This window comes from Pipra filicauda, unplaced genomic scaffold, assembly GCF_003945595.2.
Source record: "Pipra filicauda isolate LSUMZ 115617 unplaced genomic scaffold, ASM394559v2 scaffold381_size687511_pilon, whole genome shotgun sequence".
Lineage (NCBI taxonomy): Eukaryota > Metazoa > Chordata > Aves > Passeriformes > Pipridae > Pipra > Pipra filicauda.
The window spans coordinates 454,841-524,903 of NW_024104511.1; the positions used below are offsets into that span (position 1 = coordinate 454,841).

The window sequence follows — 70,063 nt, forward strand, 5'->3', positions numbered from 1 at the left end:
TTCCACACACATTCCTGCAGAGCAGCACTCCTGTTTTGCTGCCCACAGAAACAGGCTTCTTTGGTAGCTCCTGGAGGGGAAAACTATTTCTGCTATGTGGCCCCTGACATGTCTTCCCACAGCCTGGGTGGATCTGTCTCTCTGCTGTAGCCATGAAGTTGACCTCTCATCACCACTCACCCATTGCTTCAGGCTGGTTGTACATTGCTTTTTAATTTATTGGGCTCTGCTCATGTGACTCAGCCCCTCAAAGACACACCATGCATTAGACCCTGATGATCAGTGACTCTGGCCACAGCAGTGAGGTTTAATGTCCTTTTACTTGTATCTTGTACAGCAGCTTAAGCCATTATATGTCACTAACAGGTTAATATTTAAAGGGATTTTATCCCTGGATCAGCTGTATTTCCAGTGAAATGCATCCTAGCCCAGAAATCGTTTACAGATGGATAAGAAATTCATAACCCTTTTTTATCTCTAACATACTCTGTCCCTGCTGAGTTGATTCTTTAATTCCCAGAGTGGTTAAGTGGGAATCTACCATGAGTTCCTGAGCCTGCCTCAGTTCCTGTACTGCAATGCTCTCTCAGAGAAAATATAAAACTCTGGGTGAGATGGTGGGAAATTTCTTCCCTTTTATCAGTAGCATTATAAACCTGCTGTGGAAAGAATGTAAACTGGTCAAAGGAGTGTGGCACTGAGAGAGACAATGGGTTTGTTGGAGTGGAGGAGGCAGAACCAAGAGTGTCCAGGATGACACAATCTCCCTGTTCCCCCTCTTGGCAGGAGAAAGAGGATTCCTCATCCATAATGGAAACCACACTCATCTTCTCAGCAGCACTTGTGTGTGAGTGGCTGCAAGCCTAGGCTGGGATTCAGAGCAGCAGAAAACATGAATCCCTTCCCAGTTTTCCATATGGCACTGTTGCCTGTTAGCAGTAAGAGGAGATCCCCTGTCAGCTGGGAGCTGGAGGTGTATGCACAGGTCTCCACAAACAGCACCGTACCTGGCAGTGCCAGGGGGAGGTGAGAGCCACGAGCCCCTCAGCCCGTGGGCAGGACGTGGCACTGGGCTGGAAACTACTTTTGAGTGCAAAGATGCTCCTGCTTGTGCCACTGCCCCAAAATAGCTTTGCTTCAGTGGTCCCAGCTCACTCCAGTATAACAGCAGTTTGGCAAAATCACGCCCAGTATTCCCCCTGACTCAGCAGATGTTCTGAATTTGGCATGGAAATGTGTTACTCCCAGTTAAAGAGAATTCATATAATTCATGATTAATGCTGCTATGTGAATAATTACCTCATTCAGCCAGCTTTTCTTCTGGCTTTGCAAGAAAACGTGCATGAAAAATGAGGACAACATCCTTTCTCTGTGTTACTGCATATGTGGAATAACATTTCTTCTAAAAAGGAGAAAGCGATTTTATTTGGGAAAACAAATAATTGACAAGTTTCTGCAGTGCTTGTGTGCCCATGTTCTCTCCAACATTTATCCAGGATCACAATCCCCCCCAAAATCCATTAGAGACCTGGTGCTTGAGGAAAACTCCCCTCACGGAGAATGCACATCGTTGTATGCATTGAAAAATCTAAAGTTTCAGGTGTAGATTATCTGAGTTGATAACCATGCAGGCAATATCGAATTTCTATAAGCAATTTCTAGACAAAAGCTCCCTTCAGCCAACTCGGTGGTCAGGTTTCCTGTGTGTAAGTGCACGCACATAATGGAACACTGTTTCAAGGTCTTTTTGTGCAACCTATTAACTTATCCATGGAAATTAAAATATCAGTTTTAAAATCTCAAATTTTAAGGGAAAAAAAATTAAATATTTATATTTGCAGCCAGAATTTTGGCACTTGGGATTTCTTGTTCACGAACTTCCATTTTCTGTAGTTACCAGAATATGCAGACAAAATACATTTCCACAAAACCCAATCAAGATGACTTTTCTGGAGCTGGTGAGCACAAGTTAAGGACCAGACCACTGCATTGAGTGACTGGGTGCTAGTCAGGTGTAAACCATTAGATTTGCTATTTGAAAGTGCCACATAGGAGGCACAGCAGCCAGGTTGGGCTCCAGATCAGGTATTTACCATTCCAGGAGCCCAACCTTCAGTGTCAATCAGAAAGGCGTGTTAGGAATTCCCAGAAAAGGGTTTGAGATCAAAACTGAAAGTATATTTATGCTGCTGAGTGTCTGGTTCTTCCCTGTCACTTGTGGTCCTGGCTGCACAGTTCAAAGACTTCAAACAAAAAAGCAGCAACTTGCACGAAAGCGGAATAAAAGAGAACTGAGGTCTTGACTCTGGGAAAGACAGGACAGAGGGAGTAACAGATGGAGAAGAAATTGTGAATGCTACGTAGAGGTAATGGGGTAGGGGGCAATTGTTCACTGCTTGCCAAAAAAAAAGAAACTGGGGGGAGTATTTCCCAAAAGAAATTGGGAGTATGTCCTGAAATGATGAGGCAGTGTGACTTCAACAAAGCAAACAGAGATGTTTTTCAGTTGATTAAAGCTGGTACACTCTTTACCTCTGGACTTACATCTTTAATTTGCGAATTTGCTTCACACTCCTCAAATCCTTGTGTTTTTCACGTTGAAGTCGCCTGCCCACGGAGCGATGCTGCCCCTCGGTGCGACCACCCCCAGCGCGACGAACATCCCTCTCTGCCCCCATCGCTCTCTGCTCCCATCCCTCTCTGCTCCCATCCCTCTCTGTCCCCATCCCTCTCTGCCCTCCATTCCCGGACGGCTCCCGCGTTCCCCCCGGGCAGAGCGGCCCCTCCCCGCCGGGCCGGGCGGTGTCTCGGCGGCTCCTTTAACTGCGCCCCGTGATGTCACAGCGGTGGAAGCCTCGGGCGGGCGCGGAGCGGCGGCACCGCGGGGACCCCGCACGGCGGCGGCACCGCCGGGGACCCCCTGAGCGCCGGGGACCCCCCGAGCGGCGGGCCGGGTCTGGCGGGGCACGATGGGGAGCCTCCAGCTGCAGGACTTCGTGGCCGGCTTGGTGGGAGGTGAGCGATGCCGCGGGCTCGGGGTGCGGGCAGAGGGGGGACAGCGAGGGGACGATCCCCCCGTGTCACCCGCGGTCTGTGCCTTCTCCGCCCGGGCTCTCCCGCGGTTTGCTTTGCTTTGCTTTGGCTCGGAAGTGCCGTTTTAATCCCATTTCCACGGGCGGGATACTTAAAATTGAAGTTTCGGAGAGTGTGGTGCTGCGGAGCAGGAGCGACTTCCAGAGCCCCCCGCACACCCCCAGCCCCCGGCGGCTCTCCCGTCCGTGCCCCCACGGCTGGACAGGACACACAAGCACAACACCTCCTTCTCTTGCTCGGATGCCTTTGAGATGTAAAGCTGATGGAGTCCAGGAGAGCATCCACAGAAGGATGTGGAAGTGTCTCTGCTCTGCTTTTGCCTGTCGTCAGGGGCAGGGCACTATGCTGGGCATTACAACTGTGCCTATGGAAATCTCTTCTCCTCTCCTCTGAACCCATCACACCCTGTCCTGTCACAAAAGCTTCTTCAATGTTTTGTGTAATACTTTGTTTCCGTCCCCAGGAATTACCAGTGTGGTTGTGGGCCATCCCCTGGACACAGTCAAGGTAAAACACTTTGAAATGTGCTCTCCTGTCACCACTGACTCTCTCTCTCTCTAGTTGATGCTTCAAAGGACCTTCACTTACCCCAAGGGGGAATTTAGCCAGGGTAGAAATGTTCTCATAGACTTTCCTCCTCTCCAATGCTCATTTTGAATGAGAAACTAGAAGAACTGGCTGATATGGGTGAGTTCTTCTGTGGAGGATTAATGCTGAAAATTAAACCTGGCCTTCCTTAATGTGTGGTTCACTGAACAGTTCTGCCAATGTTTTATTGAACTTCACCACAGACAACTATTCAAAGGGCAATGAGGGAACTGTATTTGTGTTGCTGCAGGCACATTTTTGTGTGTTTTCCTGATGCAGGCAATGCTGGAAGGACAGAGTGCTGAAATTCTTATCCCAGGGCTGTGATACAGTATTTACAATTCCTACAAGACAATTATTCCTCAGAGGGAAGGGTTTAGAGAAGTAGGAAGATATTTGTCTGCATGGTGCAGACAAGCCCCTGCACACAGCAGTGCATCATGACTCAACCACGTCAACCATCCCTACTGATGCAGAGATAGAGAGGAAGATCCTGTTCCTTGCTTGTTTTCTACAGGCATGTCTGGGCAGCTTTCATCACTTCAGCTGCTCTGCCCATGCTCAGCCTAGAGAATAGAAGGCTCCAAAGAGATCTTATTGTGGCCTTCCAGTACTTGAAGGGGGCCTAGAAGAAAGACACTTTTTAGCAGGGCCTGTTGTGATAGGACAAGGGGTAATGCTTTTAAACTGAAAGAGAATGGGTTTAGATTACATATAAGGAAGAAGTTTTATGCAATGAGGGTGGTAAAACACTGGCACAGGTTGCCCAGAAAGGTGAGGGGATGCTCCATCCCTGGAAACATTCAAGGGCAGGTTGGAGAGGGCTCTGAGTAACCTGGTCAGGTTGGTCCCTGCTCACTGTAGGGAGGTTGGACTAGATGGCTTTAAAGGGTCCCTTCCAACCCCAGCTATTCTATGATTCCCTGATTCTGTATGCCCTGATCCAGTTCCAGCCTGGTTGATGGCACAAGGCAGGGCTGCCAGTTGTGGCAAACCCAAACCCCACTGTTCCTGTTTGCACCTTAAAGCCCTTTGGAGGGTGATGGGGGCGAGGCAGGGTCCAGCACAGCCCACACCACATCCCTTCCCCAGCCATCCCAGCCATCCCCTTGCACACAGCTGGCTCTCCTGGGCTCAGCTGGCCAGTCCTCTCCTTCCTGAGCTTCTGAGGTGACACCAGCCCCGGGAGCATCACCGTGCACAGATGGGTGCAGACCCCACCCAGGAGGAGCCACAGGGCTGCTCACACGCCCCAGCCACGGGCAGGGCACAGGCAGGCTCTGCCCAGGGCTGCCAAGGCAATGCCCATCTCAGGCTGGTGGTCAGGGTATCATGGCCAGGTTTGGGGGAGTTTGGCAACCAGGACCTTGCTGGGAAACACTGAGTTTCTGCGTACCAAGAAGGAGCAAGCCCATCCTTCAAGTGTTTATAAAGGCAACTGTCAGGCTGCCCGCCCTGTTGCTGTGCCCTGGGAATACCAAGCAGGCAGACTTGCTATCTTTCCAAATTTAGGGGAAGGAAAGTGGAAAGGAGAGTTTTTACACAGCACCAAGCCAGCAGGATTGCTCAGTAACATCTGTAGCCTTCAGGGGATGTGGGGGGTCCTTCTCCACCTGGGAGAGGAGGCGGGACTAAATATGAGGCTGGGTGGGGTACGTGGTACCCACACCAGAGTTCCCATCAAGCAGGCTTCCTCCTTCAGCCTCCCCCTCCCAGCTTTGCAGCTTCCATCAAACCCCAGGAGCTCTGGTTTTCCCATGGCCTTGCAAAACTCTGAAAGTTCTGCCTCTACTTACTTTTCATCCTCCCCATTGCATTAATTTCCCCAGAACTTTCTTCAGTTTCTGGGTGTCACCCAAGAGTCCTATCAAATCAAAACATAACAAAAAAAGGAGAATTTTCCAGAGGAACATCTGTACTGGTAGCAGCTGACTTTATCAGAGATGCCAGCAGGGATTTTGGCATCAGTTGTTAACAGATTAGCTAAGGAGTTTGTGTGCAAGAAACAGACTGTGAGGACATTCAGTTGTCCTCAGTTACTCAAAAAATATATTAACTTGAACCTCTAAATACCTGGTTACTGTGTAAGAGAAAAAAACCAAGCCCATGGAGGCATAAAGGCAATGTCTGGGCTGAGCATTCGGGTGAAGCGGGGAGGGAGTTCAGGGCTGGGCACTGCAGTCACTCTGTCCTGGGGTGCAGCCCCTCCCCACTGTTCCCCCCAGCCCCCTTAACCCAGTGTGAGTCACAGAGTGCACAGTCTGCACCCCTGGCCCGGGCCTGCCTGTGTTGCACAAGGTGTGCTGTGTGAGCTGTGGCAGCATCTTCATGTACCAGCTTGTTCCTGAGGGCTCAGTAAATATCCTGCTGCCTTTCCCGTGGCCTCTGGCCGTGCAGGAGCAGAGCAGTGATGCTCCACGTGTGCAAACAGCTGCATGGAGCCATGCCAGGGTGAGTGGTGAGCCTGGGGTGAGGGGTCACCCCAGACTTTGGTCCCTCCTGCTCGTGCCAGGGTCCCACTGCGGCCCCATCCAGCCTCTGGCAGGGCTCTGGGCCAAATGATTGTGCCATTCAACCTGCTGTTTGGCATGCAAAAGGTCTCCCCAGGCGTGAACTCTGAAGGACACACACTTCTTTGGGCTTTAAATTCCCAGATAATTTCCTACTTCACCCTGGTGTCAGTCACCACCCTCACTCTGAGCCAGCAGAGGGGACTGGGCACTGTCCCTCCAGATCTCATCTCAGCATTGCAGTTTTGATGGATATGGTCAGAAATGCTGTCCCCATTCCCTAAAAACGTCCCTGACAGAGCATGTGTGTCTTCCTATAAAAAAAATGAGCTCTGGCCTCAACCAAGATGAGTTGCTGAAGCCCCAGGTCCTGTGAAGTGAACGGTGTTTCCATTTCCTTGCACACCTCTAAGGCCAAAAAATGCATCCTTCCTTAGGATGTTTTTGGTGCAAATTTGTGAGCTGCTCGAATGAAAGATGATCTAAATATACATGTGTGTGTGTGTAGATATATAAATATATATATGTATATGAGAAGGAGAAAGTATGTCAAATCCTACAGGCTTTGGCCATTTCTTACAGCTGTTGGAAGGCACACAACCAAACTGCTTTCCAGAAACAAGATGCCTTTGTTGGAAATTATATGAAAATGTATTTTTGAGTGAAGCATGGAGAATTCCCAAGATGATGCTGAATTATTTTGGCTCCATTTAGCATTTCAATGTCTTAAAATCCACCTTGGATCAGAAGGGCCCCAGGGGTCTCCCAGGGGAGCTCACCTCTCCACTCTTCAGCAACTCATCCCAGCCTTCCCTGAGAGCCTCCAAACGGAGGAGACCACACCACTCTCCATTTTCCACATAAATCAGGCCCTTGGCAGTGACAGCCCTGCACACCAGCAGCCTGCTGTGCTGGGACAGGGTGGCTGATCCAGGCTGGAGAGCAATTTGACAGTCATCGATTCCAGATGTTGCCGAGAGCTTCAGACCTGGGAGATCCCTCTTAGCCCGGATTCTGGCAAAGTTCAAGGGGGTTAATGCACATATATCTTATTTTATTGCTCTTTTCTCTTTATGACTAAGGAAGGACATGCTCTCAAAGCAAAGTGCACATTGTTTACAGAGCATGAGCTGTTGTTGGGCTGGAAATGGGGGATTTTAATGGCCTTTTATGAATGTCTTTTGCAGACTCGTTTGCAAGCTGGACAAGGATATGGAAATACACTCAAGTGTTTTCTCACTGTGTACAGAAATGAGTCTGTAAGTGCTTTATCTTACTTTAAATGTGCTGGTAGAAAGTGCAAGTCAATAAATAGATAAAAACATAAAGCAATTACACAAAATCGCTGATGGCACCAGCAGTTATATGAAGACCAATAAAGTTGGTGTCATTGAGCTGCAAATCCCTGCAGCCTTCTCCTGCTTACCCCTAAGGTAACCCTCTTGGTTACCCCTACAGGGAAAAGACAGATCCTTGGCATGGCATGATCAGGGTCTCGACATGGCTTTAACATCCACAGTGGCTCTTTTGCCTGATCCTGCTGGAAAAGGTCTCCCAAAGGGATCCTGCTGGAAGAGGTCTCCCAGAGGGATTCTGATGACAAAGGTCTCCCAGAGGGATTCTGCTGACTCTGGTGAAGCCAGGACAGAAGCTGCCCATGAGAGGGATTTTTACATGGATTCCTGTGCTTTCACCATGTCCTGTATTCTGCACAATCTTTATAAGTCTTTAGCAGCATGAACTAATTTCCTTTGGTCAGCATGTGCAAACAGTTGGTTCCAGGAGACATCTGCTGCTTGGATGTGCATTTCAGTCCCGTCTATGGCAGGGGTTGAAACAAGATGACCTTCAAGGTCCCTTCCAACCCAAGCCATTCCAGGATCCCACTATTCCCAGCCCGACAGACGAGATGGGGGCTTACACTGCTCAGTGCCGTTCACTCCCCTAACCCCTGCTCCCTTCCCTGGCTAGGTGACTGGCTTCTTCAAGGGCATGTCCTTCCCCATGGCCACCACAGGCCTGTACAGCTCGGTGGTGTTCGGGGTGTTCAGCAGCACGCAGCGGTTCCTGGGCCAGCTCCGCCACGGGGACGCGGCCGCCGCGCCCTCGCTCGCCGACATGACCGTGGCCAGCTCGGTGGCAGGGTTTGTCTCCGTGGCCATTGGCACTCCCGTGGACCTGGTAAAGATCAGGCTACAGATGCAAACACAGCCCTACAGCAAAGGTAGGAAGCAGGAGTTTCTCCTTCCTTCCTCTGCCAGTCCTCGGTGCTTTAGGACAGCTTTGCTCCAGGGCCCAGCTCCCTGCTGACCTGTGCTGGCGCAATGGGGCTAAAAATTCCCCCTTTTGTCTCTCCATCCTGTTCAGCTCAAGGGGAGAATTTTTGTCCATGGCATTTCCAGGCAGTTGGGATCTCTGAGGAACATGGGACAGGTGTGCTCAGGGCCAGGAGCTGCAGGAACTGCGAGTCCCTGGGCTGTGGGGTCCCCTGGAGATGCCAGCAGCAGCACCACAGCTGCCAGCAGCAATGTCAGCTCCCCATCTCTGCATGCTCTCAGTCCCACATTTGTCTGCCCATAAACCCCTCTCTGGTACTCCACCTCCTCTGTTCAACAGCAAAATTCTCCCATGTGCATTTGCAGACCACTGACTTATTTGGGGCAGGGTGCCAGGCAGCCCAGGCATGGGCAGGATGGGTCAAGAGAGGGCACTGGCAGGATGGCGGGGGTGGCTCTACCCTGTCTACCAGCTGCAGGCAGAAGGAGCTGCTTCTGTTCTAGACAGCAGCTGAATTCCATTGCAGGCTGGAATGTCCATTTTTAAAACCTCCATGCAGCTTAGAAACCTAGTGCCTTTTACAAAAGCAACTTGGTCTGCATGGGAAGGGCCAGACTCTGAAGACATCAAGGCTTTCAGTGATGCCACTTGGCACCAGATGTGGTTAAAATCCATGAAAATCAGGCACATAGCCTTAAAATAATTTAGAAATCTCACTGGGCACACACCTATTGGGAGGTATGCCACACATCTAAGAAAAATCTGACCTGAAGTGTCTAAACACCTTTTGAAAATGGACTTAAGTACTCTTTCCTAAAACTTTTTTCCCATGCTACATATTGATCTCAGGAGAAAAAAATGGGATGGCAGCAAGTTCTAACCAATGGCAGTGGGCTTTGGGGATGAGTTCTGTGGCAATGTATCTGTTCTAACTGTTGTGTCTTTTTTTTCTTTGCAGCAGACGTTAAACTAAAGCCCACAGCTCCTGGATCTCCTGTGTACCGAGGCCCAATCCACTGCTTTTGGACAATCCTACAGAAAGAGGGGATAGCAGGAATCTACCGAGGCACAGTGGCAATGCTCCTGAGGGATGTTCCTGGGTACTGCGTCTACTTCATCCCTTATGCAGTTTTCTGTGACTGGGCAACTCCTGAGGGATGCATTTCTCCCAGTCCCTTCTCTGTCTGGCTGGCAGGGGGTGTAGCAGGTAAGCACCTTGACTTCCTCACAGCACTGGCACAGCAAGGAAGGTTCTTGGAGTGATTCCGAGAGTGACTCAAGGGCCACCACATCCTCCTGAACGCCAGGAGGGGACGTGGGACTGAATGACCTTCCTCCCCAGGGCCAGGTCCTCTGGCACCACAGCTGCACTTCAGGGCTTGGCAAATTTTATGGAAGTGTTATCAGACCTTCATCGGGCTCAGTGTCAGTGAGGAGGAAAAAAACCGGTGCCCTCATCTCCCTGGATGCCTCAGGGCAGCCTGGCTGTAACACTGCCAGGGCAGTGCCTCAGGGCAGCCAGGATGCCACCAGAAGAGGACTTCAACCTGTTGGCTGCCCACCAGGAGGGTGTGCACCTCCCCACACGTAGCAGAAGCCAAGTTGACTCTTACTGATCTTCTTCCCCTTTTTAACGTGTGTACACCTGCCAGTAAGACTGGCTTGTCTGTCCCCTGCCACGCAGGAGGTCACTCCCACTCCCACCCCCCATTTCTTGGCCCTTTCTAAATTGCAGAACCACAAAGGCAAGTCAATCCTTAGCTCAGGTAATGGTAACAAAATGCCTTCTCCATTTCTCCTCAAACAAAGAGGCCCCTGGCCCATCTGGACAGCGTTTCTAGAGTGCCCCAGAACTCATGTAAGTCCAAACAAACTCCTGTCTGTCCAAGTGAGCCACAGATTGTGGTCATGTGCTGATCTTTCCAGAGGCAAACCACCCCACTCAGCAGCAGTCTAATCAATGCACACAGATGTTTCTTTAGAGCACTGACAAGGTATCTGAGCTGTGTGGAGCCCAGTCCTGGCAGCCCCAGTTGGACCTGCCTCTTATTGGCATTCTCAGCTCAAACTTTGCTTTACAATTATCAGAATTATCAGAAGACTCTGTTTTTTCTGAATTTGTCCCAAGTGGCAGCTCAGGCTCTTCCCACTGCGTGTCCATGTTCCACCAGAGGCACAGCAGAAGATGTGTTTTCACCTGGGGGAGCCCCTCCTGGGCTGCCTGTATCTGACTGGCAGCATAACCTCCAAAATTTCAGTGCATCTTCCAGAAAGAGGGAACTTTGCTCCCAGAAATGCTATTTCTGTGCCTGAGCAGGGTGAATGCCCTGAAATGAAAATTGCATGAATATGATGTTGTAGATGAGAGGTGAATTTTTGAGTTCACTGACCTGCAGCCCAGCAAATATAAAGAGGGAATGATTCAAATACTTCTGCATTTTTCTAGGAGCCATTTCCTGGGGATTATGCACTCCAATGGATGTTGTGAAAAGTCGACTTCAGGCAGATGGAGTTTATTTAAATCAGTACAAAGGGACCCTTGACTGCATCTTGCAGAGCTACCAGAACGAGGGCTTAAAAGTAAGTGATATTTGAAGTAAAATCTGGTTATTAGGCATTTAATTGTCAATTGGAAAATACAATGGCTCTTACAAACCTATCTGCAGGGTTGAGAGACAGCTAAAGCCAGTTACTGCTAAATTATTATAATGGCAGGAGGTAATTACAGTGCAGGTCCTTTCTAAATCAAAATAGTGAGTAATGAGTGCAATAGTGTGCCTTACACAATGAAGAAATGAATGACTGGGGGTCACACACCGCTGGTGTAATGAACCTCAAATAACACTTCATGTCAGCTCACTTAATCACGAATATGATTTGACTTATGAGAAATCAGAGGTAGGAAATCTTACCTCAGTGTTTGCTTCTGCAAAATGCAGAGGTCAAATGTGCCCCAATGACTTCGGTGCCAATGAACTGACTCTGGTGGGACTGTGCTGGCACTCTGGGGTGTGTGCTCACCTTGGGCAATGCTCTGGTGGAACTTTGGCTTTGCACTGCTCACTCTCATTTTGCACCAAGACAGAGCTGATTGAAAACGTTCTTAAACCAGAATTGCTTTGGTTTTAAGGAGGAAGAAGGGCTGCATGCCAAAAAACTTATCTCCTTTTTCTGACTTTGTCTATTGGTGTAATAAAAGATATCTGTTCTACCAGCAAACTTTGCTTCAGTTAAACATGAATGGCAGAGAACAAGGATTTGCAAATTTATTGTGTTGCTGAGAGAAACATCTGACATTGAAATAAATCTGTATTTATCATCGGAACATCATGTGGGCTCTTAGCTCCAAAGTGTTGATTTTCACGTTCTGAGAGAAGCTCAACAAGTTACAAACAGAAAAACAACCTGCAAAATCACAAGTCAGTGTGATTTCAATATTTGCCAACATGCCTCTGTGTTATGCCAGCTGTCACAGGAGCCTGTGGTCTGGTTCAGTTTTTGCCACTGGGTGAAGAAAGTCACACTGATGTGAAGCACAAGCACCTGGAGAGATGCTGAGGACTGTCCATGGAGGGACAGGGTGCCCAGGCTCTTCATTCCATTTGGTGTGCACTTACACTGTAAACACAGGGTGGCTGAAAAGGGCCTTTCCATGTGTTCTCCCTTCTCTCTCCATCCTCATCACCTCCTTGTCCTGCCTGAATATTAACAGCCATGGTGCTTGGGGGTTTTGGCTGGAGGTCTGAGCTGCTTGCAGATTTTGTGCTGTCACACCTGGCACCCACATCAAAGCCAACAACAGGATTGAGCAATAGCTGATGGCAAGACTGGATCCTGCTCTCGTGAGGAAAATCTTTTGAAATGTTGGGAGCCACACAGCTGACAAACAGCCAGCTCAGAGCTGGATGTTTTCATTCTGGGACAAAGGAACACCACTCACAGTGCTCCAAATAATTGCCTGATGCACACAAAGAAATGTAAAAATAACACTTGTCTTTTTCCACAGCCAAGTGTGTTCATTCTGAGGAGAGAAATTTATGCCTCTGGCTTTTCATCCTAAATCTTCATTATTATTTAACTTGGTTCTCTTTTGTTACTTTATGGGTCATTCCAAAAAATTGAATTTCCTCCCAGAAAATTCGCTTTCCTAGCAAAATAAAACATCCCAACAAATCGAATAATATCCTACATATCCCAGTGCTGCAATTTCACATTGCAAGGTCCATCCTAAACTATGTGAACACATTTTGATCCTGCCTCAAACAAGTCAGCACTGTACTCTGGACTTATTGGATACAAGATATGATGGTGTTTAGTAGAGCTCAGTAATTTCAGGGGAAAGACTGGTTAGACTCTTAAATCCATGGGCTTCTGGGTTTGGAGCCAAGATCTTCCACAGTTCCTTACAGTAGCTGTGGGAACTTTGCTGTTGTAAAGCCTGGAAAGGGGCTGTATTGCTGATGTTCCTTTTCATGTCCATTCTGAACTTGTGATGTTTAGATCAGTGACCAGGGTGATGAGCCTGGGTGGTGATTGGAGTGATTTGTGAGAAACAGGCCAGCAGAGATACTCCCTGCAACCATCATTCTGTGACCAGGCTCACCCCAAAGTGGGCTGTGCACACACCAGGGAATGGTGTTTGTGGTGAGGGGGGTTCAAAGGGAGATGAGTCAAGGCCAGGAGCCAGGAGTGACAAGACCCCTCTCCACTTTCCAAAGGCACTTTACTGTTCAAGATCTTAAAAGCTGCAAGGTCTTTCTCTCTTGTACACGCCAGCACCTTTTAAAAAGTCATATATTTAGCAGAATGAGGAAATCTGGCTGATGGTATTTATTATCTTGATGAGAGAAAGCACTGGGCTGTGTATGGCTACCAAAGGTTGACCTTAGGAACACTCCTGTGAAAATATCAGCTTCTACTGAACGTTCTTCCCAAAGGTGGTGGTGAGAGCTGGTTCTCAGCAAGGTACAGAGTGATTCTAGTTTTCTGCTGATTGAGAAATTCCTTCTATGCTCAAAGGTGAAACCTGAAAACCAGTCCCCATGGCTCAATGCCCACACCAGCAGGGCTGGCCCACAGCCACACTGCTTCCTCTGCACCTGCCAGATACCTTCTGTGCCCACAGACCCAGCCCCGGGGGGCAGAGAATTCCCTGCAGGAAAACAACAGCCTTCTTGAACCCCGGGCTTTGCATGACCCCCACATGCAAAGGGAAGGAAGGCCAGGCTGGACAAGGCTTGGAGCAACGTGGTCTAGTGGAAGGTGTCCCTGTCCATGGCAGGGGGTAGGAACAAGATAAGCTTTAAGGTAGGTCCCTTCCAACCCAAACCAGTCTATGATTCTATCATTCTGTGACTGTACCAAGGTGGGACAACACTGGAAGATGTTTTAGACTTCTTGCTTTCTGTTCTACACCAGTGGCATTTTTCACCCTTCAGCACTTGTAGATCTTGCTTGTATGTACAGATGGGGGTCCGTGGGGAGCACAGAGAACAATGACACCAAACCAGGGACTTTTGCCATTGCATTTCCACTCTCCAGTGCAGACTTCAGCCAGGACCAGCAGTGAGAGCGCATCTTCCAAGCAAACCAAGATGTGGTGCTTCAGAATCCCACCGTGACTTCATTCAATGTTTTCTTCCCCTTCTTAAAATAGCCAGTTTGTTCCTATGCTCTAACCTTTCTCCATCCCCAACAGGTGTTTTTTAGGGGCCTCACGGTCAATACAGTGCGAGGATTCCCATCGAGTGCAGCCATGTTTCTTGGCTATGAACTTTCCCTCAAAGCAATGAAAAGAGGCCAAACTGAGACCAATCCCTAACTTCCAGGTCAGCACATAAAGACCCTCTAGCTTTGTTAAAACCACAGAATTAATCTTTGAATCAAACAGAGTTGCAATTGCATTGATCCTCTGACAGTCAGATGACACGTGGGTACCCACACCTGAATAGCCACTTCTCTAACTTGGGTCTGTGGGATTCAGGGCAGACAACAGATGTGCTGATGGATTTTAGTTTCAGTCCAGTTCCCCTGGAACTTCACTGCAATATGTTCTGATTTTTGTGATTGTTTTGATTAATGTCAATCAGAAATGAAAATCTGAAGGGAGATTTTTCTCTAACACTTTATATGTTTTGAAATATTCTCACCACGGTCCCTGAACAGTGTTCTTCCCTCCCTTGTTCCATCCACAAAGACCTGAAATTAAGCCCTTTTAAAGTGTCCTGACTACCAAGTCACTGTGTCACTCTTTCCCTCATTAACCTAGGGTTGCACAAAGGAGCAGCATTAAAAATATCTGATTAAAGAAACTTTTTTTAGCAGATTAAAAGAAAACTGATTAAAGAAACTTTTTTTACTCATGATTATTCTTGGCAGTCTTTGCTGTTTTCTGCAGTACTTCATAAATCTCCTTCTTTCTTATTTCAAAAGTGTTGCCAAGAAGAACCAGAAAGCCCCCTGCTTTCCTGAGCCAAATCAGCAGTGTGGTGTTGGTGTGGGCTCAGCTGCTCTGACTGAAGACTCCCATCCTGCACCTACAGCACCTGCTGGGACTGAGTCCGTGCAGGACTCCGAAAATGGCACCAGCTCAGTCAAACCCAAAGACCATTTTCTTATCAAATCTTTCACTCTGTTGACTAAGAACACCTCAATAATTGGTGGGCTTTTTCATCAGTGACATTTTTCCTGTTGAGCCAGGAAAACAACTCACCTCCCTTTCCCAAGGGATGTGTCCAAACCCAGCCCATCTGACATCACCGAGGGAGCATCTTTCGTACAACACTGGAAATAATGCTCATCTTTTGTGTGAACAAGGAGAGGAGGAGGTGTGGTGGGTACACAGGTGCTTTTCCTGTAGGAAGGTCTGGATTCCTATAAAATCCTAGCTTGCTTTCAGGTTTAAAGAACTAGATGATTCCTCCTGTACAAACACACACTCGTGTTTTCCGTCACAGTTTGCCACAATGCAACACATTATTATGAAAAAACGTGAAGGGCTTTAACAACTTCAGTCTGTTATCCAAGGTTATATATTAAATTGGAAAACAGGAGGATGTTACATTCAGAGAACTAAGCTCCTTTTTTTATTCAGGAAACAATAAATCAAGTCTGCATTTCATATAGAAGTCTGGCTATTGATTTACACAGCTTGCCTGGTGCAGGCCTCCAGGGACCTGCTGGAGTTATCTCAAAAGACCTTCTGAGCTCCCTGACACGATGATCCAGCTTGGCAATCGCCAAATCCTGCAGACATCACTTGCCAGCCTTGAAGAGACCATCACCAAAGGAAGTCTCTTTAATACACAGAACACCTTCGGACCTCCAGCTCTTCACTGCACTCCCACTGAGAGCACTGGGGCAGACCCAGGTCTCTCTTTGGTCTACCTCAGCCTTTCAATCATTCCAAGATCTTTTACATCTTGATTATTTCTGTTTGTGCTGTTGAATATCTCCGTGATTTATTTCCTAACCATGGAGTTTTTGATGCCAAAACCCTCTTCTTTGCTGGGAGAAGAGGGCTCTGGTGGCACTGGCAGGAGAGGCCGAGGGGTAGCTGGCTCACATGCAGAGGGAGACATGGCATGGGGGAACAATCAAGGGCAGCACTGTCCTTCAGGAAATGTTCTAGAAGGACAGCTCTTCCTCTGGAGAAGGACTCTGGGGGAAAAGCCCAATGATTGCAGTTTTAGCTGATGCCTTCAATAAGGGTTTCTGAAGACAATGTGGAGCAGCCCTCCAGCTTTCCTCCATGAAAGGAGGAGAAGGAAAGAGAAACTCCCACGTCCTCTTCCCTGGATGAATGGAGGAATTGGTGACCAGACTTGAAGGTTTCAGCAAAAAGTGCCTTAAACTTTGGGTCTGGAGCAGCACTCAGAAATGGAGTCACCTACTTTGGGCTTCTCATCACTGGGGCCCAAATTAAAAACAGAGTGTTGGTGCCCCCAGAACTGGCCTTAAAAAGTGGAAGAACCAGCAACAGCTGGTGTTGCTTCATCTCAGGGCTCGCAGGCAAGGAGGTTCACAGTGCCTTTGACCTTGGTGAGAACACAGGGAACTGTTTTTGATAAACAATATGGATAAAATTGATGAGCCTTCACACAAGTATTTGTTGCTGGCTGCACTTAAGGATTCATCCTTTCCATGTTGTCTATTTTTATGTGTGCATGTAAAACATGTTTTTTAGATGGATAATATCATGTGTCTCCAGGGATAATACTTGGGGAGACTGTTTTTTCAATGCAAATAAATGGTGTTTTTTATGTGCCTGCATTATGTAAAAATGGCCCATGAATTAATTAAACTGATCAGGTTCACAACGAGCTGTGTATCTGCATGATCCTGCCCTGGTGGTGCCCACGTTCAGTCTGTTCAGTGCCCCCTGGGCATAAAGCCCTGAGACCCACGTTGGAGTTGCATGGTGATCTTTCCTGTTATTATTCATCCAATTAAACCAGTTTTGAGATGGGTGCCCAGGATTTACTTGGACAAAGCTCTTGTGTAACACACACCTGCCAGAAGGAGCTGTCAGGGAGAGCTGTGGGGAACCTGGTGTGGAAAGGGAGCAGAGGGCAGAAAGCTATTTGATATATTATAAATATATGATATAGATATAGTATAAAAACCATGAAGAGCAAGTGGGAATTGAATATAAAGCTTTGGCCACTTGATGGCATCCTCATCCCTCATCAGGGCATGGCATGTGCTGCTCACTGGAGCTGCCAGGCCTCCTCTCTGTCTTCCTCTGTTTGACCCCAAGCCCAGGTTTGCTGGCAGACCAGCACACACTCCCTTCCCCATGGGCACACTGGACAGCCTCTGAGTGATTTTGGGGTGACTCTGCCCTGCCAGTGGCTGCCCTGGTCCAGCAGCATGGGAGACAAGCCTTGGACACACTGGTTAATCAGTGCATCACCCCATCCCTGTTTATAGAGTGAGGCAAAGCAACACCAGGCTAGAGCACGAGGTTCCAAGGGGGTGGCAGCCCTGGCCACTGTGCAGGAGGTTGAGCTCTGGGCCTCTGGGCCACTGTTGGTGACCAAGGACACCTTAGGGTTGGGCCAAGCAGCTTTTGGGGCACAGCACTTTGTGGCACTCATCGCTGTGACCGATCCCATCCCTGGAAATGTCCAAGGCCAGGTTGGACAGGCCCTGCTCTAGTGGGAGGTGTCCCTGCCATGGCAGGGGGGCTGGAAGGAGGGAAGCTTTAAGGTCCCTTCCAACCCAAACCATTCCATGGTTCTATGATCCCTGCACATGGAGCCCCACAGATAGTTTGGTCTTGCTTTTGCAGTAGGGAGTGTATGGCTGTGTCACCAGTGAAAGAGGTGGCAGGGTGGGGTGACACCACAGGGGACATCACAGCCCAATGTCCCAAAGATGAGGGATGGCCATCACAATTTATGCACACAGAGACTTGACAGGTCTGTGTCTTGTGAATGATCTTCTCCATGATTCATGCAAATGCATTAGTTTTTAGAGCTTATATCAGTATCCATGGGTAGAAATTAGGATCTCTAAGGAGTTCTTGGGGGACCTGGTGCTGTGAGTTTAAAGCAGGCAGGCAGGCAGACATACACACAGCTGATTCAATGGGGCACTGAGTGCATATGTTGGTGATTTTGTCCCTGAGCTACACAAAAGAAAAATCCCCCGTGTCAGGACATGGATCAGCTCCTCTGCCAGTGCTGTGTCCATAGTGACCTGCCATCAGTGACACATTCCACTCACATGCTGGAGTGGATGGAGCCACCTGCTTGACAGCTTATTCAAGGTCCTTACAGAGCCACTCATTTCTAAGATAAAAGCAGTAAATCCTGAAATTGTCAAAAAAAACTGAGAAGGGAGACCAGAAGGCCCAGGGATACCCACTTCTGGTTTTGTTGCCTGGATTATGAAAGCATACTCAGACCTGTCATCCCTCTAATATGTCTGTAATTGCCCAACTTTCATGTCTCTGGTGGCATTCCAGCTCTTACAACAGCTCTTATTTAATGAGATGCTGGTTGTGTAGCTGTTTTTAACAGTTTATACACTATTTAGTGCTATGGAAGGAAAAAAAGGTAACAGCAGCTGATTTCCCATTTGAAATAAACTGACCAACCAGGAACCAAGTGAAAAGCCATTTTTCTAGAAAACAGCCCTGACCTGGAGGAAGGTCTCTGGGGCTGGGAGAAGCTTCATGATGCCCAGGGGGCATGGGGTGGGAGAAGGCTGGGGCTACCCAGCAGTTTTAGCCCTGACTGAAGCCCTGCCTGTAAAGGTCTTTTCCAACCTAAATGATTTTCGGATGGCTCTGAGCCAGGCTGAGATTTCCTCATGCCTTGGGAGTCCCTGCCTGGTGTGTCCCCACCACAGGGGAAGGCAAGATCACAGTCCCTATCTCAGTTTCTCTTTTTCTGTTGTACTCTGAGACAGAGGAGTAGTGTGACATCTTCACAGGCATTAAGATATGTCTCCTTGGTTTGATCTGAAGTTCTTGCTTTGTCATAGAGGCTGTTGTAGTAGAGATTCCTCTCCTACACATGGCAGTCATGTCAGCCAAGAAGGCCAAAGCCTGTCTTGTACCTGTGAAGAAAAAAGGTGAAGTGTGGAGTTGAAAGAAATAGTGAGATCCAAGAAGACAAGTGGGAAGAAGTTCAAGTGCTAAAATGAATGTAAACTGCACAGCAGCTCCCTCCCTCTAAAGACATCTTCTTCCTATATATGGTCCCTTAGTGATGCATAGACTGATCACTGCCAACCCAGAGTATCCTTCCAGACACAGGCTCCAAAAGGAATGAAACCACGCAGAGAGGGGAAATTCAAGTAGTCACACTGATTTTTAAGGCACTTCTTTCAAACTGTAGAACCTGTGCAGCTCCAGAGTCAGACCCTAGTGGAATAATCAGCCTGTTAGGAGCCATATATGCAGCAGAAGGAGAGTGTCTTTCTAAGGAGGTCTCAGAGGTCCCAAATGGAGTTTCACTGTAAAATATAAAATGCTGGTTACGTCAAGAAATCTTTTCTTAGTATGGGTGAAATTCTAAGGCTACAGGGCTGTAGAACACATAAACTCTGAAAAGAATATGAAAGTCCTCTTGAATGATGGAGAAAGCAATGGATCCCAAGAGCAAACATTTGGAGAAACCAGAACCTTGCCAGCATGGAAGGACACGCTGAGACTGCCCTGCCACCGGCACCTGTGTGGCCTCACCTGCTGCAAAAGCACTTGTGGAGCTCATCTCCCGTGTTTCAAAACATTTTAGCACTAATGTAGCCTGCTTCACACACAGAACAGAAAATGCTGCCAATTCTCATGGAAAAGGGCCAGCCTGTTCTTACTCATACAGCTAGGTGGGAACTGGCCTCATTATCGAGTGACGACTGCCTGTTCCTCGCGAGCGCTCCGCAGGTGGATTGTCAGTGCTCCCAGCAGGAAAAGCGAGCTGTGGAGCAGGGCTGGCTGCTGAGGAGCTCTAGCCCAGCCACAGAGTGAATGCCTGGTGCTGTCTGTGTGTCCTGAGTGTTCAGCCTCTCTCTACGAGCCGTGCTGAGTGGGAAATCCAGCCCGCGGGGTCATCGCGCAGCGGGACAAGCAAGGAAGGGTGAGTGGACTTGTGATGTGAGAGAGCTCAGTGTTTCTCTTTCCTGATGAAAGCAGTCAGGACACAAAAGAAGACACTGGAGCGAGAGCAATGGCATCAGGAGAAAACTTAAAATACAAGAGAGCAGGTGACTTTGTGGTCAGTTCCTGCCTTCTTCTGTCTCCTTCTGGAGATGGTTGGTTGTGGGAAGCACTTGCACTGTGCATGACACCCAGAGTGGCTGGAATGTTGCTGTCAGGGCTTTTTTGTTGCAGATGCCTCAGCTCTTGCTAAATATCATTGCAACATGGAGAGCTTGGGACAACCCAGGAAAGCTCCAGTGACTGTCCTATTGCATGAAACAAGGAGGACTTGCAGCTCTGAAGGTCTCTCTCGTGTGTGCTCTCCCCTCTCCTGAGCGTCGCTAGTTTTTGTTAGTAAGCTTAAATGGTGTCAAATTAATTAACATTTCTGAAAATAATGAGAGCTCAATTATCTACAGTCCTGAGGACATCCCCTGGTCCATCTGCTAGGGCAGAGCACAGGGTGTGGCTCTCAGGGGCTGCCACTACCCTCTTCAAGCTGGCATATGAAATGTTCCCTGAGTTCATCAGGATTTGATGCCTTTCTGTCATAAACAATATTGGTACTGCTGTGCTATGGTTTACCCTTTCACAAAGGAATTACAATGCCCCTACTTTCTTTCATTTCTGCATTAGTTTATGTCATCTTTAGCTAAAAGAAAGGGAAAAAAAATACTCCAAGCCACCTTATCTCTGTAAAATGAAACTATGAATAACATCTCTTCATTTGTGGTCTTTGCAGCCCTTCTATTTTGATCAGTGCACACAGCAAATGTAAAGCAGCTTGCTTTGTTATCTGGGTGTTTTTCCTCTACAGGGAGTCTTTTTTTCTACATTAGAAAACCCAAACTGAGCAGAGTTTCCTGGAAACTCTACACTGGGATGCAAATTCTTTCATGAGAACTCAGATCTGGAGGTTTAGGCAAACGATGTTAAAATATCGATCTGGAAATCGGATGTTTGTGCAGCATTTTCTGTCATTCAACCTATCATCAAAGTAAGTGCATTGAAAGAAAATATATCCCAAAGTATTTACACATAAACCAAAAATGTATAGGACATTAGATAAGGATTTCCAAAGCAGCCAGAGCAAAGTGCCTGTAAAAGATCATAGAAATACACTGGAAAGTTTTGTGTGTTCACCTTTTCCAAATATCTGTTCTGGGTTAAAATCCTGTCACTTGAAAATTGTTGGGCTGCCCTGGTGCTGGCAGTACCCCTGGTGATGGAGATCTCTGCCCCTTCCTTATTCTGCTCCTCCACTGCACCCTGTCAGTGGGTAGGGAAGCAGTAGGATATATTGGGATATGCCATCATTTCCTCTCCACATTTTGGTCTGTGTTGCTGAAAGAGAGATTAAGGGAGCAGAACAGAGGATGATCAGCCACCTAGACATGAGGACAGAAAATTAGCCCACAAACAATAACCTATTTGTCAAAATACATTGCTGCAGCTTGTCATCAGAATGAAGAGTTTTAAAATATCAAAGCTAAACGTTTGAAGATTCTATTAAAAAGTTGGTCTTTCTGCTGGGATGGCATCAGATATTCATTTCTACACTCCTTGGATCAGCCTCTAAATGCCAGAACAGAGCCTAAGCTCTCTAAAGAGAAGCTGCAACTGGTGCCACTCGCTCCTGCACCTCATCCATCTCTGCTCTAACCAAGACAGGGAAAGTTCTTTCGCTGCCAGTTTGACTTCTGATTTCTGTTTCACTCTAAATTGAATGTGGCTTCTCTGACGACCCATTTGCCCTGCAGCAACAACAGTGTGAGTGGGATCTCACTAAGCAATCAAAGAGCAATGCAGAGATGTGGAGATAGCGCTGGCACTGCTGGCAGGGAGTGATTGCCAGGAGGAACCAGGGGCTGGGAGCAGCTCCAGAGAAGCTCTGGAAGCTCTGCCACTCTGATTTTCAATCAGAAACAAAAACACAGATCTTGCCTTTTGGGCTGTAGGCCTGGGAAGAAGTTATCTAAACTGCTCACTGCCCGTAATTACACTGTCCATAGTTACATCTCATGTATGGAAAGGTCCTAATTATGTATCTTGCATATGATTTACACCCCCAATTGCTTTATGCCATCAATTGTTTTCACTTATAGAGCATGGCAGCTACACTGAGACATCATTCCTTAGGTGATGAGGCCCTAGAGACCCTGCTAAATATATCAGATTTTGTAACACCCTTGCCAAGACAGTGTAGCAGTTCCTGGGAAAAATTGGATGTCTAATGAGCATAATTTCCTTAAAAACAGACAGAGTAGAACCTCCTGGCTGTTATGAAGAGCATCTTGCCCCTCTCTGCCATTGTTACCATATTCCTTGCACAACCTTGGTTAAACCAACGATACTTGTGAATTCTTCCCTTTAAAAGAATGTAAAATCATTTTTTTTTCAACCTTCTGAGAAAAAAAAGTGTCTCACAAATGTTACACATAATTTATTTCCTTCAGGGATTTGTGCTTTGGACTAATTGCTCTCACTCTTGCTGTGGCTTTACTGGCTGGAGAAACAGAGAGCAGCCTGCCCATTGCTTTGATCCAGGAGCAGTTTCCTTGAAGGATATGTACCCATAAATGAAGTCTCTCTATTGCTTTTCAGGGAATCCCAGGCTCTGAATTGCTAATCAATGATTTTAGTCCTCTCTAACAATCCAGTGCCTTGGAAGATGCCCCTGCCCTGCCCATGGATGCCAGCCATCCCCACGGCGTGTTTGTGCATCTGTTGATCATAACACAACCTGCTGCCATCAGCTTTAGCTGCCAAGGGAGGGTCTCTGGCTTTTTCTAGGTATTCCCTGGGGCCTGTGTGTGAGCTGTAGCTGCCTAATGGGATGTGTACACTTTCCACACCAAATCCCCTATGGGCAAATTTAAAAAAAAAAAAAAAAAGGCAGGAAACATCCACTCCAGAGTGGAGCTGGTGCTGGGTGTGCAGGCAGGGAGGCAAGGCAGGAGAAGCAGGCAGGTCTTCCTCCATTCCCCTTGCTGGCAAGCAAAGCCATTCTCAGCCAAAAGAATCCCTTGCTGGTACACAAATGCCAGAGAAAAAACAGTTACTTGCAACCCAATGTTTTGTCTTTCCAGGACAGTTTCCAGAGGGATCTCACTCATCCTTCAGCCAGACTGACCAGAAAAAGGCTCAAGCTTTTGGAGAAGACCTTTGAGGCATAATGGGACTTAAGGCAAACAGGAGGGAAGCTTGGAAGTCAACACTGGGGATTTAAAAGGAATCTGAAGGGCTACCACTTGCTTTGGCAAGGTGTGCAACTCGAAAGAAGGACACCTCTGTGGCCAGGGAGGGCTCTAGCCAACATTCACCTCATTTGGAGACGCCATCTGAGAGGATTTCCAAGTTAATCACACTTTGGTTACCTAGGACTACTTTTGCATCCAGTCCCCTCCGCGATGCTGTTTGTACCCTGAGGGCCCCACCCTGAGCTGCACCCTGGGGCACCTGCTCTCAGCAGAGGTGGGATCACACTCCAGGACCATGGGATCACTCCTCGGATGCAGCAGCTGTAATTCAGTGTGACAACTTGTCCAGGCACTGCCCCACCACTGTCCATCCATCTGTCTGCCCCACAGACCCCTCCAGTGTCACCCGCTTTCTCTGAACAAGGTCCTGCTCTGAATCTGGGGGGAAACCACCCTGCAGCACATCAGTTGGCTTTCTCAGGGACTCTGGCAATGCTGAACATTATCATCACTTTGCTTTCATGGAACTATAACTTACACGAGTGCAGGGGACAAAACCCACATCTGAAAAAAAAAAAACGCTTTCGTAGATTTTTAACCATTGTTTCCTGCTGGGGTGTGATATCATAATGTTCAAATTAATCACTTCTGAGGAGCATTTGTGAATTTCCAGAGTGCTGAAGAAAAGTCACTGCAGTAGGTGACTCAATTCCACGTTTGATTTCGTTAAAATGCTGTCCAAGATAGCGGGAAAAAATAGTGGGCACCTGGTATCAGTTTTATAATTGGGTTTTTCCATATTAGAATGGGAATTTTGTGAAGACTCAATTAAAAGGAGTGTCCTCCCGTTCTTCTGTCACCCATCAGACTGAGCTGACATGACTGCCAGCATGCTGTCATACATACTCTTCTCTTGCCTGCTGCTCTCTGTGCAAGCAGAGCACTATTGTGGGGGCCGGGAAATTATCCGCTACACAAAGTGGCTGCTTGTAAGTGGCTCTTTAGCACCTTCCTCCTGTCAAGCTGCACGTTTGTGCAGGAGATGGGCATAAATCCTGACTTCTCACTTGCTGTCCTTCCAGGTTGATAGTTCCCTGAGTTGCCCCTGTAGGCAGACAGCTGGCAGCGTGAGTACACAGCTTTTGAGAATATCAGACTTAGACAAATCTGTATTTGTACACTGAACGCTGGGTTTTAACCCTCGCTCTTTTCATTTTCAGTCATGTTCGTGTCTTCCCATTCCTGAGGTGAGTATATTTTTTTGTACCTTGTGTAGATGCTAAAGAAGTTTGGTATTAACTGAGTTTGCCAAGTTTGCTCACTTTGCTCCTTACCTAACTTTTGCTTTCAGTTATGAGGAAGATTTTAAATGCACCAATAGCAGCAAAACTGATCTTGATGGACAGTGGTGGGGAGGGAAGCAGAAGCCCTCCCATTACAGTGCAATCAGGAGCAAGCTCAGAGGCAAAAGTCCTGCGTGGGCTTGATTTACATATCAAGAGATACAGGCTCTTGCATTGAAAATCTCTGCAAGCCTTTGTTTTATGGTTGGGTGCCTAAATGCTAAGAGAACCTGGGCCAGAGATGTCACCCTCAGACTTAGCTCTAGGTGTACCCAGCACTATGTAATTCTTTTAAACCTCCTCAGATACAGTGAAGCCCCAGCATCAGCTGAAATTATAAAATTATACTTCAAAGAGGTTCCTTTTACAGTTTGAGGTTTTCTGAGAGATGGGACAGGTGTTTCTCATGGCACACATGAGGATTCAGTGTTTCACAATCCCCCCAGAGTTCTTGCAGCAGTTTTCAATACATTGCAAAATCATTGCATTTAACTGTGACGTGCTGCCATATTGAGGCACACAGATTTCTTCTTTCTGTAGATAAACACAAAATGCATTCTAGCTTTTTCTAATTCCTTCTTCATTTACCAGCCTGGCCATGAACTGACATGCTTTGTGGAAGGAACCAAACATATGCTGGAAACCAACATGTCTTCCAAACTAGTACTTGAAAGGCTTTACCAGACCTTCCAGGCTCAGCTGGATAGAAACCTCTGTGAAGTAAGACTTCCTTACTTTTCTACAGATCTTTATCTATCTTTTACAAAAGAGATATAACACCTGTAATGTCCAATTTAAACATTTGTAGAGAAGTGTTTAATTAATTTCAGATGTGTTTTAAATGCCCATTTTGTGCAGGTATGATAACTGCAACAGTGGAGAGCTGTTACAGTTGGCAGAGGGAGGAGGGAGATGGGCTCTTTCTTCCCTTCTCCAAACCCTTTTAGCATGAGGACCATTAAACAAAGATCTCTGGGAGAGGAGTAGTATTTAAATTGCTTTTCTACTCTCCTTTCTCCAAATGTGTTTAGATATTAAGTAAAAACTGCAGAGTGGCTGTGCAGAAGCTGCAGGGCTGGGGCCAGGTGGGCAGAGCATCCTTCCCTCTGCAGCATGAATTCCACCTAAGCTGCAGCTTCTTCAACAGTTCTTGGGCATGAACTACTGCTGTGATTGCAGCATCTTTGAGCTCGTGGTGATGCTCTCTGGGGGCCCCAGGTGCCTTTTCTGAGGCAGTGAAACATCCTTTATTGTGTAATTCTACAAGGCACAGAAGATGCTGACAATGCAGTGTTTCCAGCTCCTTTAAGCTGGCTTCAAACTTGCAAGGAAGGAATATTGTCAGGATGGCCTTGCAATCCCAGGCAGACCAGTCTTACCCAGCTTCTCACACTACCTGCCCTGTTTGCTGGGTTGGAACAGTCTGGTTTAAATGACTTCAGCTACAAGTATATGACAATCCAACTGTCACCTTCTTAGTCACCATGAAAAGCCACTCTTATACTCACTGCTCGAGGAACAAATCTTTAATAATTGCTTTCTGAATTCTTGTGTAGCTCCAAATAACGTATATCTTTACTGTTTCATCTAAGTTCTTTATTTTATCATAAAATCTTTGCTAACCCAATCTTTGTTCTTCCCATCCCAGAGCCTGTCACGTGGGGATCAATGCCAGTACAAGACCAAGGGAACTGTGACAGAATTTCTGAATACAATCCTGACAACCTATCAAGCAATGAATAAATCCAGCCCTTAATTTAAAAAAAAAAAAAAAAAAAAAAAGCTTTAAAAAAACCCCAAAGCCTTTAAAAAAGAAGGGGGAACAGAAAAGTTATTTATTATATTTATTGTCCACCTGAAATATATAAGGTAGATATAACAACTGATAAACCAATAAAATTATAATTTACCTGAGCACCAAAAGTATTTAAGAGTCTTCATTTATGTTTTGTACTTAAGGTTGGAACATCCTGCTTTCACACCAGTAGGTATCAAAATGCATATAATTCCATTTCTTGTTCTTGTTTTCACTGGTGGGATGAGCATGTTTCTGGGATCAAAGCACGATGGAAATGCTCAACAACTACACTGTTGTTCTGAAGCTTTCCATTCATGGGCTTGGGAGAAAGACAGAATTAGATGATAGAAAATGCATCTGATACAATTATATAAAAGGAGTGAAACTCATGTAATATATCAAAAGCATTTCCTCTTATGTTTCTGCCACCTGATTAAAATACGATAAGGAAATAATAAATATTAAAATAGAAAAGATTATTTCTGTGGTAACACCTACGAAGGTGAAACCAAGAAATAAAGCAGCTATTTCACCTTTCTCACATTTTTGTGTCTTCCTACATTTTCTACTCCACATTCAGCTCTCCTAAACAACCATTTATTTATTTTTTTTTTTGCATTCTAGTGCAAAGAAAAATCAGCCACATTTCTGATCAATCAGCAGAATGCTTACACATGCTCCTGGCCCTGAGCTGAAGAAAAAGGTTCATTAACATCCATCCATCTTACTGAATCTATCACGTCAGATCTCAAATTTCTAAATATCAACTCACCAAATTGATATTCAGTCTTGTTAATATTTTCCAAGTGCAAATCCAAGCTATTTCAGTCTTTCCATGACGTATTGGAAAGACTGCACACACATCATACCTTTGTGTGTGCAGCTCACCAGCACTGTGTCCAGCCATAATCTGTAGTAAGTGTAAAATCTGAAAAAAACTGATTAATTTTTATAGATAAGCAAAAGACTTCCCAGATCATGGGACTGCAGACAGCAAGGAGAAAGAAAATTCTTTGCCTAATACTTTTATTCCTCAAAATTACTTCATTCATTTTATGAAACAAAGCAATGGTGAATTCGTGACATGAGCAGAAGACATAATAAATTCAGTTTTGTCCAACAGAAATAGTCAGTCAGCTTCCAGTCAAATCACTTCTGCAAGACAGCAATTGGAAACTCCTGCAGAGAATTTGAATAAACAACCGAAGTTAGTAAAGTGCAGAAGATAGGTCTGCAAATATCTCCTCATCTGATGCCTCAATTTGCATCTGCGTAAGAGAAATGATTGTTGTGTGCTCGAACCATCCAGTGCAGGGTTGTGCAACCCAAAATAAGTGCCTCCACTGCTGACTGCCATCGAGCTCTTGCATCTCTGAGCTCATGCAAAGTGTTTGTTTGCACTGGTGGCCTCCCCAGACCCTTCGATGCAGAGTCCAGGAATGTGGCAGTCCTCCACCCTCAGGTATTTTCACTCCCCGCCTCTCCACAGGCACATCCAGACCTTCTCCAGGGGACTCTCATGTTCTGCAAGGCTTTGCAAGCCCCAGGGCAGCCTGTGGCAAGGGCTGGATGCCTCTTGGCAAGGCCAGAACATCCCTTCAGCCAGCCCTGGGCCAGTCCCTGAGCAGATGAGGGAGTTTGGTTCACTACAGAACTGGGAAATTGTCAGAGGAAAACAAAAGGCAACTAATCCATGGAGTTAATTACCGTAACAAGTACCTTCTTCTGTTATCTCAATTATCTTTTTCTTCTGTTATCTCAATTATCTTTTTTTAACAGCTCTCTACCACGATGAGTCATCTCACACTGATAGAGAGGATGTGGCACAGGGCAGGGGGACAGGGGAGGTCAGATGTTCACTGTACAAGATAACCTGTCTGCACAAGTCAACTGTACTGTGGAATAGCTTTACAGTGACTAATTGATAATCAGCAGTGACTTTAGAAAAAGGCCTGTCTTTCAGCCATTCAAACCTGCCAGAAGTCCATGGCAAGGTGCATGTTTGTTTTCAAGTACACCCAGTCCCACACTTGCCTTGCTCCTACACCTCACATCAGGAGGCTTGAACGATCTCTGCTTTATGATTTCAGAAACAGAAACCCTCAATAACTGGGGATGCAGGGCAGGAGTGGCTGCTTTCTGCAAACTGGAAAGTAACACTGTTCTCTCTGCACACAGCAGTTCTTTCTTAAGGAATGCCTGTCTCAGGAGAGTCAAGTGTTGGGAATGTGCACACAATTCCATATCACATACCACCACCACTCTATTATTTTCCTCATTAGCACGAAGCAATGCTAAACTGTATGTTATGAATGACCCAAAGGCACTGAGAAGCTCCTTTACTCCTCAGCAAAGAAGAATTCTCCCTTTCTTTGAAAGGTTTGTTGCTGCCAGAAGTCAGCCAGAAACCCATTCAGAAAATCTGTGGTTCCACAGCAGGATTTTCTTAGTTCAGGCATCCACTGTGCAGCGTGAATATCACAGAACTTGTAATGTTGTCTTCAGAAACCTGGCTAGGGCAGCTTCATGTGTTGGAGTCTCTGCTATGTCACTCAGCAGGGCAGAAGTACAGCAGCAGAGCCAAATCTCTTGTGCTCCAGTCTGTTATCTTTGATTTTACCTCGGACAAACCAAGACCTAAGTAGTGCCAATGGTCTAATAAGAAGCTGTCTGTGATGACAAATAAGTGAACATTTTTTTTAGGATATTTTTGAGGGACAAGAACTGCCCCGGTGCATCCAGTATGTTGTTGTTTTTCCCTTAATCTCTTGCACCTCTGTAAGAACAAGTCTGGTAAATGCCAAGTTATGGGAAGGAGAGGCACAGTTCAAATGCTTCCCAGACATAAATCACACTTGGTAGATAAATGCAGCTTTATGTGCTCGTTAAATAAAGCTGATTTTATCTGGCTAATGCTCACAACACCCTCCTGAGGCATGTGGACAAGTCTCACTCTCCCAGTTTTACAAAAAGTAAGGAAACAAGAGTTTAGGGAGATGGAGAACTCATTTCTCCCAAAACTCTGGGTTTTACAATTGTCTGAAGACTGATAGCATAACTCAGAGTTTGACCTTGCCAAGGCTGAACTTAATAATATCACATAAATAATATCATATTAATACTATCAGGTGGTGTTACTGGGAATCCTAAAGCCAAAGTAACTACCAGTTCCAGTCCCAGATGAGCTTATACCTGCCCACAGCTGGTTACAGCTCCCTTTCCATCTTCTCTATTGGTCTCACACTTTTGATTCAGTCAACTGAAAAATCTCCAAAAGTTAGAACTAAAGATTCCCAGGACTTGTATGTGCAATCTCTCATGGAAGCAACCATGGTGGTCTATAAATTACAGCATCTTCACGACACATGTTCTGTAGCATAAGCTGGACATGTTCAAACAGTAAATCTTTTGTTGTCTTACATGAACTTCTGTAAACAATCCTGAATGTTCACACCACTGTTATGAGATACAAGATAACTCCTGTCTTCTTCCTCTTGAGACACAGAGTGGATTGTGCTCAGCAGCAGCACAACTCAGGCAACAAAGGAGTGAAAGGACTGAAGGAAGAAGGCAAAAAGCTTCACTAACACAATGCTGTGAGTGCCATAATTTTTGTTTGTTTGTTTTTTTCATGAATCATATATGAAAAATCAAACGAGCAACGTGTCTGAATTGCTTCTGCTATCTTAAATCTAGTAGTGAAGTAATACATGAAACAATCCTAAGTTTATATCAGGTTTTAATTTAGAAAAAGTATCAACAGGTAAGAAATTACATCAAGACATTTTTCCATGTAAAATACCAGTGAGATTTCTTTCTACCCATGTCAGAAACAGCATCATCAAGAGATGTTTGGAACATGACAACAGATACCTTGATTTGTTTATTGCATTCATATTGCTAGTTTTTAGTTTGATAACTTTCAGACTAAATTTTTCCCAATAAGTCAACAAAAAGCCCAGGAGTGAGGGGAGTTTCCCCCGACTTCCCACAAAACTGGAATTGTAAAAGAGCAAAATAAGAGGGAAATCATGACTTGAGAGATGCAGATAATGATCAGCCTAGTTCTGACTTTACAAGCAGCCTGTGGGAGAGGAGAGAGATGTTCTGTCTGACAACTTCAGGCAGGATATCAATCAGCCATTGAGATATAAGATTGTTCCACAGTGGCAGAAAGTTTCTCACTCTCATTTTGCCATGCTTCCCTACCACTGACATCATGTGGGTAAGTAAAGTGCAACAGAAAGGAAAGCACAAAGACTGAAGATCCCTTGCGACCAAAAGGTATTTTCAGCAATACAGTGCAGTTAGAAACAGAGGCTGTGGCATTCACAGGGAAGGAAAAGTGCAAAAATGCATTTGATTGTTATCACTTATTTAGAAGAAAGCACCCTAAAGACTAGTTGCTCTAACACATCTCACAAGGATTTAAGATAACAGGCCAAATGAACCCTTCAGTGGTGGCTGATTGAGGCAGCAAAAGTTGTACAACCATTTGGGGAACAGGGAATGGAGATTTAAGAGTTTCAAAGTACAGTCTTCCTGCTCCTTGCAAACTTTGTGATATTGATGGGCCAGAGAGGGTAAGATGGGCCAGTGAAGGACAGTTTAATGCAGCTTTCACCACTCCAATAATCCTCTTACTGATCTATGTGCAATTAAGAAAAGCTCTGAGTATATAGAATATATTCTGCATATTTCAATATAATGCCCTCATTTACATAGAACACAAAGATGAGAAAGAAAAGAAGGAACAAAAGAAGTGGCAAGAGTCAAAGAATCATAGAACTGTTTGGGTTGGGACTTCACAGATCATCTTGTTCCCAGCCCTGCCATGGGCAGGGACACCTTCCACTAGATCAGGGTGCTCAAGGCCCCATCCAACCTGGCCTTGAACACTTCCAGAGAGGAATCTGGCAGACTTCTTGTGTTAGGTGGGAGGTGCTACTCAGTGCTGCTGCTGGAGCTGTTCTTGCCATCCTGCCCCAGCTCAGCTGTGCCAAACCTTGGGACAGACCAGAAGGCCAGAGGGTCCTGAAAGCTGCTGAAGCCTTTATTCACTGCTCATTGACTCCTGCAGGTAGAAAATGCTTGGGCACTGGGACAACCTGACTATGGGGAGTTATGTCCTCTTGTCCTATCCCTGGTTGCCTGGGAGGAGAAGCTGCCCCTCACCTGGCCACAACTTCCTTTCAGGTAGTTGTAGGGAGCAATAAGGTCACCCCTGAGCCTCCTTTTCTCCAGGCTAAAAAATGGGGTAAGTCTTAACAGCGTGAGACATGTTCTGGACTGTAACACCTGACTTGAGGTCTAACCTCGTTAGTTCTAATTTTCTTGGACTAATCCCAGACTTTCAAGAATCTTCAGAATTAGGTTGTGCGAACTCTGTTATCCCACAAAGGCAAACGAAGAGGGTAATGGTACGCAGGTGTGGTGCAGTTAAATGAATAATTAAATTGTTTAATAAATCAGATGTGCAGATTTTAGATGATGATCAGTTATACAACCCTGTTCTGGGGGGCACCAGGCACAGCATCACCAGCCAGGCAAGGGAGGTGATTGTCCTGCCCTGCTCTGCAGTGGGGTGGCCTCACCTGGAATACTGGGGCAGTTTGGGGCACCACAATATAAAAAAAGACATTAAGCTATTAGACATTAAGCCTCCAAAGGAAGGCCATGAGGATGGTGAAGGGTCTGGAGGGGAAGCCTTGTGAGGAGTGGCTGAATACACTTGGTTTGTTCACCCTAGAGAAGAGGAGAGTGAGGGAAGACCTCATTGTGGCCTTCAGCATCCTCACAGGGGGAAGCGGAATGAAGCTGAGTGGGGGGAGGTTGAGGTTGGATATCAGGGAAAAGTGTTTCACTCAGAGTGTGGTTGGGCACTGGAAAAGGCTCCTCATGTCACAGCATGGGTATACACATAAGTATAGAATTATATATGCACACTTACATATCTGGCACACATGCATATACTAATATGTCTTTATTAGTCTGCAGAGTCCTCAGCGTTTCATATAAAAATAAACCACAGAGACTGATGTGCGAGTTCCCTCTTGTGACCGAGCGATGTTATAGCAACACCTGAAAGTACACACAGAATATGTGTTTACAAAAACAGACCTTTAGGGAGCAAAGAAACAATTCAAATGGTAGAGAATCCATCAGTTTTGCATTTTTTTGTTCACCAGCCATTGGTCTAATATTTAAAAAAAAAATAAAAATTGCACCAGCTGTGCATAATACAGAAAAGAATTAACAAGGATGTGTCTGTGAAGAAGATTATCAGAAAAATGAATCAAAAAGGAAGATGAGGTTGCTAAGGCTAAAATATTATTTTATCTATACAGGGGTCCTAGGCTCCATGGATAAAATCCAAAGAGGGTGGAGGAAATTGGTTGAAATCCCTTTTACAAGCTTTAATGGTGTTAGAATTTTCCTTCCTGGCAGAGGACCTGCAGCAAGTCCACTTTTTCCCCCTGCCAAGTGGGTGAATAGATTTCCTCGAATCTGTGAAAAAAACCCCAGCACTTGGCAGTGACAGAAAAAGGAGACAGGGACATAAAGGGAGTGTGAATGATCGAAATATAGGATTGAAGGGGAACTTAGAGCATTGTTGAATCCCTTGCTCTGATCTGACCATTCTGTATGTCCAGACCATCCTTGCCCAAAATTTTGCTTGCCTGATCTGAAGTCCTCCAAAGAGGATTCTGGGGGCTCCATAGGCAGCCTTCCCAAGCCATAACTCAGCTACAAAACTACAAAGCTTTTTCTGGTATTAAAACTCAAAATGCTTGCTCCTATTTCAGGTGCTAACTTGTTATCAGGTATTTCTACTACCAGCTATTTTTCTGATCAAATCAAATTTTCAGCTGCCTGCTTTGAACAGCCTCACCCCTCTAAGGTTTGTGTTTTCTCAGTGTGGAGGCCACTATTTGCTAAAGCAAGTAGAGCAAACCCAAAAGTATTACAGATGGCATCCTAAAGGTGATTTGTTGTGTGCTCAACTGCAAGACATTTATCAGAACCCAAGTGGCTGTGGCCATTTCAGAGGATTTCATTACCCAGGTCAGCCACACTGGGATCCACATATCAACACCAGTAAACAGAAGCTGGATTAGCTGCCGAGTTATTTTTAACCCTGCTCAGATAATATTGAGTCAGAGGATCAAATAACCTGTATTTTAGGGATTAGTGGGCAGACGTACCTATCGAAAGTGTCAGGGCACTAAGACATTAATAACCTAATAGGCATTAACAGCCCTAAGCAGACTGGGGCCTCCCCCCTGCCCTGTCCCCAGGGCCCCAGGTGCCCATTTAAGCTCAGCCCTGCTCTGGCAATCCCTCCTTGAGCAAAGCAGGAGCTGTGCTGGACTGCAGCCACTGCCACCCCTGAGCCTGGCTTGGCTTGACCTTGGACCTGCCTCATCCCCATGGACCTGCCCCGTGCCGTGGGCTCGTGGGTGAACCCGGTGCCCCCCCCGGTGACCCCTGCCCAGCCAGGGCAGCACCCCGTGGCTCCCAGCCAGCCCTCAGCGTGCCCCAGCTGAAATCTTATTCAGGAAGTTAATGATTGAAAAACTGGTCTTTTGCCAGATAGAGATGTGTATATTTAAATTAGAGACGAAAACACGTTGGCCCAGCGGGGTTTGAATAACGTGCCTACAGGAACACAGCATCTCCACACAGTTTATTTTCAGACAAGTTATATACTATTAATACAGCTTTGTGGTGGCCTTTTTCACAGAAAGTACAAAGAGTATCAGTAATTTTTCTTGTACTTATTTTGCAGTTTGATGGGCACTGTTAACTGTACCTATTAACAATTTTGTCTAAAATATACATGTCCAGTATATATACAAACCTACTGTAATATACCTTCTTATAGAATCATAGAACTAAACAAAGGGATTGAATTGCAACATACTTGGAGTTACTTCCTTTAGTGATTCATGCTTATTTCTGGAGAGACAACATTACACTGTTTTTGCACTTCTAAAAGCTCATCTCATAAAGATTTGTCCATTTAAACCCACATTTTGACTCATTCTTATAAAGGAAAGCATTTGCAAACAGGATGTAAATAAGCCATTGTTTTCCCTTATTGTATTTCAGATTCAATGTGGGCACTAGAAACTTTTACAAAGGAGTTTGGGTGATGTCTAATGCTAAGACAGGTTGTTCCCTGCTGCCTGCCTGGCAGCAGCTGGTGTCTAACAGAGCAGCACACAAGCCTCCAGCTCACACGACATACTAACCCACTTTCTGGGCATGAGGGTCATTCACTGTTCCAGCCTGCTCAGTTAAGTTTAAATTGTTAAAGCTGCAGAGTTTGATCATGAAGTTTGAGTCTTTGGGGTTTCAATTTAGATTGACAATTAAGCTTTTAAAATGAGAGGCTACATACAGCATAGGAGGCCCTTGGCTTAGCACATGGATACAAATGCAACACTAGATTGAGCCTGAACATCCTTCAGCTTGGAAATGATGGTGCCTGTGTGAAATTCCAGCTGAAGTCCAGCACCGTGGCCTCCACTGGGATCTTTCAGGAGTTCAGGACAGCAAACACACAACTAAGAATATCCTTTGGTTATGTGGATTTGTCAGAATCACTGCTGTGGTGACAATGAAGCAGAGCTTGCATTAAAATGTGTAAGTCCTGCTATGAAATTCAGCTATGCCAAAGTTGGCATGATAAAAAAAGCTGGCAGTGATTTCTTTTTGAGAAGTCTCTGTATGAACTGGCTTTGAACACTACAATACTGTATAGTTTCTGACTTGATCTGACAATAAACATCCTTGACTTTATCTCCTTAGATTTTTTTTTCCGACTCTCTCGTCTCATTTTTGGAGTACTTCTGTTAAAAACTGGTTAAGAAAAGGTCAATAACCAAGACTTTTCACACATTTTTTGTAAAGCTCTCAAGTGCATGGCATACTGATTCTGAAGCAACACATGTTCATTCTTTGGTTTCAGGGAAATTTTGATTTCCTGAAAGCTTTATTATTCTAATTAACTCGTGGTTTTACTCAAATTGTTTTTCTTGATTACTACTTCAAAGCCCAGTGATAAAAAACATTGGATATCACACTTGATCAAAGTACAAAAGGAGTATATGTTACGAAAGCTATGTGAAATATTATGCAAAGTATTCCCGTAATCACCGTAAACATGAGAAATGAGTAGAATATATCTTTCTGTAAATCTGGTTCCAGGAGAGACAACCACAGGGGGGAAGGCTAAGCTTGGCTTTGAGTGGCTGGATGACGTGGGCAGCAGTGGCTTGGATAAGCAGGAGGTGTATAAAGTATCCTGGCCTGTATCAAGGCCAAGCTGGATGGGGCTCTGAGTGACGTGGTCTAGTGGAAGGTGTCCCTGTCCGTGGCAGGGGGTTGGGACAAGGTGACCTTTAAGGTCCTTTCCAACCCAAACCATCCTGTGATTCTATGATCCAGTGCAGCAGTTTGCTTTCACCTCTGCATCTTGTGCGTGAGAGGGAGGGTTTGGAGACACAAGCAGCAGCTCTGTGCCAGGCACCTGGAAGATGAGTAGAAGACAGAACCTCCTGTGTGTGCCCATGTTTGTGCCTTTTTCCTTCCAGCACTGTCAAATCCACAACTGATCTTTCTTTTATTAATATACAGCTGAAAGCATTTGAGCAATAATGAGCAGAGCTATAAAATGCAAAGGATCCTTCTATGCTATTCTATACTTGTCCACTTAGGTGTAAAATATGCCTCTGCTAGGCTAGATCAAAACAGGAAACTCTTCTATACAGAGATTAGCCTATATGAATCTTTCTAAAGTACATCTGAACCTGCTCCTGCCAGCAGCCCAAAGGTTATTGGCAATGCACCAAAGAAACCCATGACTGGTGGATTTAGATACTAGCTGCAAATCTGCATTAATCTCTGTTTACAATCTATCCTCTATTACCATCTGCAGAGTGTAACTCCTAAGTTAAAGATGTTTTTTGCAGAGCACTGACTAAAAAAAAAAAATCAGTCTAAACCCATATACTAGGAACAAAATGCTTGAAAAAAACCCCTGGAATTTAATCTCCTATTTCCTGTAAGATCTGAATAAAGCAGTCAAGAACCACATAGGTGAGAGTGATTTTGGTAGATTTTCTAAATTATATTGATTTTAAATGTGCAGTGTATTTTGTCTCTCTTTCTGAGGAAATCGTGTACTTTGAAGATGTCACAGTCACTGTATGATAAATATTCTTTCCATTAGCCCCTCAACATACTAATTTTCCATTTTTTTCAGATGGTTTTGAAGAAACTGTATTTTGACATCACACAAATGCTTAGTCACATTTTGCCAGCTTTGGTTTTATGTAGGGCAGATGTAAATTACCTCAGAAACGCTGCTCATGTTTAGCATTACCTCTTGATAAAAAGATGATATAAAGGCTTGTTGTTGGTTAATAATTGCCACATACCAAGGCCAGGAAATCCGTGCCTGCAAGTGTTTTGTAGCAATTGGTAATAAAAATTCCATTGTTCAGACATAACCAGAGTAATAAAGCAGCACTGACTAGTCACGAGCTGTTGTGCAGTGAGTCTGCATAGATAAAATCTGCAAGTTTTTTAAAAATTACGCTTTTGGTGGTAAATTAAAAGATATAGTTTGGGCATCTGCAGTTTGGACACGATGCAGCGCTCAGCCCTCTCTCCCTGGTGGGCTGCTTTGGGGAGGCATGCAGTGGGGATACACACAGCAAGCAGGGAAAGCCTTGCTGTTCAGAATTTTTGGCCAACAGATAGCTAAAAATCAGTAAGAGCTGCTTGTCCCCCATCTTCTTTTGAGGTGTCAGCTGGGGGCTGAGCAGCCTGGGCTGGTTGAGGCTGCCCTTGAGGGGGGCAGGAATGAAAGGGCACTGAGAGGATGCTGCTCCTGCATCAGTTCTGAGCCTCCTGTCTGAAAGGACAGAGCAGGGCCCACAGAGCTGCTTTCCAGAGGCCTTTCTTGTCCTCAGCACCAGAAGAACATGGACCTGTAAGAGCAGGCCCAGAGAAGGGCATGCAGATGATCCAAGGGCTGAAGCACCTTTGCTCTGGAGACAAGCTAAGAGAGCTGTGGGTGTTCAGCCTGGAGAAGAGAAGGCTCTGGGGAGACCTTGGAGCCCCTTCCAGTGCATAAATGGGATTTATAAAAAGGAGGGAGAGGGACTTTTTATATGGGTAGATAGTGACAGGACAATGGTTTCAAACTAAAAGAGGGTAGGTTTAGATTAGATAGTAAGAAGAGATTCTTTACTCAGAGGGTGTTGAGGCCCTGGCACAGGTTGCCCAGAGAAGCTGTGGCTGCCCCATCCCTGAAAGTGTCCAAGGCCAGGTTGGATGAGGCCCTGAGCAATTTGGTCTAGTGAGTGGCATCCCTGCCCACGGCAGAGGGGTTGGAACTGGATGATCTTTAAGGTCCCTTCCAACCTAAACCAGTCTATGATTCTATGCCTAGCTCCTGTGGGAGGAGCAGGGGATGGCTGTGCCTGAAGGGAATGGCCTGGAAGAGGCTCATGGGCTGTTTCCAAAGGCCAGGGCTGCCCCAGCTCAAGGATGACAAGGGCTTACAGGCACTTCCTGTCAGGAAATGATGGAAACTACATGAGGCAGGAAATGAGCAGGAGATGAATGTGAGCCAGCAATGTGTCCAGGTGGCCAAGAAGGCAAGTGGCACCTTTGGCTTGTATCAGCAATAGTGTGGCCAGCAGGACTTGGGGCAGGGATTGTCCCTCTGTACTTGGCACCGGTGAAGACACACCTCAAATACTGTATCCAGTTCTGGGTCCCTCAATTCGGGAAGAACACTGAGGTGCTGGAGCATATCCAGAGAAAGGCAGTGGAGCTGGGGAAGTGTCTGGAGCACAAGTTTGATGAGGAGCAGCTGAGGGAGCTGGAGGGGCTCAGCCTGGAGAAAATGAGGCTCAGGGGGGACCTTCTGGCTCTGCAACTCCCTGACAGGAGGGGGGAGCCAGGGGGAGATCAGCCTCTTTTCCCAGGCAACCAGCGACAAGAGGAGAGGACAGAGTATTAAGCTACAGGAGGGGAGACTTAGGTTGGACATTAGGAAGAATTTCTTCACATAGGAAGGTGACCAGACATTGGAATGGAGCATTAGACCTTGGAACTCCATGCAGGCAGGTGGTGGAGTCCCTGTTTCTGGAGGTGTTTAAACAGTGGACGTGGCACTCGGTGCCATGGTCTAGTTGGCAAGGGTGATGGTCAGTCAGAGGTTGGACTCCACCACCTCAGAGGTCCTTCCCACCCTAATCGATCCGGTGACTCCGAGGCCTTCGGGGGGGGAACAGCATCCCCTACTGCTCGGGGGGGGGGGGGGCACAGATCCGGTAGGGAGCAGGGGCAGGACTCGTCCCTGAGTGCCGGGGGGTCACCGCCAGCCCCGCATCCCTCACACGCCCACCCCGCCCCATTTTCTCCGCGGGCCGAGCCCGGCCCGGCGCGAAATGGCGCCTCTGTCACGTGCCGCCGCCTCGGGGCCCTCCCGGCGCCTGCGCTCGCCCGGCGGGGCCGCGGCTCCTCCCTCGGGCCGCGGCGAGTGCGGGGCGGCAGCGGCGGCGGAGCCTCAGCGCGGTCCTGCCCCTGCTCTGCCCCTGCTCTGCCCCTGCTCTGCGCTGGGCACGGCCTGACTCTGCGAGGGAGCCGCGCCGAGGCGGCGGTGAGCGGGGGGACCCCGGGGGGAGTGGGGGGAGCGGCCACGGGGGCGGCCTGGGCTGCGGGACCGGCGTGCAGACAGGCGGACACTCAGAGGGACGGACAGACAGACACGCACAGGGACAGCCAGCCAGCCGCCCTCCGCGCCCGGAGCCTCCAATCCCCCCCGCCCCGAGCTCCAAACCTCGGGAGGGGCTCGGCGCGTTGTGCCCCCCCCCCCCCCCCCCCCCCCCACTCCGGAGCTGGGGGAGCACCCGGGAGTGATTTTATAGCGTCAAGAGCCCTTAAACGACTCGTTAAAGTCGGGTAGGAACGTTTCTGGAGAAGCTGGGAGAGTAACGATTTTTTAAAAATTTATTTATTTATTTATTTTCCCCCTGTGTGGGAGAACCCTCGAGAGAGCTTTTCCGTGCGCAGCAGCTTCAGGTGCGGCCCCGGGTAGGACCGAGGGGTCCCGGGTGTCGGGCACGGTCTAAAGGCTGTTTCCTTCTAAAAATAGTGCGTTGGTAGAGCACCAGTATCTAAATTTCATCGCTGAAAGCGCAGTGCGTTTGTGTAAAGTTAAAACTAGCGCAGCTGAGCGTGGTTTATTTTTAGGTCTCTTGAGGATGTGTCATAAACATGCTAAAAATGCGATAAATCCCTTGAGAGGGAGGCTCAGAGGCTCAGTTTTGGGAAAAACGAGGACTGGTTAAAATAAAATAATAATCCACTTCGGAAGCAAAAATGCCGCCCATTAGAAGACTGCTGTGTCCTAGATGAAGAAAAAGCTTAATCTTGGAGCTCATCGTTCTGCAGGAGGAGATCTTCTGAGATTTAAGCTTAAAATGTGTTTTTTACCTAATTTTTGAGACGTGCTCAGCGATTGGATTTGAGGTGGTAGCAGCTTTCCGGGGCTGCCTGCCTTGTGTGCAGTGTGTCTGCTGCTCCTGTTCCCCAGACAGACAGAATTCCGAATTCCTCAGTGCTCTCCCTGGACTGGGATTTCTTAAAGACACTGCGACTAATGGGACCGGTATTTCAGCTGTTAAAGGCACGTCCCTAAACATTCATTTCCAAGTGTTAGAAAGTTAAAGCTTAATTACCCAGATGCCTGCTTTATCCCAAAGGATTTCCAAGCTTGGTTGTTTGAAAGGGCTTTTATATCTCAGGAATTGCGTTTGGTTTTGGTGGTGTTACTTCAGTGGTTTTGTTTTTTTTTTATTATTATCTCGAAATCTGTTTTTGTGGTGTTTTATTAATTCCTGCTGTTGAGAAGTGAAAGGGAAATCTAGAAGTCAGAGAAAACAGTTATTTCTTTGGGGCTTGAATCTCTCATATGTTGGGTTATAGTAGTAAAACCCCTTTTTTTTTTTTTGGCACTGATACTGTAACGTGGGAAGCAGTGAGCAGCTGCTTGCTTAACAGAGCCACTGCTGACCAATTCTCACATCCACCACCGACCCTCCCCCTGCCATGGGAGAGGTTTTTAATGGCTTAATTTTAGCAGAAGTTTATGGTTCTATTACCAGGATAAGTTGCAGAGTTATTTAACCTGATTTTTCTCTGAATCCCTGCTGTTGTTTGTGGATTTGAGGAAGTTTGAGTAGGATAATGTGCAGCTGTGCAAAGTACCTGATCACAGGACGTTTAGGTCAAAGAGCTTGTAGAGGAAAAGAGCTGGATGGGTAAAATTTTTGATACTTTGCTTTACACTAATGAGGATATGGACAGATTTGATGAACCTCATCAGTCATTGAAGTGTTTCATTTCAATGACTGTGTTGCTGCTGTTTATCTTCGATAACTACCTTAGATGACAATTCACTGTCATTTGCATAACAAGCTTGTATTTGATTGCATCTCTGATAACTAGGGCTTTTTTATTATAAAAATTACTGCTTACCTAAATTAACATGATTTAAGGTGCTTTGGATGGTTCTTGTGGCCTAGGACACTCAGATGTATGTTAGGTATACACCTGATTATATATATATTTTTTTTTTTGCTAACAAGAATTTTTCAGTAACTTTTTTTCTAATGTAGTATCTAAAATTTGCTACCTTTTATCTGCAATGTAAAAGTACGAACTTCCTCCTGTACTGAGGGTCTTTAGGACAGGTCTCTGCAAGAGAAGCTCCCTTCCTCTTGGGGGTAGTCTGTGGTTATTCAGCTGTTACAGGTAACCAGTCCAACATTTGTGACATTCAGAAGCCTGCTGAGCATTGTAGGCAGTCTTTTTTGACTATCTATATTTGATACATTTATTACTATAAATAACTATTACTGTCCTTTTCCTAATTTTCAGGTGTGACTTTACTATTAATAATTACTTTTGCTTGCAGCCACACTGGGAAGTGTTGGGAAGAATACTGAGTTTAGGACTGGTGGAAGGGTTCCCCCACTCCTGTGATAGGCATGTAAAGTTCATCCCAACGAAGATTTCAGTTATTTGATATGTTTTTATAAAAGAAAATAGTGATACGGTTGAGGGTAAAGCTTGGAGTGATTGCTTATGCTGGAAGACAGCGAGACACAAACTTATTTGTAATGTAGTATTAAAACAGTGCAGAGGGACGTGGGGGATTTTAACGTGAAGCCCTTGCTGCGGTGCCTTGTGATCCTCCTTCCCAGATGGTTCAGGCTGTTCTGGGAGCTCGTAAACAGGGAGGAGGCTGCGGTGGGTGGGTGGTTGTTGCAGCTCCTGCCATGTGACTGCAGCCAGAGCCGGGGCAGGTGCTGAGCGAAGGCTGCGGCACGTTTGGTGGCAGCAGCCTGTGCCATGTGTGCTCATCATCTCTCACAGTTCCCCTGGCCAAGGAGGAAAAACATTTATTGGTTTGTTGTTGTGGTTTTTTTTTTTTTTTATCTATGTTTTTTATTACTCCTAGATTACATTAGTAGTTACAGTGTCGTTTTCCAAACTTCACCACTAGTGGTGATGATAATGCAAATACTGAATAACTTACTGTTTGCCTTGTGCTGTTGACCAGTACAATGTAAATGCAGTTGCAGCACTTGTTTCCCATCAGTTTTGTGTTTAATCTGATCTCACAGTTCTCTCAGTGCCAGTATTTGCAGTGTGGGATGAGCTGCCCTGTGTTAAGATGGTACCCTCAAGCTCCTTTACTAAAGCAAGAAAATGTATAAATTGATGCCAACGTACTTTCCTATAATTTTTGCACTGTGTGTAGTATGAGGATTATTTTTTTCAAAACTAATAAAGGTTTTTGTGGCATTCTACCTGGACAGGAGGGGAAAGCAGACAGATGCATGTGAGTGCCCCATGGCTGCAGCTGCCTCAGTTCATTCACTTACTGCCAAGTGTAACTTGGAAGCATTCTTTAGGTAAGGAAGTTGCTTCAAAATACGTGGTTTATAAACTTAATACACTTCTGTGTTGGATCTTTAAATTGCATCTCAGTGTTTTGTACTTTCAATCATAAGATTATTTATGTATTCTGTTTATATGTCCTGAACCTACCTTCTATTTGTTAGACACTGACAGTACTTGTGAAAATGAGTTCTGTGTCCTGCACAGACTCTGCTCCCTTCCCAGGAGAGAGAACACGTGGCACTTGTAGACTGTGCAGTGCAAGGCCACCATAAGTGACAGGTTTCTTCAGGTGCCACCCACGAACAGAGTTGCTAATGAATATCAACTTTCTCGTGCTAGACAAGCATGACTGTTCAGCTCTTAAATTCCCTGGTGTGTGAGCTGAGCAGCAGCAGCATTCCTTGCACAGGTTGCAGGGCTTGAGTTGGATTTTGCAGAGGAGGTGGGAGCTGCTTCTCCCCTGTTCATAAATAACACATGTACTCCACCAGTGTTACACTTTACAGCTATAAAGCTGATATTAACTGAGTAGTTTTCCACAAGGTGATGATATGATCTGGGAGAATCTTAAAGCCTCGTGTCCCATCTTTTAAAGAAAAATAAAGAAGTTCAGCACTGGAAGGTTTCTAAAGATGTTATTACTGGTTGAACACAATACTTGGTAAACATCTTGCATTTCTAAATCTACTTTTAAAATCTGTCATGATTTAGTGAGGTGTGTGTTGCTGTTCCTGTAGCTTTCCCTTAAAACATCTTCAAATAATGTAAAATGGGGAACTGAATGTGGAGGTTTTGGGTGTATTTTTTTATAGCAGACCAAGATGCTCTTTCATAGTAAGATACAGGGTAGTTTTTCCATATTAGTACATGGGAGGATATTCATATATATGAATCTTTTTTCCAGAAACAGTTTAATTGGCCAAAGTAGTTTTTTCACTTTTAAGATTATCATGATGCAGTAAACATACTTGTGGAGTAAGACTGAGTAAAGTTGAAAGCCAAGAGTCTTTACATTTCAAAGCATTAAAACTCATATCTTTAACTCTTCTGAATCATGTGGTTTTGGTATACAGCAAGCTGAAAAAATAAACACTTCTTACCCAGGTTTGTAATTTCTTTAGGTAATATTCAAGAATCCAGAGGTGTATCTGTGTTGCATAAGAGTGCTCATGTGACTAAAATTGTAGTTCAGAACTAGATTTTTGCCAATAATGACACCTTCCCATTAGTTAAATGATATTTTTCAGACAGTGTTTGGTAAAACTAATCTGCTTGGCACATATTGTTGTTCTGCTTCCACATCTGCCCTGCAGAGCAGTGTGTCCTACTCATCTCTGTTCCAGAATTGATTTTAGTCCTTCCTGGGGGTTTCCCAGACACTGCAGAACAGTTTTAATTTGGTTGATGGCTTCACAGGTCGGTTCATCTTCTGGAACCCGTCCCTGCCTTCTGGTTAAGGACTCCATGCACACACACAGGATGACTCAACAGTGGGATGGATGTTCAGATACCAGAAAGGTGCTGGTAACTTGACAGGAACCTCCACATTCTTTGGGGTATGTGTGCCTGTAAACCTCTCAGTGAATAGTGCCTGGATTGTATCACGTGGAACTATAATTTAGTGAACTTCAGTTGTGTTTTCAAATATATACTGCTCATAGTTTCAGTATTCAGAAGGAAATAAGCATTCATATTTCACAGTAAATACTGGGGCTTCATGTTTGGTAAAAACTTTGATGCATAACCAACGGAAGCTTTTTCTGGCTTTGCATCCCACAGCAAGTAAAATGAACTCATTTTGGTAGATTTAAAGGACTGCAGTATAAAATATTAAAAATTCTGGACATAACCAGTTGCTAAAGGATGTAGCAACAAGAACAAGTTCTGGCCATGTTCCATCAGGTCTTCATCCATCTGGAGTGGATGTGCTGCTTGTGGGCTGTAGCCTGACCTGTGGTTTAGGGGAATTCCCTTTCTGGTTGTTCTCAGATGCCAGAACTTCTTTGTGGGAGCCAAATCAGCACCCAAGTTATTTTTGCATAAGACAGCAAAAATTTCCCTTTTTATCAGAAACTTATCTTTAACCAAGATGTTGCAGATCTGCACGAGAACAGCAGTAGCAAAGAGAAGCTTCTCAGCCAACAGAATTTGTTAAATTTCATTTTTTAATCTGGACTTTAGATTTAGCAAACAGCTAAATTTATAGTTCCTCTGGAGGAGGGGGGAGGAAAAACAAACAACAGGTATTTGACTCAAAAGGTGTTTAACCTTTGCTAAATTTAGCAAGGCTATGAGCAACTGCAAGAGTTGTGCAATGGTTAATTACTACATCCACACTTAATGCTTTGGAATGCCCATTCATCGTGTGACTTAAAGCACTCAAAAGTCATAAAAGATGGTTGTGTGGATGATAATTTGTTGGTCTAGTAGCAAAATGTTTATTCATGCTGAGATTGCATCTTCATTCCATTAGTAACACTGTTAATGTAAGTCACGTGTCTATTCAGGGAAGAAAACCTGTTGTTTAATATCATTTAAAGAGTATTGGTAGCTTAGCTTCATATATTGCTGATTCCAATCATTAATGGAACTCTGAGTAGTCTGAGTGAAGATTTATAACAACTGCTGAAATAAATTTCTTGGTGGTTGAGATAATTTGTCAGGAGGTTAAACAGTAGTGAAGCTGGTCATGTGAACAGCTCTTAATTAATTGGGTAGGTTGTTCTTTCCCACTTCCCTAAGAATGCACATGCTTTCTTTTCATGCAGCTGTGGGTTGGGTGTCAGACACCTCATCAGCCAGACAGGTCAGGTTTTATAAGTTGGGGAAAAGGCCAGGGAAGTTTTTGATAGGATAGTATGTATTTTGGCAGCTGTTTCTGCAATACTGGGGACTGGGAGGGGGTGGATTTTTTTTTCCCCCATAATGAGGATACTATGGAAAATTTTCAGACCAGAAAAAGCATTCTGTGAGAGTTGCCATGGAAGTTTGTTCAGTAAAAAAACTAGATAACGTGCTCTGTTTGTTCTTGAAAAACGCACTGGAAAATCCTTCAGGCTGGTTGGGAAGAGAGAAGGTCTGGCTGAACATCTGATTAGTGGGACATTTGAGAAGGGGCCTCAGCCTGCTGTGAAATGAAGTGGCAATTGAAACAAAGATTGTTGCTGAGAATTGAGTGAATCACAGAATTCAGTCCAGAATGTCTTGGGTAGGTTGTGCTGCTTCAGCCTGGGAAAGCAAAGCTTTTCCTTAGGCTGCTCTTTCCTGAGCTCTGGCTCATGTGGCAGTTGGCCCTCAGTGAAGCAGATCCATGCAGTTTGCTGAATTCCAAGGTCACTGTCCTTTCTCCTGCTGAAAACCAGCACGTGAACCTCACTTACTTTGCCCTGCTTTGATGAGTGGCCTCTGAAGTTTTTTGTTGTTAGTTGTACAAACATTTTCCCCCTGCCTGACATGATTTAAAATTAAAAAAAAAAAAGCAAAGGGAAGGTGGGCAAAATTTTTCAATATGACACTGACATGCCTGTCCCAGGTTTATCTGTTTAAATAGAATTTATGAATTAGGTTCTGTAGTTGATGATAAACTTTTTAGGAATCATTAGTAGATTCCATAGTTTGGTTGCTGAGATTAAATTTAAACTGAAACAGTTTTTTACTGCTAAGTTAAATTGCTGTTATACTTCTTTTTCCCTACAAAGTGCTTTATGTACTGTGAAGTACTAACACATGAAACTATACCTGGTAAATTAACAAACCCGAGTTCTCCAGATTCAAATCAGGTTGTACAAAATAAAAGGTACTGAGAGAGAAGGTCCTTGCCAACATCTGTGCACTGGATATGGACATATGGACATGCTTCTTTTCAGAGTAACATGCTATATTTAAACTTTATTACCTTGTTATCTCTTCCTGTGTTTCCACTGCCCTGTCTCCCTTCCTCCCCTAATATCCTGTATTTTTCTAGAGCCCTGCTGTGCGTGAGCTCTTCCAGGAAACTGCCGTTTGAACACATCGGATCGTTACAGCCCCTGAAACTTCCACGATGAAGAGAGCTGGGCAGAGAGTTGTGGTTGGAACTGAAGCTCCTCACACATCACAGACAAGCAAAAAACAGAAAACTAGTTCATATGCCTCAGTGTTTGGTGACTCTGCCCTGTGCACCTCGATGGACTGGGGCAGCCTCCCCCACCACGTGATCCTGCGTGTTTTCCAGTTCCTCACTCTGGTGGATCGAGCCAGGGCGTCTTCTGTTTGCCGAAGGTGGAATGAGGTTTTTCACATCCCAGATCTCTGGAGGAGATTTGAATTTGAACTCAGCCAGCCAGCCACTTCTTACTTAAAGTCTACCCACCCAGACCTCATTCAGCAGATTATCAAGAGGCACGCTGATCACCTGCAGTACGTCAGCTTCAAGGTAAGCCTGGAGCTGCGTCTGCTGTGTCACCTTATTGTGTGCAGGGCATGCAGCTGCTCTCTGTCAGCTGCATTAAGGGTTGGACCTGGGAAGTCCTGTTCTTGCAGCAATTTATTTCCACATGTGCAGGCAGCTTCCTTCAATTTTGCACACTCTAATCTCTACAAAGTGAAGAAAGAGCCGTTGTCGTGCAAGGCAGAGGAGGGAAGGTGAGATGAAACAGAGACTTGTCCAAAGTCACTCTTCAGGCTAAGGAATTGAGAACCAGTTCATTATTTAAGATGCAAAGGTGTTGTCCATGCAGATAAAATGGATTAAATCTAGACTTTGCCAAGTCTTTTTTGGGCTCCGAGAGTTGGCATTTAAAAAAAGTACATATCACTGCCTGTTGTAGCACCAGTACTGTTACAGGACTGGAATAACATGAGGTTATTTGAAGAGAAGGCTCAGATTTAAGGTCTCTGTTCATACTAGAAATGCCCAGCAGTCATACTCAGGAAAATTTTCCTGAACTTTCCTGAACTTGTTCTTATCTTGAAATTTCTGATTAATGCTGCACTTTGTCCCTGTGGTAATTGCAGGCTGGAGCAGCACAGCTGACCAGGTGTGGAACTTGCAGTCTTGGGTATCCATGGTGCTGTTTTTTTCAATAATACTGAAGAATGACTTCATTATTTTAAAATTGCTTTTACAGGTTGATAGTAGTACTGAGTCAGCAGAAGCAGCTTGTGACATCCTTTCTCAGCTGGTGAATTGTTCAATCAAGACACTGGGTTTAATCTCTACAGCAAAGCCAAGCTTCATGAATGTCTCTAAGGTAATGTTCTACAAACTGTAACGAGGTACTTTGGGCTCATCACTGTGTCCACTTATCCTTGTTTTAATACAGGGAAACAATAAATCAGAGTGGATGAGTTAATTACTGAGTGTAAAGTTGACTTCTGTCATGTGCAGCAGCGTGTTTTTAAACAAAGATCCCCTATGTTCATGTTCAAATAAGCCTTTCTTTGTTGCACAAGAAAGGGAATGACTGAGAAGTGATTATTTTTCTACTTTCTGTATGTGCAGAATGTGAGGTTGGGAAGCTGAAGTTCTGCCCATCTTTTCATAAGACTTTTTTTCCTTCCTTCCATTTCTCCAAACAGGCTCATTTTGCTTCAGCACTGACAGTAGTTTTTGTAAACTCCAAGTCATTATCATCAATCAAGATAGATGACACACCAGTTGATGATCCTTCCCTGAAGGTTCTTGTTGCTAACAACAGTGACACTCTAAAACTGCTAAAAATGAGCAGCTGTCCTCACGTTTCACCTGCTGGTGAGTAGTGAATATATGTGAAAAACGGGGTTGTAAAGTATCAAAACAATAATGGGAACACACACACAAAATCCCTGATCCATGAATCAACTACTGCTTGGTGGGATAAAGGAGATTAAAAGAGTGTCAGTAATGGCTTTGCAAGGTGCTCTGAGTGTGTACAAATTGCACAAACTAGTGGTGAAGACTGGGAGTGTTTTCAGTTTCTGTAGGGCCCTCGTGTGTCCGGATCTAGATCTGAACTCACTGGTTGGTGAAGGGCTCACTGCCTTCGGAATACTCCCTTGCTGGAAACCTCAGAGGGCTTTTGGGTCCCACTTTCCTTTCTCCTGAAACCTTAATGCTATGGAAAGGGAATCTGGGACTGGTCTATCTCCTGTATTCTTTTCTGGAGTCCACAAAAGGTGATCTAATCTGTGTGCTTTGTATTCCAGCAGATGAAGAGCAGTTATGTTGTTTATATCTTAATTCTCGAAAGGCTCTGTTTTAACTGTTAAACAAGGTTGCTGGTGGTGATTTAAACAATGTGGATGTAAGTTGAAGGAAGAAGGGAAAAGTGTCGACTTCAGCTGAATCTGACCTAATTTCAGTTACTGCTTCAAAGCTGCATAGGGAAGGGCAAAGAGGAAGATAAGCAGATCCAGTATGAGTATGACTAGTTAGACTTGGATCTTTTACTGATAAATGTTGATGGCCAGAACTCTGTAAAATGCTGTGGATACCTAGAACTTCAATATTTCAGGGGTTTTGGATATAAGCATGGAAACTCAAGCCAATAGAATCAGTACTTGCTTGAGCTTTACAGCAAACAACTGTGCTTATATTTGCTTTTCATTTTACAGAGTTAATTTTTCTTGTTCCTCAGGCATTCTTTGTGTCGCTGATCAGTGCCACGGACTTAAGGAGCTGGCTTTGAACTACTACATCTTAAGTGATGAGCTTCTGCTGGCTCTGTCGAGCGAGAAGCACGTCGACCTCGAGCACCTTCGCATCGACGTCGTGAGCGAGAACCCCGGGCAGGTGGAATTCCACACCATCAAAAAGCAAAGCTGGGACGCTCTCGTCAAGCACTCCCCCAAAGTGAACATCGTGATGTACTTCTTCCTGTACGAGGACGAGTTTGACGTGTTCTTCCGGGAGGAGACGCCGGTCACACACCTGTACTTCGGGCGCGCCGTGAGCAAAGCGCTGCTGGGCCGCATCGGCATCAACTGCCCGCGGCTCATCGAGCTGGTCGTGTGCGCCAACGGGCTGCAGCCCCTGGATGCTGAGCTCATCCAGATCGCCCAGCGCTGCAAGAACCTCACGGCCATGGGCCTGGGGGAGTGCGAGGTGACCTGCAGGGGCTTCGTGGAGTTTGTGAAGATGTGTGGGGGCAGGCTCACCCAGCTGTCCATCATGGAGGAGGTGCTGATCCCAGACAGCGATTACAGCTTGGATCGGCTGCATTTGGAGGTCTCCAAGCACCTCGGCAGGATGTGGTTTCCTGATATGATGCCAACGTGGTAAATTCTCTCTCCGTTTGTGGATAAAGGGGTGAAATCAGGGTGTTGCTTTCTATGCAAATAAGGAATTTCAAAAGGAAATGTGAAAACTTACTTCCAGATTTGAGTTTTTCTACCTTGAGAACCTCTGGTAGACTAACAGCAAAACACTCTAGAATATTAATTGTATATTGAAATAGAAGATAGATTAAAGTGTACTTAACAGTTCTGTGGTTTACAGGTGCTTCAAACTTCAGTGAACTTGGGCTTCTCTGAACTTCAGTTTAAATGTTCTGTTCACTTTAAAGTGGTTTTGGTTTTTTTTCATGTCTTTGTTTAATCTTTCTGATGTAGTCAGAAGAGGAATAGGGTAACTTTTTTCCTTTAGGAAATCAATCTTATGGAAAGCTGTATACAACTTGGAGTACAGTATTATTTGTCATGATGTTTTATATAGCTTTTTTTATAAATATTCATGTTTTAATTGTAAAAGCTTGTACATTAAAATACACTAGCCCAGGTTAATCAGATGTAATCTAGTTTAAACTCACGGTATTATATTAAAATTTTAATAAGCTGAAACTGTAAAGTTTTTTTGTAAGCATTAAATTGCACTTTAAATAATTCTGTCACAGTAGTGAAGCTGTTGAGACTGCATTGTACAGTATGTTGGTTTTGTCCTATGCATTAAAAGGGTGAGAAAGAGACTTTGTTAAAATTAATGAATGTAAAAGTTTGTAGCTGGATTGACTGCTTGAGTGAGTAATAAGGCACTTTGGAAACTGTTGGGATATAAGGAATAGCTTGGGATTTGGTCTTTCAGACTGTCTGAAATGCTGTTCCATGCTTTCATAATTGAGAGATAAGAAGGATTTCATAAATGTGGCTGGTGAGAAGGAAGGAACAAATGGAATAGAGTTGTCTTTGATCCCTCTCTGTGTGGAATCCAGGATTTAGAGCACTTACATTACTTGTCACTGACAGGCCAGGATGGCCTGTAGTGATCTTGGCTGTGCTGTAAGCCCTGATTTCTAGAGAAAGGATTGCTGGAGGTGATCCTGAAATATTTAATTCAGGACTGTTTAATACTTGTTGCTACTAATTGTTTTTTAAGAAAGAAGATTTTAATATATTTATTTTCTTAAAAGGGGAGAGGCATGGTGAGTTGATGTAAATTAGAGTCTGTATTTTTGTGTTGACATTTTGCTCACTGTAAACTAAAACTCACTGTATATAAATTTTGCTGTAATCACTTTCACGCTGTACCTGGTCTGTCTTCCTGTTGATAATGAGAATTCTACATTAATTAGCTGGTGGTGTTTGTCACTGTCATGGTTTAACCCTGGCTGGCAGCTCAGCCCCACACACCCAGTGGGGTGGGGGAGAGACTGGAAAGGGTAAAAGTGAGAACTTGTGGGTGGATATGAAGACAGTTTAATAGGTAATGCAAGAGCCACACATGCAAACAACCCCAAAAAAGGGAATTAATTAACCACATCCCATGGGCAGGCAGGTGCTCAGCCATCTCCAGTTCCCAGTTGGAAGCCAAAGGACTGAAGGTAACACACACTACCTGAATCAGTTATTTTCTTTTAAAAGACTGAACTATTTCCAAACAGTATTTGGTTTAAGATATATTGATTTGCTTTAAATGGAAATGTAACAAAGTGATTTAATGCATGCACTGCTTAATTAGACTCTTATCCATCTGAGGCACTGTGTCCTGTTAGGATTCTGTCCTGGTAGAAACCATAAATGTGACAAACCTTGGGAGAGGCCAAAGGAATGTTTAACTCTTCGATTATCCCAAATGAGTCATTGTCATGTTTGTGCCTGAAACCTGAGGATTTCTGACATGTAAACTGTAAAATGGAATGTGGACAAATCTTGTGGGTGGCTGGGGAGTCGTGGAGTCCTTTGTGTCTCTCCAGCCATCAGAACAGTGTCAGTGAATAACCAACCACTAGTGACTAGAGAGCTAAAATGCTGCTTTGAGTATTGTCCCTTTTCAGTCCTTCTCACTGAAGCAGCTTTTCTGAGAAGCCATGAAACATAGAACTGCTAAGGCTGGAAGAGACCTTTAAGCTCACCAGCCATGGAATGTTTGCTTGGTCCAGCTCCAGACTTCCAGAGAAACAGGCCTGCATTTATCAATACTGTGATTTTTGATGCACTGATTTTTTTTTTTTGGAGCATTTGCTCTGCTGGCTGATATTAAGTGAGGCTGGCTGGTACTTGAGGGGGAAGCTGGCAGTCATGCACCTTCTCTGCCACATGAGGGGGTAGCTAGTTTGCATTTTAGCTGATTTTTCAGGCTCTTTGAGAAAGCTTATAACTAATCATTGCTAATTCCCCAATTCCCTCCAACAAAAACTCAAATCTTTTTCCCTTGTGTGAGCCTCCACTAGAGACACTGCTTGTGTAACACTCAGAGTAGTGAATCAGTAATAGCATAGACTTTTTCATGAGGAGAAAAAACAACTGTTGGATGCTGAGATGAATTTATTTAGAATTTGCTGCATTTCCATTTCACTCTCTTCGCCCTTTCCCCCTTTCGAGATTGCTTGTAGGATCCGAGCGATCGCAGTTCTCAATGTGGATGTGAGAGGTGATGCCAGGAAATACTCTTTGCATTGGCAACATTTTCCCAAGGACTTGTCCCTTGGAAATTGCACCATTGTATCTTATGGGATGGATACAGAGTAGTTTTACACAGAACCCTGGTGAAAGCAAGGAGGGAAAATGTCAGGTGACTGATGAAGTGTTTGTTTTTCTGTACTAACTCTGTTTCAGAAATATTAACAGTTTCTGTCTTATCCTTTCCACTGAGACAGCAATAGTGAAAATACCAAAATAGCAAAGGCATTATGGTCATAAAAAATAAGCAGTGGTTGAAGTCATTGACTTGGTGGAAGAGGGAAGATGGAAGGCAGGGAAAAGGTGGGAATTGCTGCTTTAGTAAAGGGTAGGGCTCAAAGACACTCTGGCATTGTAGCGGGAGCAAAAAGTTCTGCGAGTAGGTGGATAGAAGAAGACATTTACCCTGCTGAAGTACTTGGTAGCTGCAAGGTAACACATCCTGTGTGACCTCAAAGACATTAAATGAAGAGTAGCCGTTTACCTGAGCCTCGGATTTGGACTCCATCATCGATGGCGTTTCCGTTGTGGAAGAACTTGACAGGCCCGGAGAGCTGCCCGGAGAAGGGAGCGTACACGGTGGCTCCGTCAGCGCAGATCACATCCACTGCCCTGTGCTTCCCTTTGCCATTGCGTCTGGAAACAGGGATGGAATTAGAGACATCTCTTGTTATAGAGGGAGAGCAGGCAGCATGGGGTGATACCTGGAAATGGGTTGTTAGGATGGAAGTAGTGTCAGACTGGCTGAAGGATCCGTAAAGGATTTTTGGTGGTTTAATAGGGTGGGTGACCTGTTAGGGCTGGAGAAAAAGCCTTTCTTCCGAGTCTTAAATAGAACTATAGAGTCACAGAAAGTTTAGTTGTGTGAAGGACATCAAGTCAGGACTGTTCCCAACACCAGGTCAGGCACAGCTTAGTCAGAGCGATAAAAACCTCCAAGCAGAGAAGTGTTATCAACAATGTGTGCGGCCTAAAAGTTTGCTCATGTCCAACCCAAACCTCCAAAGCTGTGATTCTTAAGTGACTTAAACAGCATTCAACTCTTATTTCAGTGGAGGAACAACAAAACCCCACGTGTTCCCATGGCATGGTACCTTGGAGCTCCGTAGTATCCGCAGCCGTACTTATCACAGCCCCTTATCTCGTTGGTGGGATTCCCAGCACACACCGTGGCCCAGCCGCTGTCTTGTTGTGGCAGTGGTGGGACGTCTTTGAAACACAGAAACACAGCACATCAAGGTTACCTTTCTGATTGTTTTAAGCCTGGCGTGTTTGTGACTGCTGTGTTTTAATGCAGTTGGGTAAGAACATGTTGGAATTACATCCCATGTGTGCGGTCGGATTTCCCTCCACAGGATTTGTCATCTTTACAGGAAATGTAAGTAGAATGTACAACTAAGCTGGATAGTAATATCTCAGACATGCTTTAGAGACAAAAATTCAAAGAGAGAATCACAGGTCCTTGAGTGCAACTCTACTCCTATTCTGGGCTGCTTTTTTTGTTGTTTGGGGTTTTTTTACCGGGCGTAAGCAGGTGGGTAGGATCGGAGTGGTCGCAGTTCTCGACGTGGATATGAGAAATAATGCCAGGAAATACTTTCTGCATGGGCAGCATTCTCCCAAGCTGTTGCCCCCTGCGGATTTGGCCGTGGTACCGGATGGGGTGAATGCAGACGAGCTTCACACAGTAACCTGGAGGAGACGGGAGAGGAAGGGAGGTCAGGAAACATCAGCTGCCTCTGCTCCTTGGGAAAGCAAGAAGCATTCCCTGCCAGCCTCTTACTGGAGACTGTAAGGATGAAGCAGAAATGTCATCAAGGTACCAACAACCGTGAAATCAAAATTACTGGATTTGCTGTGGAAAAGAGGAGAGAAGGGAGCTGGAAAACAGGGACAGGAAAACATCCTCTCGGCAAAGCTGAGGGTGTACTTCTGATGCTTTATTTTTACTGTTTCCTTTTTTTATTATTATTTGGGGTTGTTGTTTTCCTGCTACATGTTTTCCAAGTCCTTTCTTCCCTCCTCTCCGGGAAAAGCATAGGAAAGGACTATATCCTGCTGATGTGCTGCCTTCCAAAATTTCAGCGTGCTAGAGAGGGTGTGACACTAATCAGCACTGTGCTTGAATTGAAGGAACCTTACTCAAGGAAATGGAGTGATTACTTTGATTACTTGTGTGCACGTCTCACAGCATACCTGGTGTTCATTACTTGCCTGATCCGCTGATTTGGACTCCATCATCGATGGCATTCCCATTATGGAAGAACCGGATGGGTCCGGAGAGCTGCCCGCTGAACGGAGCGTACACGGTGGCTCCATCCCGGCAGATGACATCCACCCCCCTGTGCTTTCCTTTGCCACTGTCCCTGGAAGCATAAATCCATCCTTAGAGTCATCTGTCAGCATTAATGTTAGGTATCAATATCAGATACACATCTGTCAGGGTTAATGTTAGGTATCAATATCAGATACACATCTATCAGGGTTAATGTTATGTATCAATATCAGATACACATCTGTCAGGGTTAATGTTATGTATCAATATCAGATACACATCTGTCAGGGTTAATGTTATGTATCAATATCAGATACACATCTATCAGGGTTAATGTTATGTATCCTTATCAGATAACTGAAGCTTGTCTAACAGAATTTTTGTACCTGCAATCAAATTAGAAAACAGCAGCTTTGGTCCTTTTTTTTTTTTTTTTAATTGCAAAATGTTCACGTTCCTCTGGCCTTCTTTAAATATCAAATTTAAGCTTATTTTTAATTTTCCCAAGTTCATGGGGTATTTCAAGGTGTTATAGTGAAGTAGCCTTGTTCTACCCCAAAATACATCTGTGCCCATGTGAAATGGAATCTTATGTTTGGCATTTTCTCATTTAGAAGTTTGGAAGTGACATGATGAGGATGGAAACTTCTTACAGAGCCTGGGGAGAAGAGACAGCAGGAAAATGCAGGGAAGGCAGGAGACTTATAAATACTTATAAAAGCATTTTTCAGGGACATATAACTTGCTGTGTTGTCAGGTCTCTCTTTAATGACAACAGTGCTGACAGACTTTTAGTTTGTGTGAATGAAACTACTGGGCTGCTGCTGAATGTTAGTTAAATATCTTGTTAAATAACAAGAATGACACAAATCCTTGAAATACTTTCCTTTCCTTTGGCTGTGTGTCATGTAATGGTCTCCCTGCTTCACCCCTGCATCGGTTGCCAGCAGTGCAGCACTGCACTTCTGGGAGATTGCTGAGGAATATCCCAAAAATGGGTAAGAGGTCCTGCCAACAACAGTCTTCCCTCATTCTAAGTGTGATCTCTATTTAACTGTACTCTCTCCTGCCTGAAAATTTAATTTAGGAAAGCAGCAGTGAACCCCAGAGTCCCAGTGCCCACCGTGTTACCTGTCAGCGCCGAAATTCCCGCAGCCGTATCTGTCGCAGCCCCGGATTCGGTTGGTGGGATTCCCGCTGCAGATCGGGGCCCAGTGTCTGTGCTGCTGTTGGGGTGGGTGCCCATCCAGCTGCTTGGCAAAAACTTCACGTGGAAAAGAGAAAAAAACAGGGAAAATTCAACCATCTTCTGCCCAGTGCAACAGAAAGTGTTAAGGTGCGAAATAGGGTGTTTAAAGTGGGAGACCCGAACTCACAGGAGTTTGGAATCTCAGAAGCTGCAGGTAAAAGGACATTATACAACCTGCTGTATAGATTTGATCCACTTTTCCTTGAGGTCTTACTTTAAGGTATATATACTAAAAACAAAGCAAAGCTATAGATAAAGATTTTAAAAAATAGGTTGGGAAATAAATCAAACCAGTGGTGCCTGGTTGACGGTTGGACTCAATGACCTTAGAGGTCTTTTCCAGCCTTAACAATTCTATGATTCTTCATGGCACCTCTGATCACTTCAATATATGACTCTTAGTGCCCACCTAATTCCATATTTTATAATCACTGTGCAAATCACCATAATCCTTCATACAATTGGATTGAAAAAAATTAGCATTATTTGCAGTGGAGTGAGTTTCAGTAATTCATTAGTGTCTGCCTAAACCCAGTCAAGACAAACTGTAACAGAGCAATCCCAACTCACCAGTGGACACCAAGCTGACCAGAGCCACCAGACTGAGAGCTGGCATTTTGGGGCTGCTTCACCGGTGTTCTTTGATCCAGTCAAAGACATTGCACAGAAGCCACCCAAGGTATTTATGTGGTTTTGAACAAGTCTGTTGTCTTGGCCAATCAGTCTTGAGCAAAGTGTTACATCTCTGGGCTGGTGGTGTTGCCATATTCAGCACTGGGGGTGTCCACGGGCTCTGCAGGTGTTGGAGCTGGTTGTGAAAGGCAGATAAAACCATCGAGCTCTTGGCACACAGGAACAGGTGGAAACGGGCAATCCCACAGCGCAGGAAACTCTGGTTGAACCGTTTCTTATAACACCTTTTCTTCCCCTTCCTGAAGTTAAGGGCACACTCAGGCCAAAAATGGTGGGAACTCAGAGGACTGAGTGGGCAAAGCTCCAGGGTGGATGTAACCCAGTTTGTCCTTCACTGCTCATTCCAGTGCCTCCTCCCGGGTGTTTGTGCCAACCAGGAGCACATGGAGCTGTAGTGTTGGGCACAGCATGAGCATTCACTTAGGCTAAGAAATACAGATGCTTTTGCATGGAAACATGTCTTTTGTTATTGTGCAGCTTTTTATTTTTTTTCCCCCAGACAATATTTAATCCTCAAACAATTTTTCAGCCCTCCCTGGAGTTGTGAAAAGTGGTTTGGCTGGTTTTGTCCCTGCTGCTTTCTCCCTCATCCTGCCAGGAAGAACTGCTGGTTTCCACACTTGCAGCCACCAAACAGATATTTATAAAAGTGTTATGTCCTTGCAGCCTAGTTTTGGTGGGGCTTTTGGTTGTAATTTGCTCAGTATAACAGAGTCCAGGCTGATAAATGATACAATGTGCTGGTGAGAGCTCTCAGTGGATATTCAGGGTTTGGGGATGCTGGTTACCTCTGGACTGAAATACAGGATGTGTGGCTTTGTGTGATCCTTGCCAGAAAGTGATCCCACCAGAAGTTGGTGAGATCCTGTGTTGGGCAACAAGCTGTTCATGGACAGCTGGGAGGTGCAGTTGTGAAAGTCCTGAATTGGCTGCTTGGCACACGCCAACAGCAGGATATGGAACAACCCCCTGGCGTTGCAGTCCCGGGAGCTGCAGTTGCACCATTTCCTTCCCTGCACAGGGGAGAGGGAGAGGACGTGGAGAGGAGCCAGGGTGCAAAGCTGCAGGGAGCTCATGAGAGCAGGGGGGCTGAGCTGGGAACTGCTGGCTCCTTTCTCCTGCAGGACTGGTGTGAGGTCCCCATTCTTTCCCTTTTATGTCAGTAGTAACTTACCTGGCTGTGTAAGGAGACCCTTCAGGGTCTTCTCATGGACTGAGCAACTGCTCAGAGGGCAAATGGGAGTGTTTGGGCTGATAGCATTGAATCCTTGAATCATAGACTGGTTTGGGTTGGAAAGGAACTCAAAGACCATCTCATTCTGACTCCCCCACCATGGGCAGGGACATCAACCACCAAGTTGCTCCAAGCCCTGTTCAACCTGGCCTTGGACACTTCCAGGGATACAGAGGCAGCCACAGCTTCTCTTGACAACCTGTGCCAGGTCCTCCCCACCCTCACAGGGAAGAATTCCTTCCCAGTATCCCATCTAACCCTGCCCTCTGGCAGTGGGAAAACATTCCCTCTTGTCCTCTCACTCCAGTCCCTCTCCAACACTCTGGGAACCCCTTTGGGGGAAGGGGCTCTAAGGTCTCCCCAGAGCTTTCTGTTCTCCAGACTGAACATCTCCAACTCTCTCAGCCTCCGGAGCAGAGCTGCTCCAGCCCTCAGGGCATCTTCATGGCCTCCTCTGGACTTGCTCCAACAGGTCCATGTCCTCAGTTGAGAGCCCCACCAGGCAGTGAAGGAGCCGAGCCTGATGCTGTCTGTGTGGGAACAAGTCAGTGCTGAGCACTCCCCTCCCAGCTGAGCTGTGACAACAGGTTACTGAACACCCTAAGAGCTGTTCCCCTGAAAAATGAATAATATTCTTTGAGCTAATCATTACAAAATGAAATGTAAAAAGAACCGACTGCAGAAGAATTTACTTGTGCCACCAGCAGTGCAGGCTTTTGTGGTGAAAATCCAGTGTAATCCAAAGTGCACTGGCGAATAATTTCGGGTGCTGATCATTGAAATAAGGGGAATTTTGCCCCAAAGATTAACTAAGCCTCGCGTACAGGGCTGAGATTGTAGTTCCGGTGGGAAATCAGCAGGTTGCGCTCGCTGACCACCCAAAAAGCAGAGCTGGGAGCGTCATTTTAAGCAGCTCCCAGGCTGTGGGAGGCGTGAGTATCCTGCCTTTGCCTTTATCAACAAACGTCCTTGCCAAGCCTGAGCTGGGCAGGTTTCGTAAGGAGGATCGAGGACCACAAAATATCTTTTTGCTGCCCACGTCCTGTCTCACGGGGAGGACAGAGCTTTGGATGAATCCTCCAAAAGTCCTTCAAGGCTTGGGGAAATAGGAGGGCATGGTGTAGATGTGGGTTGCAGATTTAGCCACTTAGTCTGGGACCTTGTGATACGAACTTGTAAAATAAAAGGGAGAGAAGGAAAAGAATCTCTGCAGAAGTGGTGCAGAAATGAAGTAACTCTGCATGGCTGAGTTTGCTGGCTCTTTCCTTAAAAACCTAGTTGTCCCTGTTTCTTCCCCCTCCCTTAAATATTTCCAAAACTGTATTTTACCAGCCTTTTATTTCCCTCCCAGAGTCAGCTGGAAATTGTACCTTCCCTTCCTCTACACCCAGTTAATTTTTAATAGACTTAAAAGATAAAGCTGGATTTACTCATCCTGTTTGCCCCAACTGCTCTGTAACCTGAAATAGAAAAGTGATATTTGCTTGTTCTCCTCTGCTCCTGGGTGACAGCCCCAGACAAAACTGGAAGGGTTTTATGCAGGAGCATCCCACACCCCCATGCTGCTGGAAAAACTCTGATTAAATAACACACCCCTGAAGAGGTTTGTGAAACCCACCTGTGGGACACACCAGAAAAATGCTGAGCTTTGTCACTGATGGACAGGGGAAAATGTAACTTGTAGAGGAGCAAAGCTGGGGTGCTGCTGGAGGCTCAGAGCCCTGAGCAAGGTCAGCTCAGTCTTCATTATATTTGCATGGAGAGGTGGGGGCTTGATTGGCATCTTCCCTTTTCAAATCTAAGCTGATAACTGGGTTAGAGCCTGGGATTTTAACCAAGTGAATCTTAGGTTGGAGTCTTCCTTTCCTGGGGGCAACAACTTTATGACAAAAATTAAAAAAAAAAATTGGTCAAAACTGGAGAACGCTGGGGAATTTTGCTATGATATTTCTCCTTTCAGTGTAAAAAAAATGAAGGAAAAGTGGGTTTTTTTTCTCCAAGAGATTTTCACACCTCCATGGTATTGACTTGTTTTCAACATCTGGTCGTATCTGCCCCTTCAGGTAGGGCTGATTTTTCATTCACAGCAAAACTAAAGTGGTTCCTGGGGCAGGTGAATGGGACACAGCAGGTTAAGCACCTCTCACAGGTGCAGCAAATACATTTCTGTAGTTTCTTAGAAGAAAAAAATCATGCCAAGACAAAAACAGCCCTCACTGAAGCAACTTCCCTGCTTCTCCAGGGCTGGAGTTGCACTAGGAAATCCATGAGCCTGCAGCACTTCCAAAGCACTTTAGCCCTGGACACTCCCAGTAGCACATTGGCAGCCTTGGCCTGAGAAACCCTGTCCTATTAACAAGAGCTTGTTGTCCCAGGAAAGTCTTCAGCTGATTTACTAATGGAAAGAAATGCCTCACTTGGACGAAGAGAAACCCGGGTGTGCCAAGGCAATCCTGAGGCAGGAGCCTGGGGAAAAGGAATGAGTTACTTCATCACTGTTGTTTTATGGCTTTGCTGATGGGCCCTCGGGAAGATTTGGGTTTCAGCTTTATACAGGTTTTTTTTCTCCCCAGCTGCCTTAAAAAAAGCAGAACCCAGCCCAAACCCTATGGCAGCACCAAAGAAATTCAAAGCGATTTGTAGCGAGGCAGCCCTTTATTAATGTGATTTTCCATGTTCAGGCACAAGTGAAATTCCTGGCTTATTGAAGAAATCTTGTGGTTGGCTGCAAGGAGAGCAGGGCAGTCCGAGAGGAGTGAGCTGCAGCAGGGCTGCTGGGCTTGGAGGATCCATCCCCTGTGCCACTTCCATCCCCAGCTGCTTCAGCCCTCACCCACCAGGGCACGATGTGCAGGAGGTGGGAACAGCTTTAAAGCAGGTGTTACACCTCACACACGCTGCACTCTCCTTTCCCCTTCGCTCAGTGAAAGGTCATCCCACAATGTCACTTGTGATTGTCACACAGAAACAGTGACAGGGCAATGGCGTGGCTTGGACAGAGCCAACCCCTGAATCCAGCTGACACCAGCCTGGAGTGGACTTCAGAGCCTGGTGCAGACCAGGAAAGGTGTTTCAGCTCCAGACAACCCACTGCAGACCAGCAGGACAAGGAGGGGAATCGTGCTGGTCCTGCTACATAAGGGGTTTTAAACTCTTAATCCCTGTGGGATTTTCTTCTCCAGAAGAAATGCTCTTGGTTTCCTGTTTTCCTGCTCATCGGGTGTCACACGTAGAGAGGGGAAAATCTATTTGAGGGGAAAATTTTGAAACAGTATATTCAGACAGAGTATGTAGGTGAAAAAAATGGCAGCAGCTACCTCTGTGTGATGCTTCTCGTGCCCAGGGCTCAGCTAAAACAAGCCAGACAAAATTGCATCAGCTCAAATTCCTTTTGTTAATTACTGATTTTATTAGAGAGGTCCAAAAGGAGAAGAGAGGAAGCGAAGTAATTTTGTGCATTTCCTCAGAAGCTCAGAAAATGAGCTTTTTTTTTTTTTACCCAATTCTGTCACTAATACATACCCTGAGGGCCAAATACTCTCTGTTTCAAGTTGCACACTGGGTCTAGAGCAGTGATAAAGATCAGGGTGGTAAAGAGTGAGTCATGAAGGGTTTGTGTGAACTGGGCAGGAGCAGTGTGTGCTTTGCTCTCCTTCTCTGCACCCACCAGGCTGCATTTCATGGGGGTCACAGCCTTATTCTGGGTCTGAACAACATCCCAAGGGCTGAAGCAATGCACAAAACCAACCAACTCTTTCACATTTTGCTTGTGGCTTGCTGGATCCCAAGGTGTTTCTTTTTAATTTGCAGGAAAACCGATTGCAGGAAGGTGGCAGCAATTGGCAATTACTTGATTTTGTATTGATGGCAGGAGAGTGGAAGAGATAAAGCAGGATGTAAAAGCAAGGGCAGAGTGTGTCTGATGCTGCCAGTGAAGGGTCCCTCACCGAGGAGGAGATGGGGGAACTGCGTGGGAGGTAAGTGAGGCAGGATGGGTCTTTTCCTCCTCTCACATAGGGCTGGGAGGGACTGAGATAGAGGGAAGGTGTCTGTGAGGGAAAGGTAATTCCTTTTAGCTGTGACTGCAGAGCCTGGATAGTGTGTGTGTCTGGAGGGGGGAAAAAATCGCAAAAAATACCCCCAAAATCGCAAAAAATACCCCCAAAATCGCAAAAAATACCCCCAAAATCGCAAAAAATACCCCCAAAATCGCAAAAAATACCCCCAAAATCGCAAAAAATACCCCCAAAATCGCAAAAAATACCCCCAAAATCGCAAAAAATACCCCCAAAATCACAAAAAATACCCCAAACACTTCAGCTCTGGAGGCTTTGCAGGACACCCTGTGCTGTGAGAATTCTCCCTGCTCTGTATTTGGGGGATCACACCAGGAAAGGTGGGTGTCTTGCTTGCAAAGGAGTGAATAAGTAGCAAAACTGCAAACTCCTCATATGCAAGCAAGCACCACAGAACAATCAAATTAAATGTAATTGGAGTAGGATTAAATTTAAAAGACAATGACGTTAAGTTCTAGCTCTAAAACTCATAAAACTGTCTAAAAGCTGTTTCCAAAACTATAACCATGCTGAGATCTAATAAAGTTTTCATTACAGAGGAAGTGTTTGACTCAGCCTGTCCCTTAGCAATAGGAGGGTTGTTTGCCCCTGTTATGGAAGGGATGCAAATAGCTGTAATAGTCTCCTTTCTGTTTTACCAAGTACCAAGGCACGACTGAGGTGGTTGGCAATGCTCTAAGGGCTGTGAATGCTCAACCTGTGCAAAAAAATGTTCTTTTCTCTACCACCCACCCCTTGGATGCTGAGCTTTTGGTGACCCAGGTGTGCAGAAGTTCCCACCCTGCTCTGGGGTTTGCTGCACCAGCACAGCCCCAACAAAAAAGATCCTTCTTGTCTTCTACCAGTTAGTGCAACCTGATAGACCCCAATATGCTTAAAAGACCCTTGGAGTCAGAGTGAAATCCCTGGGTATGGGTGGATTGCAGTGAAGGAGAGAGGGCGGTTTGATTACCGAAATGTCAGGTTTTGGTAATATCTCGGTTTTGCAAGACTCTGGTTCAAATTCTAACATGAATTTAGGGGAAGTAAGCCCTGAGTCATGGTACTGCAGATGCCTATTATCAATGTCTGATTTTTCCCTCTTTTTTGTTTTTTATCTGATGTTGGCAAATGCCACATGAGCCATACTAGGAGATGATGAGCTGTAATCCCACGTGCTAGCACACTTTCCCTGAGTTGTGTCATCCATATTTCCTAGAGGCTGCAGAGCAGAGGGCCTGAATTAGAAAAAAAAAATCTGTCTATGGGGATAACAACTTATTGCTTCTGTTAATTATGCCTATAAAAATAATAATTTGGATGAACTAGAGGGCACTGTGGTGTCCAAAGGCATCTATTCCATGTGCCCCCCCCCCTTCTCTGATAACACTTTGGACCTCCAAACAAATAAGAACTAGTTTAACACCAAAAAGTCATCTTTAAATATTTTTTTAAAAGGAAACGTTGTTGTCATCATATAATGGATTCCTGAAATGCAGCATCCAGCTTGTGTGATGGGCTCTGAAGGGAAGGATGGTAATGAAACCCAATTTAACTAATGACTGTAATTACTGCGGAGTTTCACAGGAAATAATTTAGAAACATTCTGCCTGTGGAAAAGAGGAGGGTTGTGGTTCTTCAAAAAACCTTGCCTCGATCTGCAGAAACACACTGTGGGTTTTATCAGTTAATGTGGGCAAGGGAAGGTGCTGTGTGTGATCGTGGCACTGCACTTGTCTCCCCTGTTCTGCCCTGGATGAGGCAGAGCTGCCCCCACGCAGCAGGATGTCCCACAGGATGTCCCTCCAAACCCAGCAAGGGGCCATTTGTGACTCTCTGCACCCCTTTGTTAGTTCAGTCCATCGTCAGCTCAAAATCCTGCAGTTTCCTGTGCAGATCTGGCTGTTGGCTCTTGCAGAAAGAACCTTCTTTGGGGTCCTGGGTCCCTGTAGTGTGGCAGGGACAAATTGCACAGACTTGTGTCCCCTGTCCTGCTGTGGTACATCAGCCCCAAGGTGCCCCTCATGTCCCACCAGGATAAAGGCCACTCCCTGTGTTCTCCATCAGTAGTCTTGTCTCTGCCCTTGTCCTGTTGCTGGGTTTGGGAGTATTTTGGGCTGGTTTTTTTCTTTCAAAATACCTATTGAGCAAGATTTCATCTTGGCACAGCTGGGCTCATCCAGGAGAAGCCTGTGGAAACCTGGTGCCAGCCAGATCTTAGCCTTGGAGAACCAGGGATGGGCAGCACTTGTGCTCCAGGGCCTGGAGGTGTTGGTGGGATGAACTGGGCTGTGCAGGGACAGTGGGAATGGCTGGAATGCCACTGCCCTCTGATGGAAAGCAGCTGAAGGCAGCCCCATTGAGCAGCCCATCCTAATCTCCCTGGATCCTCTCATCTGTGTATTTAGGGAGAGATAAAATGTCTGTGTCTATACATAGATATTTGCCCCCTTTACTGCTCCTTCCCTGATTAAGGGAAGCTCATCAGCATCTCCCCACAGGGATGAACTGGGCTGTGCAGCCACTGGCTGCTCAGATGCCCTGTGACTTTTGTCTTTCCTTGTCTGCTTTATGTTCTGTAGTGCAGAATGAGTCCCTTGCCTCCTCTGAGGACATGCTCTTTTTGTGACATGAAATGATGACCTGGTGCCTGCTCATAGCAGAGGTTTGGAGGCAAAATGGAAAAGGTGCTTTTCTTTCCCTTTCTTTTCCAATGTCTGTTTGTCCCTGTACCTCCTGCCACCCAAGGTCGGGCCCTGGCATCTTTGCTTTCACTTGGAAGAAGGAAGAGACATTTATCTTACCTCAAATGATTTACATCAAAACCCTCAAACTGGTCTTGTGATGCCCAGGATCCCAAATCTCCCCTGTCCAGGTGCCTCAGCTTCCAGGATCAGTCCACAAACAACTCCTCAGTGCTTTGGCATTAGCAGGGTGGATGACTGCAATAAACTGGATATCTAATGATGAAAACACATAAAGAGGGCTATAAAAATAAGTGACACAGCTGGAGTGGTGACTGCTACTCTTTTGTGTTCAGCAGATTTTCTTTTACCTTTTAAGAGGAGCTGCTGATGGATTTAAAAAAGCTGCAGACAGAAGTGTGGGGCAGGAGTTGAGCTGGTTTTGCTGATAAGCAAAGGTAGATGGCACCTCTCCCCCTCACCTTTGAGCTGGCAGAGCCTTGTCCCCACTAAAACACAGCCTGTGTGGGGATGGCCTCTTGGCAGGTCTCTGAGAGGAAACCATATAATTATAAACCACTGTCTAGCCTGAAGTGCTGTAAGTGTTTAAGTTATCACATTTCCACGGCTCAGTCAAGGGTATTTTTAGTGTTAGTGGAGCAAGCTGCTGACTCTGGGTCAAGTATTCCCTCCTAAAGTTTGTGGTCCTGATTCAGGGAAAATTAACCATTTGTTTAAATGTTTGTTATGGTGAACCTTTTCTCCCTTCCTCTGCCCAAGCCTTTCCATGGATTGGAGGCATGAAGAAAGAAGACCATTTGCTTTGACACTCAAAGTAGAAAAGTCTGATACTGCTAAAATGTAGACAGCTGTCTAAATATCCCCTCTGAGTGAGGAGACATTAAAACCACAAGCACTGGAGCCACAGAGGATTACTGAAGTCACCCAAACTCTGGTTTAATTAAAAATTAATTCTAGAAAAACCATCCCATTTAATTTTAACCTGTGAATGGGTATTCAGAAGCAACTCTTTCTTCAGGGCAACCAACCTCAGAGCTGAGGACACGAGCAGGGTCTCCCTCAATGCATTTGAGAGGGCACAGCTGCTTTGTGATACCTCAAATGCCCCTTCAGTGGCATCAGGCCCCTGCTATTGAGCATGTACAGGTTTGATAACTACACTGCACCATTAAGAGAGGGGTTTTAAATAACTCCTCCTTGTGCCATAAAACTCACTGTTCATTCCCTGTGCTTTTATTACTTTTGTGCTGATAACTTTCCTGTACGGCTTCTCTCCAAAAATGTTCCTTCCTGCTAAAGATTTTCTTTCCACTGGTGCACGAGGATTAATTAAATCATCCCCAGGATTTGGTGCTTAGATGCAATGAGTGCTAGGGCAGCTTTCTTTTTTTCCTTTTTAAGAAATAATCAAGTGTCTGCAGGTATTCTGCGTGTTCCTGCAGCTCTGATCAGAGATTCTGACTTGTTTGCGAGGTCCTTCTTGGATGCACAGCTTTGGATTAGTCGGTTGTGTTGTGAAATAGGGGAGGCCTGTGGCTCTGGAAAACCTCATGGACTAATGGTTTGTTAGGGAAACTAGGAGTCCTCTGTCTCAGGCTGTGGTTATCCAGCTCTGGAGCTGGATGATGCCTCTGTGTTGCTCGGTTGCTCCTCAGAAGTGTGGACCATATCCCACCAAGAGCTGTGAGATGTGTCCAGCTCCCACAGGGCTGAGGATCCCCAAAACCTGCTGCACTGGGGAGGATGCCCCGGGCTGTTTTGGCTGCCTGGTGAGTGCTCCTTGAGCAGCAATGGGTGCTTGGCCCTTCTCCAGCATTTCTGACCCACGCAAACCCAGAGCAGTGGTTTTGGATCCCCCCATTTGCCCCTGGGTGCTGCTGCAAGGCTGTCCCTGAGCTGCTCTGCATGCCCAGGCTAAAAAGATGTTTAGCTTTAATTATGGCTGGAAGCAAACTTGTCTGCTGCCCAGTTCACTTGTAGTCATGGCTGATGCTGGATTTACCATTCCTGGTCCCCAGAGCACCGTTTGCTCCACTGGTCATTTCTAACTTGGCTGAGAACTGCTTTGGGGCTTGTTGTGCTTTCATCTGTGCTGCACGATTGGAAAGACACAGTCAGGAGAAATTAATTTCTCTTGTCCAGGACAACACATAACGTTTGCAGCTTGCCTGAAGTCAGTCTCGAGGGCTCCCCTGGGCAGGCTCCAGCAGAGGGTGCAGTGGCTTTTTGTGTCTGCCTAGATGGCTTTTAGGAAAGGTTGTCATCCTCCCTCATTTCTCTTTATTCTATTTTTTTTTTAAGGGAAAAAGAGCTTGTAAGGCCCTTCTGCTGTCTGAAGACTTGAGTTGTTTAATGCCCATATCAAAAACAATCTCTACTCGATTTTAGGAAGAATTATAGCAGTGTTATAGTTCATTCAACAAGCTCTCTGATATCCAACTGTGTGAAACCTTTGTCAACAGGCAACAGATGGGAGGCTTAGAAGTGTGCTTTTATATTTAATTTTGTATGTTTCTATGAAGCCTTTATGTATTAATTGTGTTGGGGCTGTTAAAATTTTGTGCTGCTTTTTGGGGAGTGCCATTCCCAGTGTTTGTAGTGAGGGAAGGACACTGCTTCCCTCATGTTACCCGTTCCCTGTCTCTCTGTTACCAGCAGAGCATTACTCAGTGGATCATTTGAACCTTTAGACTCCTGCTTTCAAAATGCACATACTGTGGAAAACTACTGAAATCAAGTAGGAAACCTCTTCCAGTGCTCAATGGCTGCTCCTTCCAGTGTCTGCATAGACTGACATGAGCTTTTTTCCTTGGAATAACAAGTTTTAAATGGTGCCTGTGCAATACTCACAGTTGGACAGGAGGAACCTGACACCACAGTGATGAAGCCCTCCTTTGTGGCACTGGTTATGATCCTTATCTCAACCAGTTGTGAATGATTCCTCTGCCACCAAGGGTCAGTCAAACCATGCTGGAGAATTGCTGAGTGTCAAGCTTTGGTCAGAAAAGTCTGGTTGGGTGCTTTTTATTTAAAAAAAATTAAAAAGAAAGAGCAATCTTCCCTCAAACACTGGTCCTACAAAGGGCCAGCAGGTATTTTGCCCCTGGCCAGGCAGGACCAGCATGGTGAGAGCTGGGTGGCCTCACCACACGCTTGCCCAGGCTCGGTGCTGCCCCTGAGTGCCAGTGCCTGGTGAGAAGGGGCAGAGGATAACTTCCCCAGATTACAGAGCAGGGTTTGATGCTGCAGGCTGAGCTGATCAAGGCCTTGACATTCTCATAGCAATGAGCTGCTGTGCCAAGTTCCCCCAGTGCCAAACACCAAGTCCCCAGAAGGTTCCCGACCCCTCTGCAGCGGTGTGGGGGTTCATTTATTTTATAGTGCCAGTTCTGATTGACAGGAATTGGCATGGGGATAATGAGGACTGCTGCAGAAATGATCTGTGGGTCTGCAAAACCTGCCCTTTGAACACCCAGCATGCAAATTGTACATCTCCAGTGGGATGGGGCTTTCAGGGGCTCTTTAAGACCCAGAACGTCGACTCAGTGCAGCCTAATTGGATTCAGCCTCCTAATTCAAGTCTATGTTCTCTCCATAATGAGCTACAGATCTTACAGAGATTATTGGTGGGACATCAGTGAGTTGTTGTGAGCAACAAATTTATTCTTTTTGCAAAGGAAGAGAGAGCCAAGGCCTCGATGATGCTGCTGGTGCACCCCAGTGGAGCCCCCCTCCCTGCCTGGCTGCTCTAACAGCTCTGTGCATTGATCTAATGAGGGCCAAAAAGTGATCTAATTCCTGCAGGAGCCACACTGAGCCATTCGGTTTCCATACTCAGACCCTCTGAAATCTTAGGGCCATGCCAAGGACATCAGCTCAGGCCTGGGTATAGCCTGGGACCACGTGCTCTCCTGCTTGTGGCCATTTGATTCATCTATTTGCCTTGAGCTGCCTCTAGACATCACTAAACATCTTGCTAACGTGTTTGAAAAGCCTGTTGTTTCTTTAAATTCCCTCATTTCAATGTGATAATTTTTTTTATATTTATATGTGCCAATGTGATCCCTGTTGTTACACCAGGTTTGGAAAGTTTCCACTGAACCTGCTCAGATGTGTTGGGCTCAGAGGATTTGGCTACAAGTAAGGGGCACAAATTCAGCAGCTCCTTGACCCTGTTCTCCTGGTAGAAAGAGAAAATGAGTAATTCCCACTTCCTCCTTTCCTTCCTGATGAATGGTCTGAGAAATTGGGTGAACTTCCCACATCTCTCAAAGAGGAAAGCAGCCAGATGCTGGTCAGTGTTCCAGCTTCCCCATTACTTGTGCTGTGAGTCAAAGCTGATGCAGGTGAAGGGGTAACATTTTTGTTTCTGGAGGTCCTTTCTCAGAGGAAGGGCTGTGAGCCCCCATTTGCTGTTGAGGATGCCCTAGAATGCAATAGCAGATGATCCCTGGGGGAGAGTGGTGTCAGAGCAGGTTGGGATGAATTGTCATGGAGGGCAAGATGAGATTATTTCACCCATTCCTTAAATTAAATCATAGAATGGTTTGGGTTGGAAGGAACCTTAAAACTCATCTTGTTCCACCCCTCTGCCATGGGCAGGGACACCTTCCACTAGCCCAGGTTGCTCCAAGCCCCATCCAACCTGGCCTTGGACTCTTCCAGGGATGGGGCAGCCACAGCTTCTCTGGGCACCCTGTGCCAGGGCCTCCCCACCCTCACAGGGAAGGGTTCCTTCCTGATATCTAATCTAACCTAACCCTGCCTCTGGCAGTTTAAAGCCATTCCCTGTGCCTCCTGTGGCTCTTGGTTCAGCTCCACTCTGGGGGGGACTCAGTGACTGTTTCAGTAAATGACTCTGAGATGCTCTGTGTGATTTCAGCTTCCATGGTATTCCCATGGAAAAAAGGAACCAAAACCAGCATGAATGCCCCTGAGAAACCTTCCTGTGAACTTCATACAGCCTTGAGTAAACTCAAAATCTTATTCAGACATGGAGGGAAGAGGAGGGGAGTTGCCCAGGCTCTTTGCAATGAACAGGAGGTGTGAGCTTGCCCCAGGCAAAGGCTGCCCACTGCTCTGCTCTGCTGATAAACAGTCCTGAAAAGCCCTCAGCCAGCTCTAGCTGGTAATTAATAGGTGATTGATTAGTTGGAGTCCATAATGGGTGTTTCCATTCAGGTATTTAGTCCATTAGGGTATTTCCCTAATGACCAAAGCAAGCTGAAGCCCTGCTGTGCAAGCTGAGCTGCATCCTGTGCTCTGTGTCCCTTCAGGGAAGGCAGCCTTGCTCCTCCAGCTCCCTGTGCTTCCTAGCAAAAAGTTCCAACCCTAACCTAGCTGTATATATATCTATATTCTTCAAAAACCATGAGGTAATATTTTCCTACTGAAAAGTTACTCCACCCCTCACTTCCAGCGAGCCTTCATTTTCGTTCTCCTTGAAAAAAGTACATCTTGTTTCAGCTCTGTCCTGGTCTCATTTTCTTTTTTGCATTTGCAGTTAATTTCCTACTTTAAAGGAAAAAACAGAAAAGTCTTTGATTTACTA

At 45.5% G+C, this 70,063-nt stretch overlaps 3 protein-coding genes across 6 annotated transcripts; 2 read left to right on the forward strand and 1 right to left on the reverse strand.

Annotated features, from left to right (window-relative positions):
• The first annotated feature begins 3,526 nt into the window (after positions 1-3,526).
• SLC25A48 (solute carrier family 25 member 48) lies at positions 3,527-23,436 on the forward strand. 4 transcript variants are annotated; one of them, XM_027747704.2, is made up of 7 exons: positions 3,527-3,600; positions 7,379-7,450; positions 8,163-8,415; positions 9,427-9,675; positions 10,915-11,048; positions 14,167-14,296; positions 14,901-15,590. In XM_027747704.2, exons 3-6 carry the CDS (start codon positions 8,184-8,186, stop codon positions 14,287-14,289), a joined length of 738 nt encoding a protein of 245 aa, XP_027603505.2. In that variant the 5' UTR covers positions 3,527-3,600; positions 7,379-7,450; positions 8,163-8,183; the 3' UTR covers positions 14,290-14,296; positions 14,901-15,590. The 4 variants fall into 4 exon arrangements, with proteins under 4 accessions (XP_027603505.2, XP_027603507.2, XP_039240803.1 ...); XM_027747706.2 differs by lacking the exon at positions 3,527-3,600 and having other exon boundaries at positions 7,388-7,450; positions 9,430-9,675; XM_039384869.1 differs by lacking the exons at positions 3,527-3,600; positions 14,167-14,296; positions 14,901-15,590 and adding an exon at positions 23,205-23,436 and having other exon boundaries at positions 7,388-7,450.
• Positions 23,437-39,058: 15,622 nt separating this feature from the next.
• On the forward strand, positions 39,059-50,927 carry LOC114002020 (F-box/LRR-repeat protein 21-like). The gene is made up of 7 exons (XM_027747688.2): positions 39,059-39,138; positions 42,365-42,460; positions 43,866-44,005; positions 46,414-46,863; positions 47,558-47,680; positions 48,009-48,180; positions 49,046-50,927. Exons 4-7 carry the CDS (start codon positions 46,492-46,494, stop codon positions 49,687-49,689), a joined length of 1,311 nt encoding a protein of 436 aa, XP_027603489.1. The 5' UTR covers positions 39,059-39,138; positions 42,365-42,460; positions 43,866-44,005; positions 46,414-46,491; the 3' UTR covers positions 49,690-50,927.
• Positions 50,928-52,193: 1,266 nt separating this feature from the next.
• On the reverse strand, positions 52,194-56,441 carry LECT2 (leukocyte cell derived chemotaxin 2). The gene is made up of 7 exons (XM_027747652.2): positions 56,396-56,441; positions 55,708-55,840; positions 54,516-54,667; positions 53,823-53,993; positions 53,396-53,510; positions 52,786-52,937; positions 52,194-52,384 (listed from the first exon to the last, which is right to left on the reverse strand). The coding sequence occupies exons 1-7, from the start codon at positions 56,439-56,441 to the stop codon at positions 52,194-52,196; spliced, it is 960 nt and encodes a 319-aa protein (XP_027603453.1).
• Positions 56,442-70,063: the final 13,622 nt, after the last annotated feature.

Bases quoted from the DNA above. Each gene is read 5' to 3' on its own strand.
- LECT2 (XM_027747652.2), bottom strand. From the start codon at position 56,441: ATGCCAGCTCTCAGTCTGGTGGCTCTGGTCAGCTTGGTGTCCACTG. The intron at 53,511-53,822 runs GTAAAAAAACCC...TGTGTTTCAAAG, and splicing joins TACCCACCTGCTTACGCCCG to ACGTCCCACCACTGCCACAA. The intron at 52,385-52,785 runs GTAAACGGCTAC...TGCTTTCACCAG, and splicing joins AGTCCAAATCCGAGGCTCAG to GGTTCTGTGTAAAACTACTC.
- SLC25A48 (XM_027747704.2), top strand. From the start codon at position 8,184: ATGTCCTTCCCCATGGCCACCACAGGCCTGTACAGCTCGGTGGTGTTC. The intron at 9,676-10,914 runs GTAAGCACCTTG...GCATTTTTCTAG, and splicing joins GCTGGCAGGGGGTGTAGCAG to GAGCCATTTCCTGGGGATTA. The intron at 11,049-14,166 runs GTAAGTGATATT...CATCCCCAACAG, and splicing joins ACCAGAACGAGGGCTTAAAA to GTGTTTTTTAGGGGCCTCAC.
- LOC114002020 (XM_027747688.2), top strand. From the start codon at position 46,492: ATGAAGAGAGCTGGGCAGAGAGTTGTGGTTGGAACTGAAGCTCCTCAC. The intron at 47,681-48,008 runs GTAATGTTCTAC...TTCTCCAAACAG, and splicing joins GCTTCATGAATGTCTCTAAG to GCTCATTTTGCTTCAGCACT. The intron at 48,181-49,045 runs GTGAGTAGTGAA...CTTGTTCCTCAG, and splicing joins TCCTCACGTTTCACCTGCTG to GCATTCTTTGTGTCGCTGAT.